The sequence below is a fragment of the Pipistrellus hanaki genome (genome assembly GCF_964339955.1).
Source record: "Pipistrellus hanaki genome assembly, chromosome: 8".
Lineage (NCBI taxonomy): Eukaryota > Metazoa > Chordata > Mammalia > Chiroptera > Vespertilionidae > Pipistrellus > Pipistrellus hanaki.
In genome coordinates, this window is record NC_140510.1 from 19,655,744 (window position 1) to 19,727,832 (window position 72,089).

Sequence of the window (72,089 nt, forward strand, 5' to 3'; positions counted from 1 at the left end):
TGAATCTGCAATTAAAATTATTAAGGAAACTTTTCATTGATAGATAGTGAAAACAGAAAACTAAGGGTAGAGGAGAGTGATTTGGGGTTTGTATTCTTAACTACAATGTGGTGGCCACACACTCTACATTTCCTCCCGGTGTCACCCCAGCTGCCAACTTTTAGTACTTTAAGACATTGATTCCATCTTATCTCTTTCTCCTCCACAGCAGCTAATAAAGTGGCTCATTGCACTAGAAGTTCAATAAAGATGTGCCAAATGAATAAAATTATAATTACAAGTCCTTAACAGCAAGGAGCGACAATACTAATGCAGATGACACCGCGCTCACTGAAGTATTATCTAGGAGCCCACAGCTTGGAGATGCTATGCTCACGAGGTGCACTGTTAATTAATGAACAGCCAAGTGCTGAGTTCAGGAACAAGAGACAGCAATTACAGCTCTGTTGCTGGTGAGGCAGCCCTTTCATCAACATGTGAGCCCTGCATAAAGCCTTGGAAATTTCCATTTTAATAAAAACAACCTTGGAGAATCATAGGAGACAGGAAAGTCTCTCCTTTATTCCTGGCAGTTCGTCTTCTAAAGTGAGGTCTGTCAGCCTGATGCAAAATCCTGGTTGCAAGTTTTGTTTACATTTATTTGCAGGCCACCTCCACGTGCTGGATAAAAGAGATCGGAGAGGGGTTGTGGACATAAGGCCCACCAGGCCTCATTTCATGCTGATTATAATTAGATTTTAGTCTTAAGTCAGAGGTCATAATGAAAGGGGTAATTGGATCAAATTTCTATTTGTGTGAACTCAAATGGGCTTGACCTCTTGATGATTCCTGCCTCTGTGGGGTATCTCCTATCTCTCTTCAAGTTTCCTGCATTATTAACAGCCCTTTGCACCCAGCAATCTGCTTTGGGTTCTCTCACTCATTATCTACGATATGTGTTTGTAGTTTTTTTTGTTTTGTTTTGTTTTTGTTTTGTTTTTTTGTTTTGTTTTGTTTTTTGGTGTGTGTGTGTTTATTCTCACCCAAGGATATGTTTAATCTTTCCTGATTTTTTTGGAAAGAGAGAAACATCAAGGTGAGAGAAACGTCAATCAGTTGCACTGCTACTGGGGACTGAACTTGCAACAGAGGTATGTGCCCTGACCAGGAATCTAATCTGTGACCTTACGGGACAATGCTCTAACCAGCTGAGCCACACCAGCCAGGGCTATTTATGTTCTTAATAACCCACTTACTCTTTTCCCATAAGATCCCAGTTTTCAGCAGCCTTTGCAATCTTTGCAACTCTAAAAGAAACACCATTACTTAATAGTTATTGAGGATTGGCAAGAACTGGCCCCAGTAGGATAATTTTTCTGACAACAAACTTTAGTCAGAGATGAGCTCAGAAGTGGATGGCATTTTTGTTTAAAAACTCTGCATAGAGAGTTTGATCAAAATAACTAGGATTCAGCCATGTGTTTAAATCTGTCACAGAAGTACATCTGAGCACCGGGAGGGAAAAGAAGACATAATATGAAATCCCCTTTGTCCATAGGATGATGCCAAAGAATCTCAGGAGGTTTTCTATCCTTGTCAATCCTGTCTTCAAGGTCCAAGAGTGTGTGTGAGTAAAGACAGCCAGAACTTAATTCAGTGAAATAATCCAGTGATGCTCTGTAGCTGGGGACTTAAGCCCATCAAGGAGTTAAACTGGTCCAAGCACAGTGAGTAAAGGTGGCTGGCTGTTCTAGCAAAGCAGAGGCCATGAACTATGGGAAAGGCAGATTCCCACATATTAGGTATTTGGGACAAGGATAGCAAGACTGGAATAACTGTCCTAAAATGACCATGGAAAAAAATTTTTTTTAAAAAAAAGAAACATGGTATTTTTTTAGTTTTCTATTGCTGTTTTACCAAATTACTATAAATTTAGGGATTTAAAGCAACATAGATTAATTGTCTTATAGCTTTGGAGTCCGGAGGTCCAAAATGCAGCTCACTGAGCTCAAGTCAAGGTGCTGGCAGGGCTGCCTTCCTTTCTGGAGGATGTAAGGGAGAATCCATTCTCTTGTCTTCTCCAGCTTCTAGAGACTGCTGAATTCCTGGGCTCATGGCTCCCCATCCATCAAGTCTTTCTCATCATGCCATTTATCTGTTTCTATCTCTTCTTCTTCCTTCTTCCACTTTTTGTTTTGTTTTGCCTTTTTACTCTATTTTAAAAAGATTCCTTAATTTTATCTTCTAACCTTTCTATTATTATTTTGCTTTTTAATCTTTCTTCTCTTCCTCAGATGATCTCTATTTCCTCCACATTCTGCATATTTAACCTTATGTTTCCTGGCCCTCTCTCTTTCCTTGTTTCCTGAACACTGACAGTAGTCATGAGCCATACTTCTCAGTAAAGGTGGAGGTGTCCTCTCTAGAAAAATGGAAGAGCCTCAGAAACTATGTCTACATATCTTTAGTAAAGGGATACTTGATAAAAAAAAAAAAAAAAAAAAAAGCCAAACCTTTGGTTGGCCTGCATGCTAAAACCCACTTGTTGGCCAAGTCCATCTATGCATCCTGACTTAGGAGGACCCTCAGAACTACTTAGAAGCTCAGGGTCCATGGGTGTTCCAAGGATGCACATGCTTACATAAAATCTATTTTCATTCCCTAACCTTTTACAGAACTTGGTGGTCTAGGTCTATCATATGCTTATCAATTTCTCCCCAGAATTATTTTTCTGGAATGTGAGAGGCAGCTGTCACTCAAAAGAATATATTGAATACACAATTGAAGCACAAAGCGTTTGATCCAAAGAAGGCAAAAGTAAAGTAATACTGATTTATATTTAAACAGATAAGAATACACATTGTTTTGATAGGAATATGCTATCAAAAGGAGTTGATAAGAAAATAGTAAGATGAAAACAAAATGCAATTCATGTGGCATAGCAAAGAGAAATGTTGTCTGTGCTGGGGCAGAATTTTGGAAGGCTTTCCAACATGAGGAACCTTTGAGAGAGGAGATTCTGAAAGGAATGTGTAGAGAATAGGGTGGAATCTTTAAGCAGCAAAAGGTGTTAAAAAGGTATCAAGAAATCCTAGAATGGCCTGTTGTTCTTGGAGCATGATTAGAAGTTATGGGTGTGGGATGTTGGCCCTCTCAGAACCAAGATCAGCAGCAGCTTTGCACCCATATCATGATGTTATTTTGGAGACATGCAATTGTAAGCTTATTCCTTGAAATGCTTTCTTTTATTTTTAATTGATTTAATTAAATTTTTTATTGATTTCAAAGAGAAAGGGAGAAGGAGAGAGATAAAACATCAGTGATAGAGAATCATTGATCAACTGCCTCCTGCATGCCCCACACTGGGGATCAAGCCTGCAACCCTAGTATATGCTCTGACTAGGAATCTAACTGTGGCCTCCTGGTTCATAGGTCAGTGTTCAACAGCTGAGCCACACCTGCAGGGCTAGGCTGCTCGTTTTCATTGTCTTCATCACTGTAGTTCAGTCTGCCTATTACTTACTCTTTCCTTAACTACTTTATTTCCTATTTTTTGCATTAACTGTGTAATTCAGGAGGGATTTAGGCTTACTGAAGCAAAAGGAAGTGGGAGGAGTAATTTAAACATATATGATGGGATGTACAGTTTTAACCTATACCTAGTGCTAGCAGAAATCTTACAGATCCCAGCTTTGGCTGTGAGTTCCATGAGAATACATTAAAGTATATATAGTTACAGCTTGAAGATCTTTATGGACTAGACATGTTATAGTGTTGCACAATATTAATAGCTCTTAACCCCTGAGCTTCAAAAATAGGTTTCTGGTATAAAACGTCAGTACTCTATTTTGCTTCAATTCTGCTTAGCCTGCAGAATCAAGAATTATCTGGGTTTCTTCCTTCAGTGAAAACAGTGTCACAAGTCACCAGGTAGCAGTGCTTGTTAAAGTGGCTGCAGGTCAATAATACTCTGTACTCGTTGTTCCTCTTTTCGTTATGAACATCTTTGAGGACTTGTACACTTTCCAAAGGCTCATATAAAACACCCAACCAGGTCTTTCTTTTCTATGGAAATATTATTGTCTCAATTTCCCATTTTGAAAAGGAATTTTAAATTATATTTCACCCTTCTAATTTCTTATTGCTAATATTTTCTTCTTACTAAAACATTGCTGATATCATATGATACTGCTCTACCAGTCTTCACTTCTTACTAAAACACTGCTGATATCCTATGAATCTTCTCAATTATTTCTGATGGCTTCTTAATTACTGAACAGGATCCAGGCATTTAGGGCTAAAAATGAGAGCTCTTGCAGCCCATACTGACCCATCTTTATGTAACCATAGAATTATATGGTGTTGTTCTTTGAAGGTACTTAATAAAAATTTATTCTTTAATTGATATTTGTGTATATACAAATTGATATAAATGAAAATATAAGGAGTATTGTCCTTCAATCATTTTTTTATTACTACTGAATCTCTCTGCAAATAATATATTAGAACCAAGTAAGTCATTCAAAGCTTATATATCCTTGAAGCATTAAGTCTTTGGTGCCACCTCAGAATTTAATCACATATCTATAGCATAAGACATCATCCTGTGAGAAGAACCAGCTTTTTCTTCCATTGAATGGACTCGTTTAGTTCATAGTGGTAAGCATGGAAGGGCTAGGAGCAACAAACCACAGCCTTACATCAAAGATGCCCATTTCTCAAAAGAAAAATGTGAACATGGTCAAATTTAACATCAGGAATGGAAATAAGAATTAGGCAGTCAATACCAGAGGCACAAATCACCTAAAGAAAAGAGTTAAATACCTGTTTCTGGATGGAAGATAAAATTGATCATATTATTTAAACACACACACACACACAACACAAAAACATGAGGACATCTAAGTTTTGTTTGTTAAGAGCAATAGACATAATTTCTTAACTTGAAAAAATATTGTTAAACTTCTAGGACTATATCTTAAGAAACCCGAAGTACCAATCAGAAAGCACCAATTACCCCTAACCACTTGGCCTGCCTGCCTCATTACCCTTAAGCACTTGCATTTCTGCCTCATCACTACTCACCACTTGTCTGCCTGCCTCATTGTCCCTAACTGCTCACCTGCTTGCCCAATCGCCACTAACCAACTCTGCCTGCCTGCCTGATTGCCCCTAACCACTCTGCCTGCCTGCCTGATGCCACCCCTAATTGCTCACCTGCCTGTCTGCTTGCCCATAACTGCTTACCTGCCTGCCTGAACGCCCCTAACCACCTCTGCCTGCCTGCCTGCCTGATCGCCCCTAACCACCTACGGCTACCTGCTTGATCACCCCTGATTGCCTCTGCCTCAGCCTCTGATGTCACGGCTTTGTCCAAAAGGATGTCTGGAAGGTCATTTGGCTGTCCGATCTATTAGTATATTATGCTTTTATTATTATAGATATGTATAACCTATGGACACAGACCATAGCATGCTGAAGGCCTGGGGCAGGGGCGTGTAGGGGGGACAGGAGAGGGTAAATGGGGGGGACATATGTAATACTTTCACCAATAAATATTTTTAAAAATAAAAATAAATAAATAAATCTCAGTAAATTAACAACACATACCACTGTGCAAAAATAACTTTCCTGAAGCACCTTTAGTCCACTATTTACATGGGGGGGGGGGGGGTGTGTTGCCACACACTGGAGAAGATTCAAGGCTGGGACAAGCTGGACAAACTTTCCATGTTGGAGAAGGAGCAAGAAATCACCTTGGCTCACTTAAAATTGCAGCTTTCCCCCCAAGTGTGGAAGAACAGTTCTGCTTTTGTATCCAGGAAAGTCCAGGATAATTCATGGAATTTTATAGAGAGTAAAGAACTCCTTCTCTGCCACCCAAATATAGTTTCCAATCTCCCTCTCCCCCTACCCCTGAAACGCTTTTTCATAAGAAAATGTTAAGTTGAGCTGTTCTGATTGAAGGGGACGGAGAACCCAGAGAAATGCAGGCTTGGTTTAACCCATATTGCTCTTGAGGTACTTAAGATCCCCCCCCCCCAAAAAAAAGTCATAAAAAAGAAAGCATTTGTAGTATTCAAGATCCTTCTTTACCAGCAAAAGAAACTGAGTCTAGCTGATATAGGCAGAAGCAGCATTTATTTATTTTAATCCTGAAGAATTTGGATTCTCTTGCTGAGAGGTCTGGAGAAGTGAATCCTGGGCTGCTAGTCAGAAACAGGGCCGAAGTGATCCTGGAACTGATGTGATGAGGATACTGCGCGGCTGAAGCTGACGCTGTGGTGGACTCGTTTCCACTGTGCCCCAGAGAGTTGTTGTTGGGGCCACAGACTCTGGTGGCACAGCGAGTCCCTGTGACCTCAGTGCTCTGAGGTCTCCGGTTCCCATGCTAAGTTCAGGATTTAAGAAGCCTCACTCACACCCATCTTCTAGCTGCAATGGAGGCTGGGAACTTGGAGGAAAGGTGCTGCCTCCAACACAACTCGCGAGGTGGGGGATTCCCTGAGCTCAGGGCCTGGGTTCCCATGCTGAGTAGCCAAACAAAGTGACAGATGTTTCTTATACCTTTGGTTCATATTTCTCATTCTCAAACCTGGCAGCACAGATGAGTCACCTGAGGAACTGTGAGAACAAATAAAATGACAAAATACCACAGAGACCAAATGAGTCTGAATCCCTAGAGCCGGGGCCCAGGCATGCAAACACTGATTTCAGTCTCCACTGGGGATTCTAATACACAGTGAGGGAAATATCACCGGCTGTGATAGTCTCTGAAATAGTCCCAGCTCTGCTGTTTTAAGGATTCTATTCAACAAACCTAGTGCTCTTTCCACAACTTTTTGCACAATTTTGCTTCTTAGGAAACCAACTTTCTTAAAGTGAAGAAAAAAACAACAACAAGAATCATCCTAATCTTCCAGCCTGTCCAAATTTTATAAGAGAAAACCTTTCTCTTTGCTCTTAAGGTAGAAAGAGTGGTTTTATATCCTCCCACTGCTGCCTGCACCCTTGCTGCACTCCCATGTATCTGACATGACACACAGTCTTCCTACTATGCAAAGTGAGGAATGAAAGAAGGGAGAAAAAGTCTCTCTCTGGCCGATAAAGGGAAGGCAGAACAGCTTTTCTGGAACATAGTATGGGCACTCCATAGCAATTCACTACTCTTATTAATTTAAACTATATCAGAAATCAGAAACTATGAGAGGCACCAGAGAAACATACAGTCCACCCAAGGCTCAAACACAAGTTCTTGTCTCCTTGGTATTTCATCCTAATGAATGACATGTTTTACAAATGTTTTGAAGGAAAAAATATACATATCTGAGAATGATAGGCTGGGGGAAGGGGGGGTCTGGTCCAGGAAAGGTGTTGGATTATGGGCAAGGGCCATCTCTCTGATGAAATGACTTTCATGGATTGTTCAAAGAATTAATGTGATCAGATCAGATCTGGAATGGAGCCACTAACTCTCTCTTCCATGTTTTTCCTCAAGTCAAACGCAATTTATTTTTCTCTATTTAAAACCAGATTAGGCAACCAAATGGGCATTTGCTCAACTGGTTTGCTATTTATACTTTGTAACGTGTTGGTAATTATTGAATCCACTACAGAAAGCAAAACACACATATTTGGCAAAACCAGTCTCTTGAGGAAATTTCTCAGGAAGTCTTGGGGGCCATCTTTATTGACAATGGTTAACAGGACTAGATTTGTGCTTTCCTAGTTAGTCTTATCAAATCATTTGTGGAACAAGGCACAGAATAAATAAAGATGTGTATCTGCAGTTAATAACCTTCTGCCTCTTGAGGGAAAAGCTGTCTGATATGTTCATCCTTGAATTGGTCGAATTTCCCTCCTTCAGTATATATGGGAAATGAGATCTCTGGCACGATTTCCTGATTTTGAATTTATACTGCCTGTTGTGAAGGTGGCCTCTGACAGAGAGAACACTGCCTTAGTCTGAGCTCCCCATTTATGTAGCTTTTCTAGATCAAATTAAAACTGTACAAATGAACTCATCAACATGGAATTAGCTAGAATGCCATCCCTAAAAGACAAGCCCAAAGTCTAGATTGCTGACTCACTTCCCACACACACCCTTAAGACAACCGCTGGCAAGGATTTCACTGGGTGTGGTATTGCTGTGGGTAGCTCTGGCCTCACAGCGATTTGGCAGAAACTACATGAGTTGTAAACTGAAGCTACCGTGTTTCCCCTAAAATAAGACATCCTCCAAAAATAAGACCTAGCGCATGGAAAGATAAGACATCCCCTGAAAATAAGACCTAGCGCAACTTTGGGAGAAAAAAATTAATATAAGACACTGTCTTACTTTAGGGGAAACAGTGTAGCACTTAAGACCAGGAATCTTAGCTCCAGTACAAGCTTTTTTAAGTACCAGCCGCCCAGTGACCATGGGCAATTCTCTGTCCCAGTGAACTGGCCTCATATGTAAAATGGAGACAAAGATCCCTACCTTCAGGAGTGCGCTGATGGAGTAACTGAGAAGCTAGTTTAAGATTATTGTAAATTATCACACATTTTATAAATATAAGGTAGAATTATTCCTTCCCTAATCTGCATCCCTAGCCCTTTCAGACTCACAGGGGTCTTACAAAAAAATAAAAAAGAGCTACCCCCCACCCCCCCAAGTCAACCTTCTACCCCAACCGCCACCACTTTGAGAGTGAAGCTATTCCCTCAGCATAGCTTCCCCACCATCAGAATGCTCTTTCCCAGGTCTGAGTTCTTTTTATTACCATCATTAATTTGAGGCCTTGGTTCTCAAAGTTGTTTTGTTTTCCTGGGGGGTGGGAGAGAGAGAGAGAGAGAGAGAGAGAGAGAGAGAGAGAGAGAGAGAGAGAGAGAGAGAGAGGGAGAGAGAGAGAGAAATTAGGAAATCATAGCAAAACTTGGGGAAGTTAAAGAGATATGGGAGGGACATGTGCTTTGAAATAGCAATTAGGAAGGTCGAGAAATCCTAGTTAGATGTGTCAAGTTTACTGGAGAAGCACATATCAGAAAGCCAAACTGATACACTTTTTTTAAATGTAAAAGTTGATGCTGTTTACTTGTTTATTTTTAATTTACTTACAGTGAAAATCCCTAGTCTTGGCATACAGTTCTAGGAGTTTTGACAAATGCCCCCAAATACAGAATCGTTCCATCACTCTAAAAATACTCCCTCTTGCTGCTCCTTTGTAGTCCCTCCCCCCGCCCCCCCCCCCGACCTTTAACCCTGGCAACCACTGATCTCATTCCTGTCCCTGCCAGAATTTTAAAATTGAAATTGAAAATTTCCCATATGGGTGGTAAATATGGTTTCTTTCTAATCTCAGCACTGCCCTTGGTCTGGATTTTTGTTGTTCTGTAGTTCATAGTAATAAAGTTCAAAGAAAAGCTATGGTTTTCCAAGCATTCCTATCATTGTTTTGGCAAATGCTGCCCTGTCTGGATGCCAGAGAAAGGTCCAGGGATGGAAATATATTGTGTTTGAAAAAATGAACAAGATCTCATAGAAAAGCCATTTTCAGCACAGAATTGCAATCCTAGTATAAAATTAGAATTGCTTTCTCAATGAGAAACAACCTTTATTAAAGTAAGAACAAAATCTTTCAGGAGAATTCCAGGTTTGATATAACTTTTAATTAAGTTTCTCAAAAGCTGGAGCTCATTTATTCTTTCCTCTGTCTGCCATTTAGCAGCTCTGTATTCACTGAGACCTTGCTTTGAATTCCAATCCCAATTTGAGTTTTTGCACATAATTTTGGTTCATTCTAAGGGTTTTCTAAAATGATTTGCCTTAATATCATCAATATCTACTTCCCCTCTCCCTCCATTTTCACTATGGAAATCTCTCTGGATAAGAGTATTAAGGAGTTCAAGCTATCTCTTCTCAATGCCAGATTGCAGTAGTACTTTAAAATCAAATTAAACAAAATGAATTCCCTAAACAAATTAAATTCCAATATGCATTCATTTCTTACTCTTGACTGGAGATAAAAAGGTGATAAAATGAATCTTAGGGAAATGATTCTACAGCATTATTATGAAAATCAGGTGAGCTTTTTAGTGTTTATCTGACTAATGAATGGCTCAATAGTGTGAAAAGTTTTAACTAACTTTGAAATACCAAGCAACGTTTCTTTGGCATCCAAAAAGCAGATGTGAAAAAAAAAAAAAAGAAAAAAAAAATCATTGTGGCTTTTTTTTTTTTTGGTGGCGTGACATTTCAGCCATGGTGGAATTTTTCACTCTATGGAAATTGGCAAATGCTATGAATCAGGACTTTGCCCTCCTCCCCCCCAAGAGTTTAGATGTTAAACAATTAGCAGCACCCACTGCTTTTAGTCCTGTGATTATTTACAAAGCAGCTGCCATGACCTTGAACCTTCTTCATGTAAACTGACTGAGTTAATGCAATACAGCAAAGTCCTCCTTTCTCCAATCTCATAAACTTTCAGGAAAGTCTGATCAATTAAAGTATGCAAGAGGTGGCTCCATTGTCCAGCATTTCTTAATTAATTAATTACTATTATCTAGAGACTGTTCTCAATATAGCTCCTAAGTCTCACACTAACTAGTATGACACCAGCAGTTTAAGGTTAAGCAACTTTCATTGATAAACTGTGGCTCATGACATTTTATATAAAGGCAAAGGATTCCTTACCAAGATACTATTTAGGTTATCACTTATGATTTATTGATTATTTGGATACAGTGGTACTATTAGTTATGAATATATCTATTTTTAGTTTTATAAACCTATACTTATTTATCTTTTTCAAAATATGAAGACTAAGTAGAATTTCAAGAAATATTAAAGAACATTCTAACTTCATTCCCCAAACTTATATATAGTGGGAGGATGGGAAAGGAGAAGTTTAGAGCAGTTACATAATTTACCCAATGTCATTTATTGAGGAAGAAACTAAGCTTATACAGTACTCAGGTTTCCTTGACAACCCACTGAATGGGAGTACATATTTGCCAATGACACCTGTGATAAGGGGTTATCAAAATTTATAACTATCTTATAAAATTCAACATAAAAAATCAAACAATCCCATTAAAAAATTGGCAAAGGATCATAAAAAGTGTTGGCAAAACTTTTTGGAGAAAAGGGAACCCTTCTTCACTGCTGGTAGGAATGCAGACTGCTGTAGCTACTGTGAAAAGCAGCATGTAGTTACCTCAAAAAATTAAAAATGAACTTACCTCAAAATATTAAAAATGAAACTGTTTTATGACCCAGCCATTCCACTTCTGGAAATATATCTGAAGAAAACCAAAACATTAATATGAAAGAATATATACACCCCTATGTTCACCGCAGCATTATTTAAAATAACCAAGATTTGAAAGCAGCCCAGGTACCTATCCTATCTAATAAAAGAGTAATATGCAGATTGACCATCACTCCAACACATAAGATGGATGCCCCTATGTGGTCAAAGATCCTGACTCCATGTGGACACAAGTTGGTTGCCACAAGATGGCCAGCAGGGGATGACAGTTGGGAGGGACCAGGCCTGCAAGGGAGGACAGTTGGGGATGATCAAGACCTCATGGGAGGTCAGTTAGAGGTGACCAAGCCAGCAGAGGAGGGAAGTTGGTGGCAACTGGGCCTGCAGGGAAGGGTAGTTGGTGAGGGACTGAGGCCTGCAAGGGAGAGCAGATCAGGGGGTTAGTGGGTGATCAGGCTGGCAGGCAGAAGCAGTTAGGGGCAATCAGGAAGGAAGGCAGGCAGGCGAGCAGTTGGGAGCCAGCAGTTGGATTGTGAGGGATGTCCAACTGCCCATTTAGGTCAGATCCTGGTAGGGCAGTCATACATCCCTCAAGGAGTCCCAGATTGGAGAGAGTGCAGGCTGGGTTGAGGGACACCTTCCTCCCCCATGCATAAATTTCATGCACCAGGCCTCTAGTCTATACTAATAAAAAGGTAATATGCTAATTAGACCAGGTTGACTAGACATAGTCCTATCATCCACTGGTCCGCCTTCCAGACAAAGCCATAGTTGTGGTGGCCAAGGCAGAAGTGGTTAAGGGTAATCAGGCTGGGAGGGGAGCAGTTATGGGCAATCAGGCAGGCAAGGGAGGGTAGTTAGGGGTGATTAGGCTGGCAGGGAGAGGCGTTAGGGGCAGGCAATCAGGCAGGCAGGCAGATGGTTAGGCAGGCAATTGAGCGGTTAGGAGCCAGTGGTTCTGGATTGTGAGAAGGATGTGGGGATCAGGCCTAAACCAGCATTCAGACTTCCCCTGAGTGGTCCCAGATTGGAGAGGGTACAGGCCAGGCTGAGGGACCTCCTTCTCCACCATGCATGGATATTGTATACCAGGCCTCTAGTCACTAGATGATTAGATAAAAAAGCTGTGGTACATTTACACAATGAAATAGTAATCAGCCATAAAAAATGAAAGAAATTTTACCTTTTGTAACAGCATTGATGGACTTGGACAGTATTATGCTAAAAGAAATAAAATAGTCACAGAAAAATAAGTGCCATATGATTTCACTTAGATATGAAATTTAATGAACAAAATAAAGTTGTAAAACAGAAACAGACTCAGAGAGAACAGACTGACACAGTTGTTTGAGGTTATGGGGATTGATTTAAAAATTGAAGGGATTAAGTAAAAAAAATAAATAGAAATTAAAAAATGCACACACACAAAAAAACAGAGACTCAGTGTGATGATTACCAGAAGAAAAAAATGGGGTATGGGGAGGTAGAAGAGAGTAAAGTAGAGTTATATGAAGGAGACTTGACTTTTGGTAGTAAACACACAATACAATATACAGATTATGTATTATAGAACTGTATACTTGAAACCTCTATAATTTAATGAAGCAATGTCATCTTAATAAATTCAATAAAAATTTAAAAAATAGAAATTGAGATTATTTGGTTACCTTTCTTTTTTGAAAAGTGGAAAAATACAACAAAATTAGGGAATGATCATAATAGAATAAAGCTCTACTAGATTTAATTGTAAATAAATAAACACATTAAACCTTAAAAATATTTAAAGGGTGTGTTTTTAAATGCTACATTTTTCTTAAAATGGAAAAAAAAATTAGCACAGCAAGTGAAAGAGAGAGAGAGAGAGAGAGAGAGAGAGAGAGAGAGAGAGAGAGAGAGAGAAAGAGAGAATCTTAAGTAGGGTAGAAGCATTGAGAATGGAGAGAAAAATCCTTAATGAGAATTACATTAAGAGCAGATCGTTGGGAAAGATTTGACAAGAGAAGCAGTGAGGAATTCAGGAGAAGATAGCATTTTAGTTAAAGGCAGGAACTTTGAAGATAAGGTTCAGGATATTTCTTCTCAGCAGAATAGCACACAGTAGACACTTACTAAATATTTGCTTAGTAGATGAATACATGAATGAATGATTTGGATTGAGTTCTATAGAGAAGAGTGGAAGATGGTAATAGAAAAACTTAGAGAGTCAGTTTGAGGAAGGTGATGCTGGTTGGATAGAGATAGGAGTTAAGCAGCCTACGTATGGAAGCCTAAGAACTAGATCAGGAGTTGGCCTATGGCCCATGGGCCAAATCCAGCCCAGTACCTGTTTTTGTACAAGCAGCCATAAGCTAAGAATAACTTTTATATTTTTAAATGATTGAAAAAAAAATCCAAATCAGGACAATATTTCATGACATGAAAATGATATGAAACTCAATTTTCAGTCTCTATAAATAAAACATTTTTGTTGTTTTATTATAGCAGAAGGGAGGAGCCTGCACCTTACAGGAGCAGTAATAACATGCTTTATAAAAATGATCTCTTTAAATTCTCACAACTCTATGGGATATAATTCATTGTTCCCATTTCACTGATGAGCAAGGTCACAAAGTTTATTAGTGGCCAAGTCAGGAGCTATACCCATAGCAATGTGCCTTTTCGGACTTCCCATTTTCCCCTAAGATAAAAGCCATCCCCTTGGAAGTAGTGAGACCATAAAATGCTTATAAAAGAGGGTGTGGGAATATGCTGAATATTTAGAGGGCAGATTTGGAGCTGAATCTGAGAAGGAGGGAATGGTTTAGGCAGACACATTTCTAAGAGATGTATATAGATTAATTCATTTAATTCTCACAACAACTCCTCCAGAAGTTGTATGTTATTATTAATAATCCTACGGTGGATAAAGGGTGGCTTGCTTTGATACCGCTTTCCAGGTAAAAGGCCCAGCATTTGGGCACTCTAACACATGGAGGCTCTTTGTCATGAATGGTTGGGGTGGTCTCTGGCTGGAGATAGCCTCTGGCCCGAGAGTACTCTGTGCTTCTGCATTGTGTTCTTGTCTTGCTTGTAGGAACAAATGTAAACAAGAGACAACAAACAGCGGCAAAAGCAGGTGAGGACTTATTTGTAGGAAAAAGAAGTACACTCAGAACCTGAATGTGCAACTCAGCGGACCAAAACCAAACTAAGTACCCTGATATTTGAAAGTTCAGAGAATTTGCACCCCTAGGCTGGAACACCCCTAGGTAAGGAGCAAATCACCCTCTCCCTCATGTTTCAAAAAATGTATATCTTGGAACTATAAGGCTCCTTTACGTGCGTGTTATGCCACCGGTCAGACCATGCTGGAGGGCTCTAAATTTTCCCTACCCACATAGGGCTTTGCATTTCCATTGTCTATTTTTGGTTTGTCTCATCTGACATATAACCCCTCCAAGCCTCAACTGCCTCTTCCAGCTCAAATCTTTCTACCTACCTACGCTACCATTTTGATGGGTGACACCAATGGGTCTCTAAAGGCTCATCCAACCCTAAGTATCTATGATCCCACCTTCAGAATCACTGAGGGAAGGTGCCCAATGGACTCAGCTTCCATCCTCGTGCCCTGCATTCTTGCCCTAAAATTTCTCTCCCAATCCCTTCATCTGTACCCACTCCCCCCATAGGCTTGTGAGACCTTCTACCGTGATTCCCCGAAAATAAGACCTACTTAAAGGGTTTCCTTCTGAGTGAAGTATAAAGGATCCCCCTGAAAATAAGGCCCCCCTAGGCTAAACATGGGAGATTTGGTCCACTGATTCTGAAAGAAATGGAGTCACAAGAAATTCACCAGGAAATTCAGGAATTGGATTGTTATGATGATGTTCCAGAAGATGATGACATGATTGTCATTGAATAAATGAGTAAATTCTTGATACTGTAGGATTCACAGTTTGTCTGGTTTGTGTTGACAACTACTGTACTACCGTACCGTATACAGGTAATAAATTTCCTTTATTTTCATTTAACAATAAATGTGTACCGTATTCTTCTTCATGGAAAAATAAGACATCCCCTGAAAATAAGACCTAGCGCATCTTTGGGAGCAAAAATTAATATAAGACACTGTCTTATTTTCGGGGAAACAGGGTAGCTAATAGCTCTCTGGTTCTTCTCTGATGGTTTATTCTAAAGAGTCTTCCTAAATCACAACACATTAATCAGTATTTGAAGAAATGCAGCAAATGAGTTTAGAGTTCAACTGTGAAGGAACACCACGAAGGCATGAAGATCCACAGAAAGCAGGAAAGCGATGATAGTAATATGTCAAAACTTTCAGCTGTGAATTTAAGAAAGCTCTTTGTAGCTGGCGTGTTTACTTCTGTTTGTCCCCTTTGGCCCTGAAAACAGCCACTTACTTTCCCACTTGGATCTTACTCCTGGACAGCTGCTGACCAAACAGGAAGTGATCAGAATGTCATTTGTTTTTACAACACTCTGTGAACTTCGGGAGTTTTAAAACAGGGCTTAAAGTAACAGTGCAAAGTCCCATACAAAGAATGAAGGCTGAGTTAGTAAGGAGCGTTGCACAACAGCCTTTCCCTAGCCAGTTACTTTTTTTTTTTTTTTTTTTTTTTTTTACTACAAATTGGTGGGGGTGGGGAGAGAAAAAGGGAACTAGGAAAAGAAGGAGAGGGGAAGTTAAATCTTCCCTCCCTCCCAGCCTCCCTATCCTCTTCAGAAAACCAAACATGGCATCTTCCATGAGGAGCTTGTTTTCAGATCACAGCAGATACGTTGAATCTTTTCGGAGGTTTCTCAACAACTCCACGGAACACCAGTGCATGCAGGAATTCCTGGACCAGAAGCTGCCAGGCATAATAGCAAGGTAACAAAAAGGACGCTTTGTCAAGGGAAGGAGCCTCCGTGCTTTCCTTTCAGTGATAGGCGGGTGGGGCCCAGCCCTGCCGGCTGGGCGAGGGGATAAGAACCAGAACCGCCGCTGAGAGCCTTGCCGGCTCGGCTCCTTCTGCCTCCCACTGGACTCCTTTCCCTGCGATTCTTTATTTTGACTTTTGCTTTAAACATTCAAAGGATCCCATTTGTGCAGTATTTCCAGCTGCATGGAGATAAGCATTAACTATTTGAAGGCACTAATCCATGTTCATTTGGGGAAAGACAAGATGCAAATCTTTGAGTTCATATTTTTTTCATCCCTCCTCTAAATTTTGCATTAAAAAAAAAAATGCCCCTAAAGGATTCTAATATTCTTCTCATTAGAATCAAATTACAAAATACTATTTGCCCCTGAGAATTGAATGGGTGCCTCTCAGTTCTCCTAATATCCATTTAAATTCCTTTTTCTTATCCATTGTTATGGTTATCACGCTGCAAAAAAAAAAAAAAAAAAAAAAAATTCCTTTCAACTTAATATTAGCAAAGTGGCCCAAAAGAAAAAGCATGTTCCCATTACCAGTGAACCTCACTAGCTCCTATCCTTGGAGCAGACTGCTGTTTTTGGTGATTAATGTGTTCAATTTGAGCCAGGGCTGATAAGCATTACAGGAGTAACAGATTCCACGTGCTAAAGATAATCAAATCACCTGTGGAGGGGTGGATTGCTGTAACTCACTCTGCTTCAGGAAATAAGGATGGAAAACTGGGAAGAAATGACTGACTGCAGATCCAATCAGCAGCAGCCAGGGAAACTGGAATGTTATCTTTTGCTGGCTTTCTCTAGGATAGGCCTGAGATTCGTTCCCCATGTGGTACTCTGCCTGAACGGAGAGACTTTGCTGGATGTATATGGGATCGTTTCCCATCCTATTTTTTATGGCTTAGTTTTTAATATGTTTTAATTTTTTTAATATTTCAATTTACAGTTGACATACAATTCAAATGTGATTTTTAAAAGTAGAGTATTACATAATTTTAATAATCCAAAAGTAATAGAATAATGGTGCAAATATCAAAGCAGACAGCAAATACAAACTTCTTATCTGGGCCGTAACTACAGTTTATGTTTTTGGGTCTTCTTGTTAATTTCTAAAATTGAAAGTAATGAGTTAATTTCTGAGTTCTTTTGCAGAACCAAATGTCTGTAGCTTACCCAGCCACTTGGTTTTCTTTAGCCATTGGTGTGGTTTGAAGAGGCACCATGCATGGGTATACATAATAAATGATGACCCTTCTCTTCAAGGTGTTGCAATCCAATAGGAAATGTTGAATGTGGAATTTGTAAAAGATTGAAGAGCTTTCAAAGGCATAATAAGTGTTTATTATAATGGTAATACATAATTAGAAATTATCTAAATCAAAGTATCATTTACTTAAAAAATAATCCCCCAGCTACTCCGCCCAAGGTGATGTTTGGAATGAGCTTTAGCTGAAGGAACTTTAAAATTGATGCTAAAAGTTGTTTCTAAGTTATGTAAGTACACAACATACCTGCTTTATTTTTCATTCTAAAGAAAACCCTTCTTTGAAAGTTAAATGGTTCTAAAAAGCTTACTAACAACAACAGCAAAAACAAAAAAACTAGTTCTTGCCCTACCCACTCCCAACCCTGTCACCCATTTTCCAGAGGCAACCATTTGCAACATTCTGCCAAAATCTTTTAGTTGTTTCTGATGGAATTTTCTTTCCTAATTCTAAATAATAATTGCTAATATAGGCTGTGTGTTTGTCATGAGTAGACACATGTCTAAGAGATTTACATGAATTAAATAATTTAATCCTCGTACTCACCCATCAGTTAGATACCATTATTGCAATCCTATTATTACAAACATATTATTATTATTCTATTTCATAGGTGAAAAAGAGGCAGAGAAGTTAAATAACTTGCTAAAGGTAACAAATCAGTAAACTGGGATTTCATCCTTGTTGGGGAATGTCCTGCCTGCAGACCTTATAAGGCCCTTGAAATCATTTGGTCTGACCCTGCCAAGGCATTATGGGTGAGTTAATTAAATGTTTGACCAAATATAGCAGGCTAATTTTAAAACATATATTTTTATTAATTTCAGAGAGGAAGGAAGAAGGAAAGAGAGAAATATCGATGATGCGAGAGAATCATTGGTCAGTTGCCTCCTGCACATCCTTTACTGGAGATCTAGCCTGCAACCCAGGCATGTGCCCTGACAGGGAATCAATCCATGGCCTCCTGGTTCATGGGTCAATGCTCAACCAAGGAGCCACACCAGCCAGGCTAGCAGGCTAATTTTTAAGTTGATAATTGTCTATTGCCTGCAAATAATGTTATAAATGTCCAAATGGGCCTTGGCAGGAAAAAGGTTCCCCACCCATACGATCCATAGTCTCAACTATGCTATCCACACATATGAGCATTTTAAAATATTAACCAAAAACATAAATAGGAATGTGTATATATATTAAGACTCATGATTATGAGTTGGAAGATAATTAGAACTAAGGAAGGCAACTCATTCGTAAGAGTCCTTGAGTCTACTTTCCAATTTAACTTTAGCCAAAGAGTAGACTTGTTTACATCCTAAAGCCCAACAAACAAACATACTTTCAGTTCATGTCTCCCCTCTAGTAGTTACCCCTTTTCTTTTCACTCTTTCATCCCATTTCAGCAATCTCACTGGATCTTTTCCTCTTTACCAAGCACACTTTAAATCCCACTGTCATCTGGCTTCTTCCCTCAACCTACTTTTAAAATTGATGTCATCAAACATATTAATATTTCCAAATTCAATGGAGATTTTCCTTTTTTTAAAAAAAAAAATTTACTTTGCCACCTTTGACACTACAGATGGCTTTCTCCTTCTCTAGTACTCCTATCTATCTCTGAGCTTTGCTGCTCCCTGTCTGCTTTTTGTAGGTCCCATAATCCAGTGACTTTTAAAAGTTAATATTACCTCATTATCCCACTACCCTTCTAAGTATTTGAAATATCCTTGGGTGATTGGAATCTACTCTTCTGGTCTTGACCATTACTTTATGACAATAATTCTCCAGAATACATCATTTATCCTGATCTCTTTCTCACCCAGATTAAATAATGCATATCAAAATGTCTACTGAATTCAGATTTATCAAAACAAAATAAAACAAGCAAAAAAAAAAAAAAAAGAAAAAGAAAAAGAAAAGCCCTGAGAACACATACGAGTAACACTGCCATCGAGCTATATTCTCCAGTTTCCTTTTGGGGCACCATGCTTCACCACGTCATTGTGCATTTGCCAAGCCTGAAACTTGGCAGTCACTGTGCAGTCAGATTATTTCTGACCCCTTTACATCAACCTAAAGCAAGTAACAGTGTTGTTTTCCAGGCCATAAATTCCACTCTATTTCTAACACTAGAGCTATAATGTCAGGCTTTATCATCTCACATTTTGCTTGAGAGCAAAGGAGTGTCTTATTCATCTTTATCTTCCCAGGGCCTAGATTAGGCATACAATAAATGTTTGCCTGCTTGTTGGAAAGAAGTAGCAAGAAGAAAGGAAAGAAGGCAGACATAGACATAGTATGAATCACCTCCACCTTCTCCCATATACAGCGAATGCCTAATTACATCCCAAGACTCAAGGACTCACTTTTTCTTCTCTTGTTCTCCAAATCAATTCTCAAAAATGATTTACCTTACCTCTGAGATGTGTATAGTGTGTTTCTAAATATCTACCAGTTCAAGATTATTAATGAATAGAACTTATATTTCTAAAGATTTCTAAAGGCAGCAAGATAACTACCGAAAAAAATCGGAATCTTTCATGTTGGCCTAGCTTTTGTTCACTGTAATTTTAGACTGCTGTCTTCAACTAGACTTAATAATCAGATTTTTCCAAGCATCTAGCACATTTTTCTTAAACTACATTTTTTTTTTTTCAGGATTGGAGACAAAAAATCAGAAATTAAGATTCTAAGCATTGGTGGAGGTGCAGGTATGATTAACACATTTTAAAATTTGAATTTCACTCCAAACTAATGTTGTTTGATGGTAATATTATATGTTCTTTAGGAAACTACTTTTGGGAGAGATTGGCTTATTAAAACTTGTAAGGGCAATACCGTTTCAACTATGGTTAATGTCCCCATAGATCTAAAGGGTTTATGACATCAGCCTTTGTTACTATCTGTAACGTGGATAAGATCTAGCTTTCTTTTTCATAAATGGGAAAACATAGGAAATATTTGGTTAACTTTTATCCAAAATGATTTAACTGTTCACAGAAAAGGAAAATTTTGTAAGACATTTCTTAAGCTTTTCCCACTTTAAAGTGTGGTTCCTGGACTGGATGCTGGTTTGTAAACTGTCCAGGAGGAGATGAGAAGCAGAGATAAGAAGCCTGCACTGGAGTGTAAATAAATGCATCCCTCCCTTCTTTGAAAACTTGCTGTCATAGGGGAAAACTATGCTGAATGACATAATTGATTTATCCTCTTGTGGGCTACTCTTTGAGTTGCACTTGCCTAATGCATTCCCTTCCTCTGATTTTGTTCCAAATCTGCCCTCTAAGAATTCAGCACACTCCCCAACCCCTTTTAAAAGCTTTTCATTATATTACTACTCTCAGAGCCAGTGTCTTTACCTTAGAGGAAAATGGGGAGTCTGGAAAGATATATTGAGGTGGGCACAGTTTCTGACTCTGCCACCAATGAACTGTGTGGCCTTTGCTGAAATGTAGGCTTCAGTTTTCTTATCGGCAAAATGAGAAAAATGAATCATATCTCATAGATTGGTGGTGAGAATTATGTAGATAACATTTATAAAGTGGTTAGCACAATCTTACTGCTCCTATAAGGTGCAGGCTGGTCCCTTTTGCAAAAAAAAAACCCAAAAGATTTCATCATCACGCTTAGCCTCACATCAAACTCCTGAGTTGTTTGCCTTATTTTTAAGTTGCTGGTCATCGGGAGGTCTGAGTTACAGTATTTTCCGGCGTATAAGACAACCCCCCAATTTTACAGTTAAAACATAGATTTAGGCCTATATTCACTGTATAAGACTACCCCCACTTCCTAGGCAACACCAGTTCTTTTTTTAATTAAATTTTTAATGAGTGACATTTTTTGAACATACCGTAATATACCATATATTGATACTGTACATCGTTTCAAAAGTCGTCTTATATGCCGGAAAATACGGTAATACATTAACACTAAAGGCCTGGTGCACGAAATTTGTGCATGGGTAGGGTCCCTAGGCCTGGTCTGCAATCAGGGCTGCCAGCCCAGGCCTTCCTTCATTCCATGCTGCTCCCTGGTGGTCAGCACACATAGAGAGTGGTGGATGTCCCGTTTTGGTCAAACTCCTTAGGGGACAATTTGCATATTAGCCTTTTATTAGAAAATGTAGTCATATACTATTCTATATTACTCCTTCCCTCCTTCCCTTTTTCTTTATTGTTTTCTTTTCAAACAATCACTACTTAGTATTTGTTACCATTTGGTAACAAGTGGGTGTTACATAGGGATAAGTGGTAATCTCTTGAGTCTCTTAAGTGTAAAGAGTTTTAGTACCACATGAAAGAGTGAATTGTTGGCCCATATTAACACAAAAATAACCAAAAATATGCTAATGGAATAAGACAATACTTTTTCATGTTATTATTTGTCCATTTATCATAAAATACACTGTGATATAATGTAATAAGGATTAACCCTTAAAATAAATTTACTTTATTATCATCTTTCAGCAAGAAAATAGAAAATAACAAGGACAAATGTAAAAGGATATTTCCAAGAATGATCTTATAGAAATTGTTTGAGCCAAAATATTCCATTATTGCTTACTGGTATGTTAAATCCTAAGGATTATAAGAGTGATAAATTGCCAAGAGTTAATTCATTTAACCAAGGCAGTCACTTCCAGTGTGCTTTGTATATGCGTTTCAGGCACCCAACAGACAATGATACTATCACTTGATAGTGCCACTTGTACTTGGACAAGAAGAGAAGACCTACAAGGAAAAGTAATTAAAAACAATCTCTATCTTGGCCAAATTAATTGACCTTGTAATATAAAGTTAATTGAATTTCTAATGTAAATTTATCCAGATGCTTATAAGCTATCTAGAGAAAGGAACAGTTGGCCTACACAGTGATTCCTTACATAAAGGTGCAGGTAAGAGCTCATTTACAGAATTTATCAAAACAAAGGGAACAATACTTGGAGTTCTTCTGACATTGTATTAATAATAGGCACTGCCTTGGGGATGATATGGGTGCCCATTAAGGGCACTCTTCATAAGAAATTTATCAGAAATATAAGAAAAAATCCAAGAGAAATTCAAGCTATTGATACTTAGGTTTTACTGTTGAAGTGAGCTCCATGAAATCAAAAGCAATACATTTAAAATCCCTAGGTCTAGATGTCCCTGGCACAAAAAAGCAGTGGTTGGGGGGTAGAAGACACCCCACTCAGTTAGTTTGAGTGCTCAACACTGACTGGGAGGTGTTCAACCTGCCATTGCCTAACTTCAAGCACCTTGCAAATGAACAACATGGGTGAGAACCTTCTATCGTTGCCTTAGAGTAGGGGTGTCGAACTCAATCAGAGAAGGGGCCAAAATCTAAAATCCAGCCTAAATCGCGGGCCGAATGGTTTACTGAACAGTCATAAACTGACAATGTCATAAACTGACAGCGGAGTGCAGTGATGACAGCGCGGTGCGGGCCACATTGCAAGGCCTGGCGGGCTGGATTTGGCCCGCGGGCCTTGTGTTTGACACATGTGCCTTAGAGAAATGGTCTCCTTAGAAGTTCCAGTCTACATTGGGTCCGAGACTTTTGCATTATCCTGTGGCTTACGTATCCTTCCAAATCAGTCACTGAACTCTAATCCCTGGCAAACAAGGTCATTGGCGCTGTCTGGTACCTTTGGCTCAGCTCCCATAATGCATCGTACAGGGTTCTACCTCAGTCTTAGCTTATAGTCCTTTATGGTTTTACCTCCGGAGGTTCTCTTAGTTGCCCTGATACCTGCAGATCATCTTCTACGTATCTTTGTTGCAAACATCCCTTCTGCATTTATAATGCTGCTACCACGTCTACATACCACAATGGAAAAACGTACAAAAAGCAAACTAAAACTTTCTTGTGTGAAATTGCTCCTTTTTATATCACTCAATGCTCATGCTCTTTGACGGCCTATTTGATTTCCTTTTCAGAAACACATGTACCCTTTCTGTCTACTGACTCTTCTGAAGGGATCAATGTTTGTGTGGGAAAAGGTTTCAGTTAGGAAAGAATGTAAGGTGTTTGAAGAGATGTTTGAAAATTCAGGTTAGAAGCCAAGCAATAACTGCTTAGGACTCTGAGCAGTTCAAAAGAAAGGAAATCAGTGCCCAACATTTTGATGTCTCCTTTAATCTATGTATAAAATACAATTGATAAGCAGTACTGCCATTCATAGATTATACAGGAAAATGTATGAAATAAATATGTGAACAGAGAGAGAGAGAGAGAGAGAGAGAGAGAGAGAGAAAGAGAGAGAGAGAGAGAGAGAGAGAGAGAGAGAAAATCGGGAGAAAAGCAAATCATGGACAAAAATTCAGATCATGTAGCTTTTTCAGAGGTCAAACTGGGAGGTATAAAGTCGTGTCCTGTGAGCTTTAATGAAATACAATGAGCAGCTCATATTGCCTTATTCAAAGTCTCAAAGTATTCACATCAGCATTGCTTTTCAGATATTGAGAGCAATTGCATTGTATTCTAAGTCTCAGAGAATATGCTCTTTGGTCCATCTTTGACATTAATGCTTCCTAAAATTAAGCCACTCAACAGAGGTCCATTATTATTCAACTTTAAAGAGTGTTGTTTAAATGGTACATCAAGAAAAAGAAGCTTCTTAGTAAGGAAGAATGCTACTAATTTATAGTGTATACACTTTTGCCTCACAAAATGTTCCAGAAGGCAGTGTGGGCAATGTGTTCTCCTTGCTCTGGGCTCTGCTTAAAGGAGAATCATTTTATCTGCTGCACTGTCCAGTTCTTCAAATGCCAGAAAGTTTTATAAGGGTTAGACAGCACTATAACTCAGTCTTATTTTATCCAGCTTTCTACTTCTATTCTTGTTAACCTATTGTGTACCAACTCAATTGCCATACCCTATAATAGTATATACATATGTTTATAGTTTTTTAATCCACTCACGCAACTCACATATAAAGCACAAGTGGTCTGAACTCTCACATAACATTTTTTTGTTGTTAATAATTTTTCTGACTTACGTTGACAGAAGTTAGGTGGTTTTCTTGTACTACAACATATAGACACCAGCTTTCTTACAGGGGTTACATAAACCAGAGTCAATGGTTTAGAGACCATTAACATCCTCAACTTACAAATAAGAAACTGATACCAAGAGAGAGTAAAACTCGGGTCTCTTGATTTTAGTCCAGTCCAAAAAATTGCACAAAGCAATATAGATGTTAATTTTTGACTTGCCAAAGGAGAGATTAGGTACTCAATAATCACCAACTGTTTGAAAACCTAATCTTATGAAATTATTATTTTTTTAATCTATTTATAAATGACATGTTAAGGTGACACAGTTTAGTTTTCTAAGAGTTGGTAGAAGTGAAACAAATAATTAAGGCAGAAACTACAATAGAAGAGCCAGTATATCAGCTTTCACAGCTAGGAGGTGGTAAGTAGCAAAGATTAGTGCTTTCCAGAAATTCAGAGCAAGTCAACACCCTATTATTAGCAAATTGGAGAAATACAGAGAATTGGAGCAATTTTTGCTCAGAAAATAAGAATATGAATCTGCCTTTCACTGTTGTCAAATATTTCCTGCTGATCAAACTCCAGAATATTTGCCCCTAAAGGGCCAGTGGTAAAAGAGAGAAAGATTTATTGGTTCAGTATTAGAGTTTACTAATGATCAAAGATGTCCAGAAATGAGAGCACATATTTTGAGAGTTAAAGACCTATAGATATATGAACTTGTAACCTTCATCTTAGCTGGAGAAATACTATTAGACATGCTATGGGAGGGACTTATGCACTGGTTTCTTGGGTGGTTAGGCTATTATACATGCTTTTAATAAATAAATAAATAAATAAATAAATAAATAAATAAATATGATTTTTGTGAGTAACTTCTAGAAAGAGGTAGGCAATTCTCTTGAGTGGTGTGGCTAAGACCATGTTTGGTTATAATTAAGGAAATGAAATTTATATAGGACTTCTAGATATGCAGACAATTTTTAGTCTTCATTTTAATTGCTTATTATTTAAAATGAGTAAGAGCTGTTTTACTTATGTATAGCATACTAACAATTACTCCATTATTAAAAAGGAAATGAACTCTAGTTATTCACTAATAAAATAGGATTTCGGACCATCTACTTCAGGTAACCAGTTTGGAGCCTCTGATGTAAAGGCATTCATAACTATATTATTTAAAAATAAACTATTCTCCATATATATTTTTACCCCCCAAATAGTTTACCTCATTGTATTATTGTATGTAAAACTTTAGGTGAACATCAAAGTATTTTGGTTAAAGATAGATACATTTGAGACAATTGAATATGATGCCTACTATACAACATTGGAGCCATTGTCATTAAAACCAGAGTAAGTAAGATTGGTTTGGCTAATTCAACAGGAAATAGGAAAACTTAAGACAATGAGTAGATTAAGATGAAACTATCATTATTAGCAGATTAAATGACTATATAATTAGAAAAAAATAAGCTCAGTTATACAGCCTTAGAATTAATAAGAATTCAGTAAAGGCTTGGACTCAGGTAAAATAGGTATAAAAAAAAGGTAGACATTCTTTTTTGTTTTTGTTAATATTTGAGTATTTTTCATGCACAATTTTGATTCTTTAAAATGTAATTGAAAGTCCCTGACATGTGGTTATCTGATTTTGCTGAAAGACAAATTTGTATCTTGCCAGTTCTTGTGCCAATTTGGGACAGTCTCTTAGTGAATAGGCTTCCACTTTGCATATACTGTTGAATAAAACTTTCTGATTCAACGCAAACACTCATGCAGTCCTGGTGTGGGGTCTGTTGTCATCCTCGGTTTATGCATACTGAACCCAGTAATGCCTGCCACCAGGGGTGTGAAGGTTCTAGAGCTTGGGGTCAACACCCAGGCTCTTCTGCAGCTTAGTCTCTTCTAACAGTAATAAATTGGTGGAAGTTATGTTAAAGTATTTGCTAATAATATACGTAATATAAAATATTTTTAAAACTATTTGAAGAAAAGTTCAGGTATTTACTGAGAACTATTTGAGAAGATTCAGAAAGCCAATAATGCAATAGTGATGAGGTTACAATGACATGAAAGCTTTCATTTGCAAAAGGAAAGGATATGAAAGGAAACAAAATGTTCCTGATGTGGCATTATGTATCAAGAACGGTTCTGCTAGTCTCCTAATACACAAAGGCCTGGTCATGCTGTTCCTTAAAATAGTGAAAGGCTTGGTAAATAGCCACTCCCCTGCTGTCCCATCACAGAACCAATGGCTGCTCCAGCCCCTCCTCCTGGACTTGTGTGCATCCCACCTACCAGGCCCACCTACTCTGGGACCCCTAACCCCGCCTCTCAGAGCTCCAGCATCTGGACTGGTCCTTCCCCTCAGGGATCCTCTAAGAATGTGCTTATAGTTCTTCAGCTGCATCCTTTCTCAGCAGCTGGCACCTTAGATGGGTTTTTTTGTTTTGTTTTTCCATTTAATCAAAGATCAAGGGTCTCATTTTAACCATTAATTCTGGTTCTTGGAATAAGTTTGAAGAAATGATGATTGTTTGCATAACATTTTATGGTTTGTTGTCTGGCTCCTCAGAATAGCAAAAAAATAAACTAAGTATAACTATCTAAACTATACATAAAACTATATATAAAATGTATACTTTCATGTATTTATATTATTTATAAAAAGTTAATTAAATCAATTATTGCACATATATTTAGAAAATAGTATCACCACTACAAATAACACATTCACATAAATGTTGACATATTTGTGGTGTAACTCTCAAATGAGAAAGTAAAAGTGATCTACATACATAATGATCTCACATGTGTAGTCTAAAGAAAATTATTTGTTCAAAGGATAAAAAAACACACCAAGGAAACGTTAAGTTTTTCTTTCTCTAGTGGTGAGATATTTATTTTTTACCTTTACTTTTGTCTATGTTCCAGGTTTTCTATATTATTAATTTCATATCCCAGGAGAGGAAAAATCAGCCCAACTAAACCAATAATGTTACAGGTGATGAGAGTGATGGTAATGGACGCACCGGTGTCTGACAGCTCCTTTAGCTCAGGGACCGATGCCCAAAGCGCTATTTTCCTGACAAACTGGCCTCGACTGGCCACGTCTGACTCACCAGAAAGAGTATCACCACTTCTGACTCACCTGTAAGAGTATCCCACCTGCACAGATGCTGGAAGAGCAGTGCACCTGGGGGTGATGCTGACCCAAAGGATGGTAGTTGTCCGCTGTCTGTGCCTTGCTTTCTGTTGATGATTTCTTCCACTAGGACAGCAGGCACTCAGACTCTACCTACTCAGACTGGGGAGTGAGTGACTAATTAGTTCCCTCAGCAACATGCACGTTTTAACCACTGTTAACGTGGTGGGCCAATAGGTGCAGCTCAGACGAGAGACGGTGAAGGTTATTGAGGGCCAGAGAAGAGAGTGGAGCATGCACAGAGTCCATGAGAGTGCGGAGTCTGCACAGACGTACTGGTATTGGTGAGGTCACAACTTGTGATTACCTTGGCCTGCCTTTGTCAGTTCAAGTAGTTTCGTCTTATAAATGCTATCATGGTGAGAGCAAGGTGGGAGAACGTTAGCACTTCACTAAGTGTAGCTCAATATAACAGAAATATTACAATAGCATATGTATGTTGTTTATCTCTCCATGCTTGTGCTGAAGTAATAGTCAACTATCTTATTATTTAAAATTTATAAGTGAAAAGCTAAGGCAAAATTTAGTCTTTCTGAGTTGTCTAATATCTCTATACTTCAGTGTTCAGCTCCCTTTGGGGCATTTTCTTTACGTTTATATTTCATAAAACAATTGGATAGCATGCCTTTTCTTAGGCCTCCTGCAGTTGCAAAGCATTCATTCAGTCAGTATTATTCCTGGGCCAACAGCCAGAGGCACACCAAAGCAAATGGCAATGCCCTTTTGACTCAGAATTTATATTTATGATCCCCTTCCTGAGACCCTACAGCTATTTTAATATCCTACAATCATTTTCCCATACTGAGAGAAGTACCTCAATACTGAGGCATCCAGGGTGGGGGGAGAGAGAGAGAGAGAGAGAGAGAGAGAGAGAGAGAGAGAGAGAGAGAGAGAGAGAGAGAGAGAGAATGAGAATGGAAAAGAAGTGATCCTGTCAAGAATCCTATATCTTTCACACTGCAACTTAAAATCAGATTGTTTTCCCACTGGTTGCAAACTCATAGCTGAAATTATTTTTCATCAGTAAGCACAAGGTTATCTGGGCAATTTTTCTTCCTAGAAACAATTTTTTTGTGTGTGCTTGTATTCTAGTAGAGGGAACAAGGAAGATAATCATCTTAATGCAACATGTAATAAAATAAATTTTTCCTGCTGATAATCTGAAGAATTCACATATATTTTGATATGAGAAATGAAGCAGGAATAGATGGAAATCAATTGGCAGGAGATATCTTGGCCGTCTTTAATCTCCCGTTTTCTTGACCTGTGGATTTTCTCATTTGGAGAAGCCACAGGGCTCTCAAGTTGGGATTTGTGATTCATGTGGCACAGGCTCAGTTAGAAGGACAGGCCATCATGAATGTACGATGAATGCTTTTGCAGTTGTCATTTTAGCATTGAGTTTCCCTTTCAGGAAGGGAAATCTTCACTTCCCTCATTCCCAGGCTCTTTCAGATTTCTCTTAAATGTCACCTTTTCCATGAAGTGTACTTGACCACCTGGTGGGAAATCACAGAGACCCCCTTCACAGCTTCCTCTCACTGGTTTTTTTTTTTTTTTTTTTTGCCTTGGTTTTCTCCGTGGGACTTAACACCACCCCCAAAGGGTAGATGTTTATGTCGATTAGCTCCTGGCATTCAGTAGGTGCTCAGAAATATTTCTTAAATTAATGTATAATAACTTCAATTTATTGAGTAATTACTATATATCATGAACTGTGGTAAATTATCTCCATATAATGTCTCTAACCTTTGCAATGACCCTAGAGCATAGACCATAGTATTCCTAATTTATAGATGTGTAATTTAAGGGGAAGAGATATAAAAAATGTTGTATGAAGTAATTCTGGTGAATACTATATTTAGTTTTTCTCTTTTTAGCCTTTAATATTTTAATTTTTTCCATTTTTAATCAGATCACCTTGGATTCCAAGCAAAACTACATGTCTCTGCTATCTCATTAAATATGTACTTGAAATTCAGGAAGTGAAGAAATGTTTCTAAAAGATGAAATTCCCATCCCTCCACTTTCTTGTTCTTGGACTTTTTTATAAATTCCATATCAGGGATGTCAATTTTATGTCCCTCTTTAAATATAGACATGATACATTCAAACTATGACTTATATGAAAGCAAACTATTATAACCACAAAAATATGTGTCTGAAAAAATTAAGCAAATCACTCATAGCCCAGGAAGGAGACATAAGAAGTCATCCTATAGTTGTGGCTGATTTGAAGGAAGGGTGATACAAAGGAAAGATATATGCAAGGAAGGGGAGTTTGAAAATGTAGTTTTCATTTAACTTTCCAAATAAAAAAGTCAGCATATTCTGTTTGATAGAAATAACACAGGAGTGGACAGAACAGAAAAAAAAAGTCCACAATCCAGCCTAATAGAAAATTTGTGGTTGGTGTTGATGCATGTCTGGATCTTTCTAATTTTACTCAAGTTCCACATATTGATCAACTGAGAAAATCAGTTACATCATCATAAAGTGCAGACACCAAAATTATTAGTTTGCTTAGGTAGTCATGAAGGGGAGAGTGGAGAAACTGAATGGAGAAGAGGAGCAGAAAGGAAGTGAGGGGAGGAGAGGGAAAGTAAAGGAAAAGGAAGGGAGGAGAGGGAAGGGGAAAGGGGAGAGGAAGAAAAGAAGGATGGTATATTTGATTAGACTTATTTAATCATTATAATTTTTCCATTTGTCACAAGAAACTTTATATATTTTGTTCCAAAGCTTTGGGAAAACTGACAACTGTTGACATTTTATATCTAAAGGCTTAGGATGTCCAAAATAAGTAGTCTACAGTTGTCAGAATTATGATCAAGCAATACCTAATGTAATCATCTGTGAAAGGAGACTGACTATAAAATAAACATGTATTGCCTTATTTCCCATAAATGCTGTTTTCTGGGTCTCAAATTTAAGATTCCCAGAAGGTTTTGCAATGCACAATGAAAAAGCAGGCTGTTGGTTTCCACATTTCTTTTGTTTACCCCTGATTTTGCTCAGAATTTCTGAATTATTTGATTGATTCATTTCTAGTTTATTCTCCCCCATTCTTTTGTCACATTAGTTTAGCTTGTGTGCTCTCTAAAAGCATATACAGAGCCGCTTAATGTCTGATACTAGAGCACATTTATAATGTTATAGCTCCTGCTCAGAAGGACTCAGTTGAGAAAGAACAAATGGTCTTCTTCCTTTAAAAAAAAAAAATCCCTTTATTGTTGGTTCATGGTTCTATAGGGTCCGATAACCCCTCAGATACTTCTCAGTGATTGATAATGTTCAATCTACCATTTTAGAATCTTTGATTCTGTTTAAGAAACTCATTGGAATCAAGCCTTCCCTGGCAAATAAAATAAGATCAAGGAACTCAAGAACATTTTATCTGTGTTGCCATCACCAGTCAATTGGTGGGTAGTTTCTGTCTGAGGATTCTGATGATACTTCCAGGCTCTATGGGAAAGACTACCAAGGCATCAGTCTTTTGTGGAAGTGTTCAAGATCCATAGGAGTTAGATGAAGTGAGGAAGTAAGGGGAGAATAATCCTGTAAGAGGGGAAAACATGGGAAATAGAGTGTGGAAGAGCGTAGTGTCTATGGGGCAAAGAAGGGATAAGAAAGGTGGAAATGTAAGAATCTGGTTTCTGGAGCCAAAAGTTTCAAAATATGAAGTTGTGAAAAAATGAGAAAAAAGGAACCAGGCAGGGTGGTCTATGCTTAGTTAAGAAGTTTGGGCTTTACCCAGTTGTTTAATCATTAGAAGGTTATAAGCAGGGATGAGCTTGTTGAGCAGAAGGAAAATGATTACATTTCAACTATCTGAGTTTCAAAGTGTGGTGATTGGGGTCTTAAATTGTTGTTGTAGTGATGGCTTTGACTTGAGGAAGTCAAAGTTCAGAAAACATAGACTGAATTTTTTGGATATTGTCACAATATTCCTAGAGGTAGATTCTAGTAGAGATGAGAAAGAGAATGTAAAGAAAAGTTTAACAGGAAAACTTGCAAATGGCCAGGGAAGGAGGAGGAAGGAAGGAGCAAAGCTTAGATGGATATTAAACAGTATAGGTGATATACTATGAAAATACATATAACAATATGCTGAAAGTTTAGGCTAGATTTTAACTTTATAGAACATTTGAACTACCTCTTTGTTAACGCTCTTTTTATTGAGGAAGAAGTTCATATATATTATTTTAAAACCAAATGCATGTCTCCTATTTTTGAAAGATACTAGAAAATAAACTATGAAGGATACCAGAAAATATATTATGTTACATGATCTCTTTATCTCTTTATCTGTCTCTATATCTCTCTATCATCTATCGATCTATCTATAATAAGAATAATAGGGTCCATTATAAAAAAAATATAGCACTGACTTATGAGCATGGTGACATTATTTATTGTCAAACTTGGGATACTTTTAAGAGTGAAAATTGGAGGGAGTGAGCAAAATAAAGTTATTATAACTTTTAAAAATATTTATTTTCAAACAAGTTATTATATGTGTCTATATATTAAAGTTATTTTAAAAACCTATTTTCAAAATTAAAATTTTAATAATAATACTTTTTTGGAAATAAAAACAACTTAAAATAACAAATAAATTCAGATATGGCATTAGCACAGTAAGCATCAAGTGGAACTGTCCCTGGCAAGCAAAAGTATGGTCACCAGAACTTAAAATTCAGAAATGGATTTTATCTGCTAACTCCAGAGGAAATAGTTTCACTATCACCCCTTGTTGTTCATTCATTTCTGATAGGAATCTAACAGTAACTACATGGATGGCTCCTGTCCACACATGGGCTCACATTCTAGAGGTTGTTATGTGAACCATGGTTTCTACGTTACAATTATAAGTCCAGCATTGTGTGCTCTATCATGCATTAAGAGAAGGTACTGGCTGGCTCTGTCTGTGGCAGAACATTCTGCTGGCTAGGAAAGTGACAAGATAGGAAAAACCCTAAGGATATGCTGGATACATTTTGCCATTTGGAGAGTACTAAAATGTCAGGGTCCATCTTAGGGAAACAGCTGATCAAGCCCCAGGGGGAAAATGATTGCATTTCAACTATCTGAGTTTCAAAATGTGATAATTAGGGTCCTCCTAGTTGATAATTTTTTAATTAAAAAATATATGGCTAGAGTGGTAGAGACAAGAACAGAGCTTTTGGCTTCTGGTCTTTTGGGGCAAGTAGGAATCTCTCTGTATCTCATTAGACCACAGCTTTTCTTAGCAGCCTTTGCCTTAGTTATTGTATTTACTCTTCAAAAATAGTTACTATGGAGAAGAATAAAAACTTTCTGTGCCCTTTTAGTATTTGGTCTTATTATTAAACTAGAGGTCCAGTGCATGAATTTGTGCACAAGTGGGGCTGGCCTGCATGCCCAGATCAGGGGCTGATTGGGCCAGGGGGAGGGGCTGCAGGTGGTTGGCCGGCTAGTTCCTCCCCTGGTCTAATTCCAGGTTAAACCACTGGTCAAACTCCTGGTTGAGAGGACAATTTGCATATTAGCCTTTTATTATATAGGAATAGTTAGAGCAAATACTTTAGAGTTAGCCCAATGTGCCTTAAACTTTAGGTGTACTAATACCCCCTGAGTGTCAAATTACTCAAGGCACCTTTTCTGGTTGGGAATAATCTTGTGGAGTTTGTGACAGTATAGTGATCAGAATTAAATGAGATGTTCCAATTAAAGTCCCTCTACAATGTTTGATAAATACCAGGTGAACAATAAATGACAGCTGGAATTGAAATGAAGAAATTAAAGGTTTCGTGTTGGTACAGCCAGCTGTGGAGAAAATCGTTACACAGGCTCTTCATTCTCCACTTCAGCCTCCATCCCACTCTTCCTCACCGTGTCCCATCATCTCCTATTACCAGTACTTGAGGCTCTTATTACACCATTATACTCCCTTCCTGTCTCACATTAGCATATTGTGTTCCTGATTTATCTTCCTCATCCCATTCCTCTTAGACCTCCAAGTCTCATGATTTATGATTTTGTTGCCTGCCATATTTAACCATGAAAAAGTTCTGTCAATGTAAATTATTCCAAAACATTAAAGACTAAAATCATTTTAATATACTAGTCTTGCCAGCACATAGGTCTGTTTTAGTGAAGGTGTCAACATCATAACCTAAGAGAGTAAAAGTGCAAAACTTAAATTTGGAGCATCAGTAATAGGGAGAGAAGACATATTTTTAAAAAGAGGAACTCAATAATAATAAAAATGAGCAGCTAACATTTATTGGTTGCTGATTCTATCTTGCACTGTGCTTTATATGGCTTGACTCATGTGACACTCACAACCAATAAGTTATGTGTCATCATTGCTATTTTTGTATTGAGGAAATTACAGCTTAAAGAGGTAAAGCAAATTACCAAAGGTCATATATACCTAGTAAGTGAAGAAAACAGGCTTAAGACTCAAATCCATCCAACTTACCACCATCTCTCTCTTGCAGTCATTTGCAGGCTAAATTTTCATCAGGCAGGTATCTGTGTCTCTTCTTATCATCATTTGCTAAAGCCTCATACAGTGTCTGGCACATAGTCAACAATAAATTAATAGTTGATGCATGAATTAATGACTAAATATCAATTCCACTAAAACCTCCTACCCATTTACCTCTCTGGTATCATATCTTTCTTGGAGGCTATGTCTTGCCCAATATTTCAGAACTCTGAACTGCCAGTCATCCCATGTATATTGCTCTGCTTCCTTCATTATGCTTCCATCTTCTGTCTTGTCTGGAGTTCCTTTCTCATTTCCCCAGAAATCTCTGGGCTAACTTCTACTTACCCTGCAACACAGAGCTCAGGAGTGGTCTTTCTCCATGAAGCTTTTTAGCTCTTTGGCCTCTTCCTATCCTCTCCCTCACTGTCTCCTTTTCTCTTCCCATTCAGCCCAGTCAGGGTTCTCTTCCACTAGACTAGGGGTGTCGAACTCAATCAGAGAAGGGGCCAAAATCTAAAATCCAGCCTAAATCGCGGGCCGAATGGTTTACTGAACAGTCATAAACTGACAATGTCATAAACTGACAGCGGAGTGCAGTGATGACAGCGCGGTGCGGGCCACATTGCAAGGCCTGGAGGGCTGGATTTGGCCCGCGTGCCTTGTGTTTGACACATGTGCACTAGACCATGGTCTGACATATTTTTGTACCCTTTTTGTGGATCTGACATATGTTGCATATAACATATTATTGTATGCTTCTTGCCTAGCCCAGTTTATTCTAAGGTACATTATTTTTTTTTTTATATATTTTAACATCTGTGAAATTGGGATACATTTTCCAATTAATGATATCTTAAAATTATAATTAATTGTGTTTTTTTCTGACAGTGACACAAAAGTAAGGATTGATTATATCCTATCATCAATGGCATCTTAGATTAAATGTAATGCAATAATAGATACTGAATAAAAATGTTATATGAATGAATGAATAGCAATCAGAGCCATCCTCAAGTTACATTATTATTACTACATACAACCTAGCTGTTCTGCATCATAGACAATGTGGCAGGGAAATAATTGAGCATTATTCTTTATACATGCTGGGCTTTCCTAGTAAAACTAAGACAAAAAAACTAGGTCAAATTATTCTTAATCATTTCTTTTTGGACCAATGTGATCTGTTTCCTATGCTTGTATTCTAGGTGAAATTGATCTTCAAATTCTCACCAAAGTGCAGGATCAATTCCCAGGAGTTCACATTAACAATGAAGTTGTTGAACCAAGTGCTGAACAAATTGCCAAGTACAAAGGTACCTGAAACCCAGGGAGCTATATGTCAGATTCTATCCCAAAAGGCTTATCATCCCAAACTTGCCCCTTTAATCATTAACAGCATTGCCATTGTAGTATGTTCTTAGTAAGCTTAATGGGAGAAGAACCTAATCAATTTGTTTCTTTGGCAGGGATAAACACCTCAGAATATAAACAGTAAATAATTAAAGTCCTTCACTTACTGACTCTCCATCCATTCATTGACCATCAGTTATTATTTTTTGATGTTTATTCTTAGAGACAGAGTTATTAATTCATTCAGAAGTATTTAATCAGAATCTCTGTCCTTAAGGCTTTATGATTAATAGGTTATAGTAGAAATTTGCAAACTTTTTCTGAAAAAGGTAAAAAAGTTGTAAAATTTTAAATTTAGAAGACCACAGAATCTATCACAACTAATCAACTGGACCATAGTAGCACAAAGGCTGTCATAGAGACTACATAAAGTAATGACTGTGGATATGTTCCAATAAAACTTAATTTATAAATACTAAAATATGAATTTGTTATTCACATATAACAAAATAATATTCTTATTTTGATTTTGTTCAATCACTTAAAAGTGTAATGGCATGAGATATGAAAGACAGAGGCATAGAGTTAGGACGTAGAATTATATGTTTGTTTTTATTTTTTTGTTTTATTGTTTTTTATTGTCTAAAGTTTTACATAAGTCTCCTTTTTTCCCCAATTGACACATCCCCCCACCCCCACCCCTAGCCATTCCTAAAATTGTATATTTTTAGCTTGCAGTTCATTTAAAAATAGGTACTGGGCCAGATATGGTCCATGCACCATATTTGCTGACTCCTGGGTTACAAAATCATATCACCTGTTTTATATCAGTTTTTCATCGATAAAACCCATGAGTTGATTCCCTATTAATACTAAGATAATATAACCTATGTTTGATCAGGGTCTTCCTAATTATTTCTTATTGACTCTTTCATCTATAAATTCGTATAATACTAGAAAAAAATCAAGATGAACTCTCTGGTCTTCCAGAGCTACATAAAAAGGAAAACTGTTTTATATTTGTTATGTATATAACATTGATTGCATTAAAATTCTAAGTGGTAATAGGGTCCACATTTGCACATTTGCAATTAAAATGGATTGTGTGCCACCTCTTTTCTGTGCTTTAGAGTTTGTAGCCAACTCATCAAACCTTGAGAACATAAAGTTTGCTTGGCATAAGGAGACATCATCTGAATATCAAAATAGAGTGATGGAGAATAGAGAACTTCAGAAGTGGGACTTTATTCATATGATTCAGGTAAGAAGTATTTATTGTTACAAATGCTCAGAAAGGAGATTTAGCAAAAGCTAGTCTCTCCACTTATGCTTTGGATCCATTCTTGGCCAGTTATAAGATTTTGCTGCTTCAGAAGTCATTCTCCCATTTCTCTCAAAGCTTCCATGTTTGATTTTTCTTATAGCAACTCTGCTTCTTCTGAATTATGACTCAATTCCTCTCTTACTCTTTATCTACTCTGCATCTTTCTTTCCTGTACCTCTGTCTCTTCATTGTTCCTCATAATCCTAACACTCTCATAACATTCTTTCAACTTAATATTCACAGTCAACTACAGAGAATCTCATAGTCTATGAGATCAAATTTCAGATCATCTAGTATGGTCCACCTCTACTTTTCTTTTTTTCTTTTTTTTTCTTTTTTTATATATTTTATTGATTTTTTACAGAGAGGAAGGGAGAGAGATAGAAAGCTAGAAAGGTCGATGAGAGAAACATCAACCACCTGCCTCTTGTACACCCCCTACCGGGGATGTGCCCACAACCAATGTACATGCCCTTGCCAGGAATCGAACCTGGGACCTTTCAGTCCACAGACCGACGCTCAACCACTGAGCCAAACCGGCTTCGGCCACCTCTACTTTTCATCACGTCATATCATAGCCATCTTATGGACTAGCTGTATCTGGATCCCTGCCTAGGTGTGTTCACTGTGGTGAACTCCATGGAATGACAATACAAACTATGCTGCTGATGAAGCATAGGCCAAGTTCAAGTCAGAGGGGCATAGATTATGTTGTGTGTGTTTTGTTGTTGTTGTTATTAATCCTCACCTGAGAACATTTTTTTCCATTGATTTTTAGAGAGAGTGAAAAGGAGAGGGAGGGAGAGGCAAAATGATAGGTGAGAGAGAGAGAGAGAAAGAGAAATATTAATGTGAGAGAGATACATCAATTGGTCATGGGCCTCAACTGGGGCCAGAGATCAAACTTTCATTACAGGTATGACAAGGAATTGAACCTGTGATCTTTCAATGTGTAGGCTGACACACCAACCACTGAGCTACACTGGCTAGGCAAGTTGGCTTTGTTTTATGCAATAATAAATTCTATCATGGGAATCTACATAGAATATTGGATTATTGTCCAAGAGAGTTGAATATGAAATATAAGAAGTAAGTATATATGAAGAATTCAAGCTCTGAGGAATAATTTTTCACTGCTATTGTATAATCCTAAGCTCTCTCTTTGTTGGGTGTATAGGCCTCTCTCTGCACTTCACCAGATATGGTCCAGAATTATTAAAAACTAGAGGCCCCATGCACGAAACGCATGCATTCAGGGGCGGGGAATCCCTCAGTTTGACCTGTGCCTTCTTGCAGTCCAGGAGCCCTCATGGGATGTCCGACAACTACAGAGGCAGGAGAGGCTCCTGCCACCTCCTGTGCTCACCAGCTGTGAGCCTGCCATCTGGCTGAGTGGCGCTCCCCCTGTGGGAGTGTACTGACCATCAGGGGAAGCTCCTGCATTGAGAGAGTGGTCAGGCTAAAAGCGGCTCTTTGACATCCCCCAAGGGGTCCTGGATTGCAAGAGAGTGCAGGCCAGGCTGAGGGACCCCACCTGTGCACAATCGGGGCCAGAGAAGGACACAGGAGGTTGGCCAACTAGGAAGGGACGACAGGAGGGCTCCAGAGCATGCCTGTCCCTTCTTGCTCAGACCCAATCGGCCGGACCCCAGAAGCCAGCTAATCTACCGGTTGGAGAGTCTGCCTCCTGGTGGTCAGTGCACATCATAGCGAGCAGTTGAGCAGCCTTAGCATATGCTTTGATTGGTTGAACTGATGATGGGACGATTGGACACTTAGCATATTAGGCTTTTATTATATAGGATGAGTAGACTGACTCTTAGCATCTTGTGACCAAGCATGTAACTTCATGCTTTATTAAATCCTTTCCTAGAGAATATGTCAACGTCAGAGCTTTTCACACTTTCCATGATTTAAAAAAAGCATCTGTAAGCACATGGTGAAGCTAGTACAAAGGCACAAAGGGCTTAGTTTTAAGGAAACGTTCCATGAAATGGAGTCTGTGTTTATGGTGCCAGCACCATTTTCTCCCAGAAAATTAAAAGGCACCAAATGTGGAGTAAGCCTAGAAGCATCGCCTCCACGTGGAGCAGAGACTGGGTGTCTCCAGCTGTAGATATCATTGTTATTAAAGCCAGAAAGAGTAAATGTAAAGCCATTTGGTTCTTGTTGAGCAAATAAAAGTTTCCCTTTTTCCCCAAAAAATGTTTATTCTATCTCTCCATATAACATTTTTATTTTTTAGATATCTTAAATGTTTTGTCCAGTAAAATCTATGCCACTTAAAAATCAAACTGTCTAGTGAGTATCTGGCCCAAACACACAAAGATGTTGAGGTAGAAAAGTGTTTCATGTCTCTTTCCCTTCATTTCTAGATGTTGTATTATGTAAAAGACATCCCAGCTACCCTGAAGTTCTTCCACAGTCTCTTATCTACCAATGCTAAGCTTCTTATTGTTCTTGTGTCAGGTAAGTTATTTTTATCTGGCCTGAATAGATAACAGTACTGCATATATGTATGGATGCATATGTTTGAAGGCCATATGAGAAAAGGCCTTCACAACAGCCCCCAATTTAGGGAGTCTCATGGCATTAAATGCCTGTTTACTTCTTTCTCCTGAGAAAATTTGTTATCTATATGTAAATTATCTTTTATTGTTCCTAGAGCAAATACAACTGTTAGTAACTTTTTAAATGAGACTAAAAATAGTAAATATTTCTGTTTGCTCCTTTGTGTCCATTGAATGTCTCTCTCTTTACCCTCTGGGATGTTTATTAACAAATAAATAAAGGTTAAACCATTTGGGGTACCATCATATTCAGCTAGTTTGCATTTCCAGACCCATTATCAATAGCTTTTCTCAAATAACTACTAAAAATAGTTCACTTGTTTTGTTTTATGTGCTTTATTTTCCAAATAAAGCATTTGATCCTCTCCTGTTGCTTCCAGGGATATAATAAGTACCACACAAGAGAGCATAAGTAAACATGTTAGCAAATGAGGCATGGTAATTGTTGAATTCATTACTTCATAATTTCTTTCATTTGTCAGTCTTTATGGACTGTCCATGCAGCACAAGGCAGGTTAATTACAGATATAAAATAGTTTCTATCTTCTTAAGCTTATACCAGACCCCAAACTCAAAAATCCATGTCACAAAATCCATTTTTTCTTAAATATGAAGAATGGTTTGGGGGATGATAAACATGGTTGTTAGCCTTAATCCAGGGTTTGAACTCATGTGGGAGTCTGGCAAGTGAGCACTCCTGTACACAACCCCTTCCCCAGGGGAGCATTTTGATATGCTATTTTTATCTCTGGTTAGTTAAAAATACTCATTTTTAACTAATAGATCAACCGAAGGACTTGTGTACATGCATATAAGTACAACCAATGGACATAAAACTCTGGGGAGGGAGGGTATGTATGGGAGGGAGGGAGGGGGGCAAAAAAAAAATCAATAAAATATATTAAAAAAATAATAAGAAAGAAAGAAAGAAAGCAAAAAAAAAAATGCTCATTTAAGTGGGAGAAGTGCTTATGTGAACTGGCTGATCTCTCTCTAACTTAGGAAACTTGGGTAAAGCACTTTGTTCTACACTTACCAATTCAAAAGTAAACTTAATTAGCAACATTAAAGGCAGCCTATTGTTGACAATCTGTATCAATAGTACATAAAAAGTGTTGTAGACAGGAACAGCAATTCATCCAGAAGTCATATGTTTTATTTTAGAATGTATTGAATATCCATAGGAGACCCACTCTTACGTTTGGTTTATTCTTAAATATTTTCAGAAGTAGAGTATTCGAGTGTCAAAGGGCAGCTTTCTCTGAGTAAATGTCTACCAATAAGAAAAAGGCAGCCTCTTTAGAAAGTGGCATGAGCAGTCTATAAGCAATTGAGAATTGACTAAGTGTCCTTATGGATATAAGATTCTGCTGGCTATATCATGAATCAGTTCATATAATCCATGGTATATTGGCATCGAGAAGTGTGCAAACTAAAACAGGCCCACTGAAACATATGATGATACATGAAGGAAGAATGCTGAGGCACTTCCTAGCAGTGTGAACTTGGTCTACGAATCTAAGTTTATTCAAGGGCTATTTCTAGATAATCATACCTACATTAGTGCACCTGTGCATATATGTGATTCATATGTTCTATGTCTATATACTTTTCTGGGGAAAATCAAAGAAAAAGTGTAAAGGTTTAAAATCAGTTAGCTTTTTCTAAAGTATTTTAAGTAAAACATTATTTAGCCAGTGTGGTTTGATGGTGAAAATATTTTACAAACTATTTTGGTTTGGAGTTCATAATTTTCCATTACTGCACACAACATTGTAGATGGGTATCCCAAAGAGGAAATATTGTTAATCGTTACTGATCCTAGACATAAGCATGCAACAGATAATAGTTGTTGAATTAGTGACAACTCATTACTTCCTTTCTTTACCATATACACTTATTTCTTAAAAGATTTTATACAGCTATAGAAGAAATATATACATTTATTTTTAAAGAACCACTTAGCAAGTGGAAAAATAGGTTTGGGTATTTTATTTTGGACTTTCCACTTCCCTATTAAGGCTAAATGTTATAGCTTTATTGCTTTTGTTTATCAGGAGAGTTATTAAGTATAAGTAAAAAATTAAAAACAAACCTCCTTATGCAATATAGTTTGTTTTTTGCAGTTAAAGAAAATATTCCACCTTTAAGGAAATAAAATTGTCATTAACTTAGTGTAACCTGAATGGCTAATACTTAACTCTTAACAATCGGAGTAAATGACTGAGCCCTCATCCCATGTGACTTGGTCATCTGTCACATGCTCTGTGACTCCTGAGGAAACCTGGGTCATGCTTCTGATGGTTGGCAAACAGTGGCAAACACTGTTTGCTCCAAACTTTTCACAGTTCAACTTTGGATTTCTCATGGCCAAACCTTGCATGTGCTGCACTTCCTTTTTTGATCCTGTTCTGCTTTACCCCAAACATGGGCATAGCTCTATTTCCCTCATTCACCGTTCTTTGGGGAGATGTTGACGTGTATGAGGAAGAAGAACAGCAGAAACAGAATTTAGTATCAACGTCTCACAGCCACTCTTTTTCCAGCCTTTCTCTTGCTCGGTTGTCGCCCACTTTCCCTTCACCTAATCATATCGTCTCTCAGACCTCACCCAGATCCTCTTAGCTCAGTACTTTCTCTAAAATACCAACTTCTTACTTCCCCTTTCCGTAGAGCAAACTCCCTTTCCCTCTAGCTCTCTCACCTCGATAAATTTATGCACCTATAAATTCCTCTTATCAACAACATATTTTCCCAAGAAAAAGTTATATTGCCCACTTAGTGTATAGAAGTGGCTGCAGTTTCCTTTTATAATAGTAGCAGAAATTGCTTTGTTGTTTTAATACAGCCAATATAAACATATGGGTCAGCGCTTATAAAAATAGTCATGGTCAGTTTCCAACAATGGAAAAAGTTTAATCACAAGAAATGTCTAGTCAGATTTGTCTTATATCATTGTTAATCAACTTGTATAGGATGGATCCACATTTTTATTTAGTCTTTTTTTTTTTTTTTTTCCTTTTCGATTCCCTGTCTGCCAGTCCATTCTGTGGATAATAAACAAGCTTGAGAAAGCTCTCCAGGGCATCTGAGGTGCCCAGTCAACTTCCCTCCTCACCCCTGTATAAAAGTCATTGCCCTAAACAGCCTTCTCAGCCCACATTATAATTCCTGAAACCCCACTCTCCATACTTGTCCAATGAAAACATTCTTTAAACTTAAATATTGCCCTAAAACTTGGAACACCTACACCAAAATGGTTCACATTAGGCTCTGTTTTTATCAGGTTTCTCTCAGTCACTCTAAATGGAATCCACTTTATAATTACCTAGAAGTGAAGAAACCTGTTTGTATATTTCCTTGATTCCAGGGCAGTATTGTCATTCATAGCTTCACTGCAATGAAGAAAATTGAGTGCTCATTGTAGACAGATTCCGAAAGCCTAAATTAAATTTCATCATTAAATTAAATTAAATTTCTAAGAGCACTCATCTAGCCATTGTCTTATCCATGCAGATAAAGGTATGTCTGCATTAACATCTTGTTCTATGTGGTCATATGAAATATTCACAACTAAGGCTCTTGTCTGTTGATCTTAGTCACTGACTGTTACTGAAAGGACAACTTATTTCCTCCTGATAGACTGAGTTACTCATTTATTTGAGCGCCATATACATACTCATTTTTGCAGTTTATTACACTAGAAGGTAATGAAATATGGGGTCAGTTTCTAGATTTAATTATGCAGAATACCTAGCATGGCTAAGGATCCAGGTGTGTCCAGCCATATTCAAAACACAGAATGCTCAGTTCCAAGCTGGCTGCCCAGGATGGTCATTGTGGTTCATTCAGCTTTTACTGAGCTCCTGTAGTCCATCACTGCTGTGCTCTGAGGGTTGCGAAGACTACTTTTCCTTTTCCTTTGAAAGGCTGCTAATTTAATGGAGGATTCAGACCAGACATGTGAACACTGAGCGGTGTGCTGAGTTTCCGATCAGAGGTATGAGGGGAGTTTAAGGAGAGTTTTTTGGGAGCAGGGGGCTCTGCCTCTCATTTCTACTCTCAGATCTTGCAAAGCCCTTGGCACCTACAGGACACCCAGTAAATGTGTTTGAATTGAACTGAATAATTGCTTATTATTTCTCCTTTATGTTATCCAAGCTACTTGTTCTGAATGTCCTTCCAAAAAAACACACAAAGAAATACCATGTTTTGCTAAAACTTACTCCATGTTGGGCATGGAATCAGATAGGTAACAGACAGTTCTGGAGATTTGAAGATAGGTTTAATAAACAGAAATAAAAGACTCAATAAAGAAGATTACATATCCACACATACACAGTCTACACTGACATAGGTGGACAAAAGCAATAAAGGGTAGGCAAGTGGAACTCATGAGGAGAAGAAAGAGAAATTGAAGTCAGAATTACATGCCAGCATTTGCTGGTCAGCCCAATAGAGTATGTGTTGCTTGAATGGGAGAGAGGCTTGCCTCTCTGCTACAGAGCTAGCCCATTTCATTTAACTATAATGAACAGAAGTTCCTGATTATGAAGATAAAAGATTCAATTTGAAATGAAAAAGAAAAAAACTAAGAACAAAAGAGGTGTGTCACACACTAAAATGATGTCAGTGACATGTTTTTTTGCAAATGTAGTAGCCAGGTATTAGTTGGATGAGTTGTTAATTAATATGCAATGTGTCTGGTTAAGGGAGCTTAGCCAGAAGGAGAGCACTCAAGTTTTCCGTCCTTCCCTCTCCTTACCTGAATAAGGAAGGAGGTAAATCCAGTGCGTGATTTTTAATATAGTGGGGAAAACAATCTGGTTTATTCCATGTTGAAAACAAAAGTAACACCATATGCTGTGCCCACCGAGAGCCATTATGATAATGCATCCGTCAGAAAGTGTATAATTGCTCAGCTCCAAAAAGGTGCCGAGTCACAGAACACTGACACCACCAGCACATTTTCTGCAATTAATGTTTTGTTCTTTTTTCTCTGCCAGTTTGAAAAAATTACAATATGATAACAGAGCCTCTCCTCAACCACTGAAATATTTATGTTCTTATAAAGTCTTATTTGTAAGGCAAATTCTTTTTCCGGATGACAATCACTGTACTGGAATGAAAGATCTTTTAATATATCCTCATGACCCTCATTTTTTTCCCATTGAACTGAGGTTTTATTGTTTTCTGCTTCATTCCAATTCCTAGAGCATATCCTGCAGTTATCACTTAATCTTCTGAAACGCAAGTGGAACATCAGTTATCTAGGCTATTTATTATTTACTATTTTCTGCCTTGAGTGGTCTCTTCTGTTTAGTTAAATCTGGGGACTTCAGCTTAGTCTGAGGATGAAGGTCAGGGGTGGTGCCTGAGCATCCTGTGATTATATGCACATCTGGGTGGGTGTATCTTGTTTGTGTACTTTTCCGGAGAGTCAGTTATTTTCTTTAGATCATAAAAGAGGTTTGGGAACCAAAATAAATTCAAGCCTTTGAAATCTTCGCTTTTAATCCTGGAAGTTCATAGAAAATATATAGTTCTCTGTTATATTGCTTTAGCCAAGTCCAGCTTAATTATGTAACCCTTCAAGAATGTTTACTATGTGCCAGTCATGGTTCTAAGTGTCTTACATGTTAAACTCAGTTAATCCCTGCAGAAATTCTATGGATAGATTCTATTATTATTCCTGCATCACAGTTGATAAAACTGAGGCACAGGTTCAAAGTTTAGAAAGGGGAAAATCCAGGCTTCATACTCAAGCAGTTGGGCATTAGTGTCCACATTTAATTCACTGTACCATCTGAGTATGTAACAGCTATTATTACAGGCATGTATTAGAAGGTCCACAGATCGATTTTCATTTGTTTTATTATAATAATTGATTTCTTTTGCTTTTTCACAGTCTCCAGATTCTAACCAGTAGAAATTAGCAAACTAATTTCATAATGTAATGTTCATTTATTTTGTAAGTACTTACTACACACATGCTGTGTGCTTAGCATTGTGCAATGACTCACTTAAAGTATCTCATTTAATACTTTCCAGTGCATTTGAGGTAAGTGTGGTTGTCTCCATCTTATAAAACTGAGGTGCTGGGAGACTAAATAGCAAACCTCATCTCAATTATGAAATGTCAGAAGAATAGTCCAACAATCTATGTCTCTCTCCCCTAGGCTTCTCTTGGCTTCTTCACGGGGCTGGGTTTTCAAACGTAAATACAACAGATATTGCTAAAACTTCCTTCAAAGTTGGGGAAAAAACCTATAGAAATCAACCTAACAGCCCAAAGCAGTATGTAGTGAATGGATAGACATGTGTCTTTAGTTTGAGTAAATCATTATTGTATTTATTGTGCTATTTTTTTTATTTCAGTTTTTACTCTTACATGCTCTCCTTTGAACTCAAAACTAATAAATACCTGTCTTGCTTCTATCACCACCTGGATGCCCAATAGGTATCTCAAATTTACAGTTCTAAATGTGATACATGCAAAACTGCTTCTCCCTCATTCTTCCCACTTCCAATAATGGCAAATTTCTCATTTTAGGTGCTTGGGTCAAAATTCTTGGGGTCATTACTGACTTTTTGTTTTTGTTTTTACTCAGACTGAGTAAGGAAATTGTTGGCATCTGGCAATGTATGTAGGAGGGTAGCATATAAAACATCCAGCCACTTCTCATCACCTCCAAGCTTGCTGGTCCAAGTTACCAACATCTGTCACCCAGGCGATTGCAGTCACCTTCTTACTGTTCTCCCTGCTTCTGTCCTTATGCTCCTATACTTGCTTCTCATCTGTGGGCCAGAGTGATCTTATTAAAATGAAAATCAGGTTAAGTCACTCTAATATCAATATGGAAACCCCATTTGGATACTGGAATTTAAATAACTTAAGATGAATTATAATATAAAATATATTTTCTCAGTCACACAGCCACAGTTAAAATGCTCCATAGTCACAAGTGGCTACTTTATGGGACAATGAAGATACAGAACATGCCTTCAGTCCAGTAGGTTCTATCAGACAGCACTTCAGTGGCTTTGCATCTCCTGCCACTTTCCAATTTCACCAGCTTCCTAACTAGTTCTTAAACATGCCAAGCATGTCCCTGCCTCAAGTCCTATGCAATTGCTCTTACTACATCTTGGATTAATCTTCCCTCCTCCGGCCACCAGCAGGCACCTGGGACCAGGGCTGGCTTCCCTTGGGCCACCCACAGGCACTTGGGACTGGGCTGGCTTTGTGAAGAAGGATGTCCGGAAGACATCAGTCTAATTGGCATATTAACCTTCTTTGTTATAGACTAGAGGCCCCTTGCAAGAAGATTCCTGCAATAGGGCTTCCTGCTGTGGTCTCCCCCACCCCACCTGCTTCCCTTCCTTCTCCCACGCCCCACTTACTTGCTTCTCTGCAGCTGCACTCCCTTCTGCAGCAGTTGGCTTCTTTCTATGCTGTCTTCAGTCTTCACCTTGGCCTGGATATGCAAATTAACCACCATCTTGGTTGGGTTGATTTGCATATTTGCCCTGATTGGCTGGTGGGTTGTGGCTTGTGGGTTTAGGTAAGGTACGGTCAATTTGCATGTTTCTCTTTTATTAGAGAGGAAGGTTTGTTATGTCTGTGCTCAAATGTCATCCCATAAGAGAGAATGTCTATAACCACCCTATATAAAACAGCAGACCATCTTTGATTTCCTTATTTTTTGCTCTGGTTTGTTATCATTGCACTCAGTATCATCTCACATGTGATTTATTTATTTATTTATTTATTTATTTATTTATTTATTAACTTTCTCCCTACTCCCAACTCCTCACTCCTTGAATAAAGCTACACAAAGGCAAGGATATTTTTTTAATTGACTATTTTATCCCAAGTATCTAATGCACTGCCTGGCAGGGTACCGTAGGTAAATGAAAGAAAGAGTGAATGAAAGCATGACTTTGTTTTCTCACAGGAATCAGTGCCTGGGACAAGCTGTGGAGAAAGTATGGATCCCGCTTACCCCGAGACGACCTCTGCCAGTACGTCACATCCACTGACGTCACTCAGATGCTAGACAAGTTGGAGATTAAGTATGAGTGTTCCCACCTTCTGTCCACCATGGATATATCTGACTGTTTTATTGACGGCAATGAAAATGGAGAACTGCTTTGGGATTTTTTGACAGAAACCTGCAACTTTAGTACCACAGCCCCACCTGATCTCAAAGCAGAAATTGTAAAAGATCTGCAAGAGCCTGAATTCAGTGTAAAGAAAGATGGAAAGGTTCTTTTTAATAACAGTCTGAGTTTCATAGTGGTTGAGGCATAAATATCAATCATGAGAAGAATGTATTCAAAAATTATATCTTAAACAATGTGTATCATTGATGTCTGTATTAAAGATTACAAATACATCTCATAATAAAATAGAGCATTGTCTCATATGTAAAATCTAGAAAATTTCAAAACATTCTTGGACTTCCATGTACAATCATATATGAAATTGTTGGTCTTATCCCATACCTTCTCCAGTAAAGAGACTACCTGCAGGGTAAACACCACATATGCTGGGAAAATGAAACAACTAAGTTTTACTGGCTTGTTGACAATAAAATCCTTTCCATTTTTTTATTGTACTGGAATTTCCTAGAATATAAATAAAGAATATACTATATATTCTTTAAATAGTAGTAAAGTAGATGCTTATTGATACTTTGAACACTAAAAAAGTATATGTTTATTTATTTTCCACCTTTTGTGAAATATTTGTACATCCAACTATTATAGTTTCTATCTTATTTTTAATGATTACTAAAACAGTAAAATTTCAGGGTATTTTTTAAAACTTATTTGATTTCCTTTATTTTACTTTTAATAATAAATACCCATGACCCTCATAAATTAGTACATCCCATATAATAAAGAGGTAATATACAAATTGATCATCACTCCAACACAAGATGGCTGCCCTCATGTGGACACAAGATGGCCACCACAAGATGGCCAGCAGGGGAGGGCAGTTGGGGAGGACTAGGACTACAGGGGAAGGCAGTTGGGGGGCGGGCCTGCAGGGGAGAGCAGTTGAGGGGGGGACCAGGCCTGCAGGGGAGGACAGTTGGGGGCAATCAGGTCAGCAGGGGAGGGCAGTTAGGAGCAATCAGGCTGGCAGGAGAGTGGGGTGATCATGCTGGCAGGCAGAAGTGATTAGGGGCAATCAGGCAGGCAGGTGAGCAGTTGGGAGCCAGCAGTCCTGGGTTGTGAGTGGGATGTCCGACTGCCCATTTAGGATGTCTAGTGGGATTGGTCCTAAACAGGCAGTTGGACATCCCAGGAGGGGTCCCAGATTGGAGAGGGTGCAGGCAGGGCTGAGGGATACCCCTCTGTGCATGGATTTCATGCACAGGTCCTCTAGTCTCTTTATATAAGTAAATAATTGATTGTATAATAAATAAATAAATATATGTTTAAAGTAAGTTAACTATTACTCCCTATTAGAAACAAAACAAAAATAATGTTTTACTAAAGCATTCATGAACTCTCATTCTCCCAGGAATGAAGCCTTTAACACAGTATGATGGTTTCTCTTTCACAATACAGAGCTACCACTTAATGTTGCCGATAGTCACTTTAAAGAGTTAATGTCCCTCCCTAGTCTCTTAGCTGAGGCCCAGGGAGTATGCTGCAGTGCAGAGCATATCTGCATTTAAAAATGACTACACTGTGTTGTTCAGAATAAGTAAAACTGACTTGCCCTCTTTTCTTGGACAACTTCATCAATGTTTTTTAATTATAAGTTCCAACAAATGAAATGACAGTTATCCAATCAGATTCTTAAATATGAACTCTGAACCATTAATCATACTGATACATACTACTGACAGAGGAAATCTATGAGGCACACAAGATTAATTAATATGGACCATGGTGACCTTGAACAATTTTGCCAAAATGATGGAAATCAAGACTCTACAGAGAAAATTATGGCGTTTTCTGAAAAGGACAAATCCAAAACAAAACAAGACTAGAACTAACATGCTACTTGAAGATAGAAAAGAATAGCAGCCCGTAGATGGATATTTGTAAATATGGCCTTTTACTCAGACCTATACAGCCCTTACTATAAAATACAAGGATAGCTTTGGTTGGTGTGGCTCAGTTGGTTGGTCATTGTCCCGTGCATGGAAAGTTTATTGATTTGATTCTGGGTCAGGACATATGCCCTGATTGTAGATTTGATCCCCTGTGGGAGGAGGCATACAAGAGGTAGCCAATCAATCTTTCACTCTCACATTAATGTTTCTCTCTCTCTCTTTCTTGCTCTCTCAAAAAATGAATAAAAAAAAAATCTTTAAAATAATACAAGGATAAACAAATCTTCATTTGCTTCAATAGAATGTAATGGGAACACTCAATCCTCTTTAAAGGTAAGATCTCCATGAGTACATACCAGTTGGTGGTAGAAAGGTACAAGGGAGCCAAGGCTGGTTTGGCTCAATGGATAGAGCATCGGCTTGGGGACTGAAAGGTTCTGGGTTTGATTCCAGTCAAAGGCATGTACCTTGGTTGCGGGCATATCCCCAGTAGGGGGTGTGTAAGAGGCAGCTGATCAATGACTCTCTCTCATCGATGTTTCTAACTCTCTCTCTCCCTTACTCTCTGTACAAAATCAATAAAATATATATATATATATATTTTTTTTTTAAAAAGAAAGGTACAAGGGATAGAACTATTGGTTTCTGTCTATTCTGCCTGATATTACAAAGGATTGAGGCAGTCACATACTGACTTTTCAAGTTTATCCTTGAGGGTCACAAAAAAGCCTGTGACATAATTTAGAACATTATAATATGCATCATTGTACATCTCTCAGCATTTAGCATAGTGCCACACATATGGAAGATGCTGACTAATGGTTTTTCAGTGAATTATTTTCAATCATCTCTTTTATAACTATGTGTTTATATTCTTATTGTAAGCATAGCTCACACACACAAAAAATATCAAAACTGTTGCCCTTAGTATTAGTATAAACTTTAACTTATTTAAAGTGGAGCACAGTGTTTTAAGGCCTGGCTATTTGCTTATTATAAAAACTGGCAAATGTCTTCATGGAAAACTGTCAATTTGGGCAAAATATTTTAAGTTTCTAGTGTACATACATAAAACAGATACATAGATCATAGAGAATACTAGATCTTAAGCTGTCAAACTGCACTGCCCCAAAGGTATGTTTGTTATATTTTAGAGTTTGTTATATTTTTTAAGAATAACAAACTCAAAATATGTTGACATTTTAAAAGCACATTTGCATGTGTTTACCCCTTCGGAATGTGGTTTCTAAGAAAATAACGATTTTTATTTATTTTTATTTTATTTTTTGCTAAACTCACAGGGGAATGAATGTATGAAATAATCTTGCTAGATGAAGAGGTTGGATCAGGCTTCCTGGGTTTGAATCTTGTTTCTGTTAACTCACTGAGCAATCTCAGGCAACTTATTCTCTCCCTATTCCCATATTTCCTTATCTTCAAAATGAAGATACGTATAGTCCCTACCTCACAAGCTGGTTGTGAGGATTTCAGGATTTAAACTACATAAATATTCTCATAAAGTAGCAACAGGCTCAAAGGGAATTAAAAAAAAAAAAAACACATTAACTAATATTATGAATTGCTCATAAAATTCAATAAAAATTTTAAAGCAGGGAAAAATATTAAATTAAGGTAAATTATGACTGATGCCAGAGAGCTAGTACTGAGAAAAGCCAACCTAGCTCCTGACCTTGACATTTCTAGTCAAAGGTATATGGCCTCTCTGTGTCTATTAGCTGGTGCTTCACAAAACTCAAGGAGCCATCAGGGTTGGACCACTTAAGCCCCACTTAGGGAATCTGCCTGCCTGACATTGTAAGTACTTGAACTCTGTACTGTGTGACCTGATCCCATCTCAGTTCTCTCTCTGAATAGGCCAATGGGTGGGACAGATGACATAATAAGGCAATCCATAGGCTTGCCAGTATTGGATTGGAGTGGTTCCTTTTGAAAAGTATGAAATTGGTAATTTTTATTCTCTTAGAAATCCTATATAATAAAGAGGTAATATGCAAATTGACCATCATTCCAACTCACAAGAAGGCCACCCCCATGTGGTCGAAGATGGCAGCTACAAGATGGCCATCAGGGGAGGGCAGTTGTGGGCAATCAGGCAAGCATTGGAGGGAAGTTGGGGGGGATCCAGTTCTGCAGGGGAGGGCAGTTGGGGGGGAGAAGACCTGCAGGGGATGGCAGTTGGTGGTGACCAGGCCAGCAAGGGAGAGCAGTTGGGGATGACTGGGCCAGCAGGGGAGGGCAGTTGGGGTAGCCAAACCAGTAGGAGAGGGCAGTTAGGGGCAATTGGGTTGGAAGGGGAGCAGTTAAGCATCAATCAGGCTGGCAGGGGAGTGGTTAGGGGGTGATCAGGCTGGCAGGCAGAAGCAGTTAGGGGTAGTCAGGCAGGCAGACAGGTGAGAGGTTGGGAGTCACCAGTCCTGGACTGTGAGAGGGATGTCCCACTGCCCATTTAGGCCTGATCCCAGTGGGCAGTCGAACATCCCTTGAGGGGTCCCTTATTGGAAAAAGTGCAGGCTGGGCTGAGTGACACCTCTCTCCCCACTGTGCATGAATTTCATGCACCAGGCCTCTAGTTAAGAAAATAAAAGTAGATAAAAAGAATACCAGATGGTATAATATTAGAGTGTTCAGGGAATGCCTCTTTAAAAGGGTGAGATTTGCACAGAGGTTTAAATGAAGTGAAGGAGCAAGATAGGTGAAGAGTTAGGGGAAGAGCATTTCAGGAAGAAGGAAGTGCAAGCACAAAGGCCCCAGTGTGGGAGTGAGTTTGACATATTTGAAAAACACTTAGGAGGCTGGGTGGCTTTCTAAATAATAAGTAAACTGAAAGGTCGTGGTAGATTCAAGTCCAGAATTGCCACTGGGGCCTATATGTGGGAGAAGCTCACTAGGATACCATAGAAAGAGGAATGGAGCCGACTTGCAGAGAGAATAAGACCAGATGGCCTTTAACAGGCGATGAGCTGGGCTGTCTCAAATTATGCTCTCTGTCATTTCCAATTCCTGTCTATCCTGAAAACAAACACCTTCCCCCACAAGGTATCCTTGTGTCTGCCTCAAGCCTCCCAAATATCCTAGTTAGAATGATACATAAGGTCTCATTTTATTGTTGATGCATTTAAAAGATTGGTTATTATTACTCCATGTTGATAGTGAGGAAGCCAGGATACTGGTAATTCAATGGCTTAACTCAGCTCTCAAATCAAGTTTGTAACTGGAAGTAAACTGGACCCTACACCATCTGACTTCACACTGCATGTCTATATATTAATCAAATTAAATTTATGGTTCTTGTTCATCTTAGATGCAGCTTGTCTTAAAGAATAAGACTTCATAGAACTAAATTACCTTTGTCCCAAATGTCCATCTGCAAACTGAAAGGAATCTGATTACTAAGGGAAGAAGAAGTAATTGGAGGGTCAAAGTGTACTATTAAAAAAAAATCATCTTTCTTGAAAAGTGAAATACAGCTCTTTCTTAACACTATCTTCACTAATAAGTTTGTTTTGTCATCAAATTGCAAATACCTGGATTCTCCCATCCATTTGCCTTAACTTTTGTTTTTATTTCTCTATTCTTCCTACCCCATTCCAGGAATCACCAATTTCATGTTTGAATTATCTGTCACCATGTCCTCGCTCCCCCGTGATTCATACACTGAGGGACACATCCACAGTATGAGATCAACTAATGCAGGGTAGTTAAAGCTGAGGATTGTGTAATCCATTTCTCAATGTGATATACACCGTGAAAAGGCAACTGCAATAAAAGGGAGCTGATTTAAGAGGCTCCCTGGGCAACGACAGTCACAATTTCCAAACATGCCCCAAATTCATTAGGGCTGCATGTCAGATTGCCGTAATCTCTGCAGCAATGGATTAATAAATACACTGATGCTCTGTTCTGGAGGCTGCAATGAGGCATTGTGAATATTCTGTACAAGCAGTGTCTTCCCATGATCATATTCTCTTGAAGAATTATCTGTGTTTCCTGTCTCATCCTAATGATACTTGAAGGACTTTGAAAACAACCTTCCTTGGGTAGAAAATGCTGGGATAAATCACAGTGGCCATCAACTACAGTCCAAGATGGGTGAGTTCCCCGAAGATATTTGATTCAGAAGATGCAGGAAAACGTCAGTACCTCTATTTATGTCCTACAGCTAACTAATGCCATGCTAATTTCATTTCTATGCTGTGGTTCCTTTTTCTCCATGGGTTGATGGATGAGTTTCATGAGTTAATTCTCTAGTTTCCAGCGCAGACAAGACTGGATATAAATCCCAGGGTTCTGTAGAAGAGGCAGTTGTGCGACACTACTTATTATCAGCGCAAGCACATTGCAGCCTTAGCTTATTTATCAAGATATTGTTACTGTTTTTCAAGAGGCTTAATCTACCCCACGACAGCTTTTAATGAGAGGTGTTTTACTCTCTTTGTGTTTTGTTTCGACTTCTTTCTCCTTGTATAAAAGATACCCAGAAAACAGGACGAGGAAATTAGCCAGGTCTCACTGCCTCAGAAGAAACCTCATGGGGTAGATTTGTTTGGACAAGTTTGGCAATCCATGAGTTTCCCATCTGTGAGTCTTAGGACAGCGAAGTAAACATTGCCTCACAGGCTCACCTGTTTCCATATGTTTTCTTTGGTCTCCTTAATTTCTCGATTTCCAGTTTGAAAAGGGGTTGATCATGAAAGGAGAGTCTTTGCTAGATCAAACAAACCTTAAATACTTTTGAGGCTTCCACGTTAATAACAGTTAATATTTTTTGAGGGCTTATGATGTGTTAGGCACTGTGTTACATTATTTAATCTAATTCTCATAACAAGTTTATGAGTTAGTCTTTTTTTATTCCAATTTCATAAATAAGGGAGCTAAGGTTTAAGTTGCTTATATAACTTCCCCTACATTCTCACAGCCGGTGAGAATTCTGAACTAGAATTTTAACCCACACTGATCAACCTCAGAGACCATTTTTTTAACACCTTATCTTTGCTTTCTAATGTTGATTTTTGTTGATTTTCTGTTCCTTTCTCTCCTAATTCTCCAAGCTTAATTTTAGGAATTATCTACCAATTTATGAATTTCCATTCTCTTTCCTGGGGACGGATCTCACCTGGTGACTCTGTTTCCAAGAGAGTATCTGTTTGACTTAATCACATTTGATCCAATAATGTATTACCTTCAAAAGGCAGCTCCCATATGACTGTGGCCTGCCTTTTGGGCAGGGGAGAACAATCCCAGTGAATTGATCTATTATTTTGTCTTCATGTAAACAAAATCTCAGTTATTGAATATCCATAACGAAAGCAACTTTGTAATGGCAAATAAGGAGACCTGTGTTCTTTCAGCTGGCCAGAGAGTTGAGGTGATGTGGCAGAAACTGATACGTAATAGCAATCCTCCCCCTCTATGGTAAAATAATGTGTGTGGTTTTTTTTCTTTTAAATTAGGTCCATGGCTGCCCAGATGATGACATTTCTCCTATTTCTTTTGAGTTACATGTAGTCAGAGGACCAGATTCTAGCCAATGGGATGTGAAAGGCAATAATTTGTGGGGTATGCGGACAAAGGGAGATGTACTGGTGTCTTCTCTTTCTGCTTTCCTTCCCTCTGGATGGCTAGAAGGTAGTTGTGATAGTGAACTATCTCAGACCATGCAGAGAAGAGTGGCACTGAAAATGCAGAACAGTAGGTAGAAGGAGTTGGGTCCTGGGACCCAACAAAGCAGTTGCACATCAGGGGTGGACTCTCATCCCTCAGACTTCTACATGAGAGAGAAATAACTGTCTGCCTTTGAATGCAATGTTAACTTCTTTGGCGTTCCAGTGGCTGGACCCTGGACAAGTAAATTAATCTGACCCAAGTCTTTCCCATTTTTTTCAGAATCTTCTTTCTAATCTAAAAAGCAGAAACATTGAGAAAATAAGAGAACAACTTTTAAAAAATTCAACACAGGTGTTATTGGGCCTACGAGAGTGGATGACTATTTTCAAGGACATTATTTCTTTTTTTCCCCAAATAGAGCGAAAATATCAAGATGAGAAGTGTGCTTATTTTATTAATCACGTGGATCCCAGATGTTTAACCAGCATGATGTCTACTGTAGTAAGTCCCCCTTATCCACAGGGCATACATTCCAAGAACCACAGTGGATGCCATAAGCCATGGATGGTACGAAATCCCATATATTCTATGTTGTTGTTTTTTCCTAGGCATAGATGCCTATGAAAAAAATTATAAATTAGGCACAGTAAGAGATTAGCAATAACCTAATATTAAAATAGAACAACTATAACAATAAAATCAGAGTTACCCGAACACAAGCTCTGAGATACTGCCACAGATGAATCTAATAACCTAGAGGTTTAAGAGTTAGGGAATATATACAGTATGGATATGTTGGAAAAAGAAATGACTGGTTTTTTTTTGTTTGTTTCTTTATTTTGTTTTTCACGTAAGTTGTGGTTAGCATTTTTTAATGTCAGTTTTTGTCAATTTAAATATGCTCTTCCACGCTTATATCACAGCCCTCAACCTCTGCAGTGAAGGAATCATGATGTGGACTATACATTCATGTTAATTTAACAAGAAACTTGTGGATTTTCTTAATTTAAAATAATATTTACATAAGCAAGTATATATAAAATCTTAACGGGGCCCTCACTTAGAGCAGAGAGTTAAAATAAGAAATTCACGTACAAAATGTTACATTTAACTCAAAGACATCAATATATCTCTTGCTTTTGTTTTATAGCAAGAATTGTTAATAGTACTATTCAGGAGAGAAAAAAAATTCTCCCTTTTCAATGAAAAGGTTAAAATTAAATAGATTAATATCTAATTTTATAGCTTCATTTATATGATGTGCAAAATTATCTTAAATATTTGTTATGGATGAAGTGGCTTTCTACCAAATTGGGCTTTTTCATAGCAGAAAATGTTAACATAAATTGTAGCATAAATCATTGCCTTGTAGAATACCAGAAGGCTCATATAAAAACCCATATCTTTACTGCACATATTTCCCATTAACCATAATCTATTAGTAATTGAAGTTCATTACAAATTCTTGTAGACTTTATTGCTATCATGCTGCATGACATACCGAACCTGGCTTGCATAACAAGAAGTCCTTGCTGGGAAATATCCTATTAACAATGACAGTGCATTTGTCATTGTGATAATAAACCCAAGAGCTGCCTGTAGACTATAAATTATCGAGGCGCCATTTGTGCTGCCCCTGCTCGAAGGTTTGTCAGCGCTTCCATTTCAAACCCCTGGTTTTCAGTGAGTTGTAACTCAACTATCAGAATCTGCAGCGAGTTGCAACTTTGTGTCCAAGGACTCAGCTCTGCACTCTTTTAGAACCATTCTTAAGTATGATTTACATTTCCAATCAAAAGGACAAAGGTCTGCTGGCTTGTGCTCATAGTATTAAAAGGAATCTGCAAGACATCATCATTTCTCACCAAGAACAGTATGTTTAGGTCAGGACTAGATACTACTGGAGTTTGAAACAGCCACAGTTTTGTGCCTTAAAAAGACATTATTTAATTTTTAGGAGGGTAACAACTAAACTCAAAAGTCAGGCATGCAAGGTGGCTTCATATGCCAAGTGATTTTTTTTTTTCCTTTCCTGCAAAGAACTTCTGCTTCCACTCCCTTTAGACCAATAATTTGAAAAATAGAAGCATTTACATGAACAGTAAGAAAACATCACTGAGAAGGGAGAAGCAAATGTCAATTTGAAACAGAAACAGCCACAACTGTGTAAATAGAAGCGCCTTTGTTCAGAGGCGAGCTTTACAGTCTGCAAGGTTTCTCAGCCAAGGTGCTGGATGTCAGCTGGACCCGTGCTTTCTGCATTACACAGGCACTCTTCCACAAACTTTTATCTTTATTTACCTCCAAATGGAGTTTTGCATAATTACAGTTGAAATTGCCCCAATTCCCAATTTAAGGACATGCATTTTCATGGACACAATCACCAGCACCCAGCTGCAAGTCTCAGGGTTCTGCCGAAAGGGAGTGATAGGGGGTGACTTTGTTTGGATACTTGAGGGCAAGACCAGATGCTGGGTGGGATGGGAAAACCACAGTGATGGAGCCTTGGCCTAGCTCTCAGAGGTGCTGACTTCCTAGGAAGACTGAAAAAGTAAGGAAACAAATATAAAGTAAGAATACATAAAAATATACAAATATAAAGATGAAGTAAGACACAAATGCAAAATTATGCTATATATAGAAACTACCTGAGGGAGTGTAAAGCAAAAGCAATGAATCCTTTTTTTTTTTTTTTTTTTTTTGTTGTTGTTGTTTTGTTTTTGCTTTTGTTTTGTCAAAGAACTAGGCTGCTTTTTAAGCACAAGTGCCAGGATTTTGTGCTCATGGAAAACAACCACAAAGCTGTAAAGGTCCTTTTTTTTTCTTTTAAAAATTGATTTTTAAAGAGAGAGGAAGGGAGAGAGATAGTGAGGAACACGGATGCTAAAATCAACTAGGCCCCACCTCCTTCATGCCCTCCACCAAGGATGGAGCCCACAACCTGAGCATTTGCCTGACCAGGAAACAAATCAGTTTGGTGCACAGGACAATGCCCAACCAACTGAGCCACACCAGCCAGGGCAAGCAATTAACTCTTACTAGGGAATTAAGGAAACATTTTCATAAACAGGACACATCTGAGCTGGATCTTGAAGAATTCCACTGTTTGTTTGCCTTAGAAACTCCCAATTCCCCAATGCAGAGACCTTTTCTGGGATATGTCACAGAATGAGGAGAAAAATAGATTCCTATTACAGGAATCGGTCATGATCATTGGGGTGGGGTGGACTTATTTATACTTGCATAACTTCTAACTAACAAAAACAAAATCATAGCCAGAAGGTACCAATTGTTTAGAGAGATAGGAGCAGCCAAATCTTTTTATTTCAGGGAAACTCTAAAGTCTAGGTCCCTCTAGTCTTCTTCCAACAGAACACTGGGCCTTCAATTATTAAGTGATAAAAAGCAGACCAAGTGGGTTCTTTTATTGAATTTATTCCCTAACATCATTTAAAGAAAATTAAATAGTTCAGGCAATGCCTGTTCAATACTTTGCATAGTAAATTCACTGTGAGGAACTACATGAAAATTCCTAAATCTATATTTCAGATACTATGCTAAGCAATATAATATATATTCATTTCTGAAATTTATAAAGTAGGTTTTAATATTTTTCCACTTCACAGAAAGAAAACTGATACTTCAGCAAGATGTGGAAACTAAGACTGGTTAATGTTTGCTTAATATCAAACAGACTTGGGCTGATCAAATTGCATAGGCTGTGCCACACTCCAGTCTCTCTCTATGCACCCCTAAAATAATCTCTAATAATAAGCAAGAGCATTAAGATGGCAAGTTTCCACCATCCAAATCTAAGTTAATATCACTAAGTAACTATGCTTTATTTTTTTTATTTCTTTTTAGGCCCAAGTACTTTGCTCTGCAGTCATGTATCATTCTACTTTACTTTGTTTTCTTAAGAGCTATTCCAAAATACAGTGATTTCATGTTTAACTAAGAAAAAAAGAGTAAATGTTATTTATTTATAAAGATAATGGGTTTTGTCAAAATTACCAAATAGTATCTTTAGCTTATTTAGAATAAAATCCAGAATTCAAGACCCATCTTTCATTTGAAAATAGTCCTGTCTCTACACCAGTGTAGCCTATAGACTTTGTCCACACCTAGATAAAATTCTGTGACTTTCCTCAAATTCCACCAAGTGCTCAGACTCTTTACTCTCCCTGTTGGTATCTTTGCCCCTTGATGGTGATACCTGTCCTTTCAATCACTTTCTTCTCAAACTCCATCCTAGTGCCCCAATAAATCATAGATGTTTTCCTAGCAAGTTTATGTATTTTTATAATAGTGAGCATGACTTGCATAGTCAACAGAGTATTGAAATATTCTTAACAAATAGAATAGGGTCATTTTGATTCCAAATATTTGCCCAGGCAATAGTGTGCCATTTGGAACCAACCTGAAAGCCAGTGAAAGCATGATGAGCCATCTGCTCATTCTCTCTTTCTCATTTTTGAGAATTTAAAACAATTATTTCCATTCCAATAGCACCTTTCTTTCAAAGAATATGCCAATTGCCACATATATTATTTCATTTATCAACACAACGTTTCACTAAATAAAAATAGGTAAATCAAGAGAAAATAAAAACTTACCATGTGGCTTATCTAAATCATACGCCCAAATTTTTCTTCATGGAGAACCAAAGAACAAGGGCATCAAATGTCTTACTCCAGAGATAAAGCATATGACTTCAGTAAGTAATGGTTTCCTCTCCCCGTGCTGACCAAGTCCCCATGTCTTCATGAGCTAAAGAGGAGTCTAATACTTAAATTAGAGAATATGGTTATTAGGGAAAAAAAGTTAGACATAAAAGGGAATTCTTATTTTGAGGTTTGGGAGAGAAACACATATGCCCAATGTTATGCCAAATATAGGAGGTAACACACAAAAAAATCCATTTTAAAATTGAGATCTGATAGTACAGTGCATCTGCGTCTTCTATCCTAGGTCATGCCCCGGGAGACAGCAAACCACAAGGAGAAATCCTTGTGCAATTACAGGAAGCTGCAGCAGAGTAACACTGTCTCTTCTAGCAGAGCATGACTAAGCCTGGCTCAAAGAGAGCAACAAAGGGCACCACACTTCAATATGCATAGCCATAGGATTAAGAGTGTTAGGAACAAGTATTCCCAAGATCCCTATCCACTCTACCCAGACCCCCCAAATGGATGTGCAAGTACAGAGACATGGCCAACAGACCTCACATTATGAGGATATGCAACCACAGAGGGCTGCTTGGAAGCCTGTGAGAGCACCGTGGATGCCAGTGATCACACTTCACTGCTGACAGAGACTATGGCACTGTGTCACATCACTGTCGCTATATGGATCGGATATAAGTATTCGCGCCCCCCCCCCCAGAATGAAGCTGAATATCCCCCAATTTATAGTGTTCAGATTAGAAAGAAGAATAGGTAGAGAAAATGTTTCTGACTTTGAGCTTTTACTTGATATGACTAAGTAACCTGTTATTTGTCTAAATTTACCTAAATATTACAGTATGATGTTTTCTACCATTAGATGAAAAAGAAGTTGAAAGCAACAGAAAGTAAGTCAAATTTGTGAAAAAATAAATTAAAATTTTGCTCTATGACTTTCAAAATATGTATCAATCACTCATGTATGGACTCAAAATCTATATAAGTCCATTTCTTCCTCCTCTTACCTTCGAAATATATATTTTCAAAATAAGGACATACCATAATTTTTTGGTGTGATAGTAGAAGGATAATTCTCCTGACAACAAAACAGGCTTGATTTCAGGTTTGATATATTACACTCTAATAACCTTCTTCCATTTCCATACAATTTTTTCTTAACCTGTAAAGATCTCACAACCCTGAGCCAAACTCTGCTTTCCACCTAATTTCTATACATTATTTCTTGGGCTTAGTGCATCACAACCAGGGGGAGATTATCTCTTAAACACAACCCAGAACATATTATGGCTATGCACCTTATCCCATAATAGTCCCCCCACAATTAGACAAAACTCTAAGTCAGTGGTTAAAATAAAGTCAGTTTGAACTAAAGAAAGCCATACAAGAAGCCCTGGTCTCCAGGCTATTCTTCCCTATCTACTCTGTAAACCCCATGGACTCCTTTTCTGATCACATCTTCTAATTACACCCAATTTCCAAATCTCTACCTCTGTGACTTATAAAACTTCTGGTCCATTATGATTAGACTCATTATGTTCTGGACCCTCTTTCTCTCTCTCTCTCTCTCTCTCTCTCTCTCTCTCTCCTTCTCTCTCTCTCTCTCTCTCTCTCTCTCTCATAATGTGTCTAACACTGGCCTTGCAGAATGGATGGCTGTCATATTACCCTCTCATGCACTTTCCTTCCTATTTGCTCTTCTTCTCCATGGGAACACTTTGCTTTGAATCTCAGATGATCAGGCTATTCCACACACCAGTCCTCCTTGCTATAGTTATCAACTCGTGGTCAGGCCACTTTTCAATTTTTGAAGGCCACTTTTCAATTTTAAACCTGACTTATTGTCACATTTTTTTATGCTACTTCTGCTTCTTAGTGATTACAATGTCCTGATCTAATATGATATTTCCAATATCATAGCTCCTCAGACCCTGAGCTACTCTCTCCTATAATCCTCCTGTCTATGTTCCTCAGACATTCGTTTCCATGATTATGCCATAGCCCGTATCATGATCTGAACTACATGTCCTCTATTTCCAGCATCTCACTCTCTGACCACCACCTGCTATCTTTCCAGCACATTCCCTCCAGTATCCCCTCTCCAATCTCCATTTGACCCCTCAGGACCTGCAATGTATCAATGATATCAGTATTTCCCTTTTCCTGACTCATCTAAGATTCACTCCTCTTCTTATCCAGCCTTAATTCTCTGACCAAAAACTCTAGTCCCTCAATAGCATATATCCATGACTTCTCTGTCCGTGTCTAGCTTCATCATAGTAAAAAACACAGCCCAAGTTCAATCCCACTCTCTGTCTATTCCATGTCTGCAACTGTGCAAATGAACACAACTAAAGAAAAGTATAAAACCCAGATAAGTGGCCTCACTTTAAATTCATGACCACTAATCTCCAGCGGACACTTACTACTAATTAAATTATATTTCCAAGTCCATTCTCTCTCACTCTACAAGTAGACTATTTCTGTCTCCAATACCTCTTCCCCTACCCTCCTATATTAGTTGACTTGATTCCTCCTCTTCCTCAGCTTCACATTTTACTGAGAAAATAAAAGAAACTGGAAGACAACATCTGCAAACTCCCCTCAGAACTGCTCATATACCAGCATCTGTTCCCATATACTCTGCTTTCTCTCCTGGTGCTGTTGTTGCACTGTCCTACTAGCTAACATCAGCACCTCAGCTTGTACACTAGCTGCCAACCTCTCCAAGAGGAACTGGGATGTGAACTGGGTCAGGTTTCGCTCATCACAGCAGCATTTATCTCCTCTTTTCCCTGAACCATAGTTTTCTTTTCTTTACTAACCTTTCTTATTAATATAACTTACTGTCTATTCTCCTACCTAAACAAATTCCTGTCTAACTAATTCTACTTCTTCCTTTAACTACCATTTATTTCTGTCTTTCCCTTTACAGAAACTCTCCTTAAAAGTGTTTCTATACTTACTGTCATTCATTTTCACATCATTTCATTCTTTTTTATTTTAAATGCCTTTACTGTGGTATAATTGACATACAATAAACTGCATACATTTAAATTATATAATTTGACAAGTTTTGATATATGTGTACATATATGCAACTATCACCGCAGTTAAGATATTGAACATATACATCACCCTGCAAAGATTCCTCGTGTTTTTTTGTAATCACCCTCACTTCTCCCTCCCTCCCACCCCCACCCCACTGTCCCCAAACATACTGATTGGCTTTCTGTCACAAGAGATCAATTTGCTGTGTCTGCAGTTTCATAAAAATGAAATTTTATAGTATGAACTTTTTTTTACAACTTAATGATTAAACATTTATATAACTTGCAAAGTGATCACCCTGATAGACCTAGTACTCATCTGACACCATACATAGTTATTATAATATTATCGTCTCTATTCCCCACACTGCACTTTACATTCCTGTGACTATTTTATAACTACCAATTTGTATTTCTTAATCCCTTCCCTTTTTGCACTCACCCCCAATTCTCCTCCCCTTCCCATCTTGCAACTATCAAAATGTTCTCTGTGTCTGTGAGACTGTTTCTGGTCTGTGTGTTCATGTATTTTGATTTTTAGGTTCTGCATTTAAGTGAAGGAGTATGGCTTGGTTCTCAGGCCTTTGGGTGTGGACTGGAATTGGCTTCCTTGTGCCCCCAGCTTGCAGAAGGCAGATCATGGGGGCCTCTCAGCCTCCATAATTGCATACAACAGCCAGTCTCCCATAATAAGTCTTTGTCTACCTAGCTCCATATCTTCATAAAAATCCTATTGGTCTGTTTTTCAGAAGAACCATGACTAATAAAATTTTGTTTCTAGGCCTTCCTCATCTTCCTGACCTCTTAATTTTAGAGTTCCAAGGACACAGCACTCAACAGCTGTTGGCAAACTCCCTTCCCATGACTGGAGCTCTGATTTCAAGACTCCATAAACTCTCGAAGGGGCTAATAAGCATAGTTCTAGAAGACTGCATTATAAAGGCTCTAATTACAGTAGGCCCAAAATTGGGTAGTATATATGGGACACTCTTTTTTCAAGAGGTTGGGTAACAGGAAATTGAGCAGAACCACAGGATTTTTCTAGAGGAAACTGCTCACTGTTTAAAAATTTAAATGCAAACAGAAGTATATCTCTACCATCCCTCCTGGTAAACGATTATTACACAGCTGCTTTCCATCCTGTTAAACCTCTGTGTTGATGAAGTGTGACCACAGACCACATCCCTGGCACAGAAGTTGGCATACAGTAGGGGCAAGAAAAGGAATGTTGGATGAGCGAAACCTGACCCAGTTCACATCCCAGCTCCTCTTGGCATTTGGATATCCTTGGAAAAGCTACTTAATCTAAGTCTATTTCTATTTCTTCATTAATAATTAATATAACTCATATTTACTAAGTGTTTCCTATTTGCCACGTACCTATGTACTTATATGTATTAACTAACTTAATTCCTAGAACCTTATCATAGGCTTCACTTCACAGAAACAGAGAGAGGTTAAATACTTACTTAAGTCCACATGGCTAAACAATAACAGACCTAAGGTGTTCTGTATATTGTGTACCATAAAAGGTGTCCCATCTAAGGATCCACCATTCCCGTTATAGTCATGGTAGAATTGTGCCTCATGTAGTAAAGACAGAGCTATTATTGTGGCCCTCTGATGTCTTGAGAGGGAGGTGAGAGCAGCTGAATGGGACATCATTGGTGAGACTGATACCTTCCTGGTGAGGGAAAGGGCCCCTTTCCTTGCAGAATCACACAGACCACTTTATGCTGAGCATTTCTTCCAGAAAGAGCAGATGTGAAGATGAATAACTTGGGGAAAATTTGCCAAGAACTACCGTAGGAAAAAAGTACTAAAGAGTCTTAACACTACATTTTGAAGGGGGAAAAGAGAGAGAGAGAGAGAGAGAGAGAGAGAGAGAGAGAGAGAGAGAGAGAGAGAGAGAGAGAGAGAATCAGTGGGGAGTTATAAATCCCTGACACTGACAGGTTGCTGAGACCCTTCAAATCCTAAGTAAAGGTTATAATCTAAACATCATTCCCCTACTCTTGTCTCTGCTGCATAATTTTCCCTCTTGTCTCTGTCATCCTGAGAGTTGATTTTTGAATAATTATGGATAAAAGAATTAAGCAAAAACAAAGAAAGTTTATATACATAGCACCACTAACTTACTCAATAAAAATTTACTTGGCATACTCTATGTGCCAAGAACTGGGCTAGTGCTGAGGACTAATCAGAGAGCTAGATGGGTAAGATCCCAGATTTCACAGTGTATATCTTAATGAGATTTGCAGGCCTAAGGGGAAAAATAATCAGTTATTTAACAGGGCTTTCCCCAACTTGGAGTTTGTTTGTTTTTTCAAATCCTCACCTGAGGATATGTTTTTACTGATTTTGAGAGAGACTTGTGAAAGAGAAATATCAGTTGGTTGCCTCTTGTATGCACCCTATCTGGGGATCAAACCCACAGCTTAGGTTATGTGCCCTGGCTGGAAATCAAACTTGCCACCTTTTGGTATAGAGGACAATGCTCCAACCAACTGAGCCACCCGGCCAGAGCACCCCACCTTGGAGTTTTAACTGAAGCCCTAAGGCTGAGAACAGTAGGAATAATGTACCTCAAATCTAAGGGTTAAATCTGAGCTGGCAATGCAAGGGGATTGGACAGAGTAGGTTCTGTCATGCATTGCCAGCACTTACCTCCTGGCTGTAAGAAGCAGGAAACAAGAGGCCTGAGAGTAAAGAGTGGCGGGCAGAGTGTAGTCACTGAACAGCCCAGGGGGAGCAGATTGTTTCATCCTCAGAAAGTTTAAGCCTCAGAAAGCAGACGTCTTAGAGACTTTAAGTCTGATATCTTATTACTTGTAGCTGAAAGCCTCTAGATGACCTTGAATAACCATTTGTAGCAGGCTTCACTGGAATTTTAAAAACATTTTTATTGATTTTTAGAGAGAAAGGAAGGGAGAGGGATAGAGAGATAGACACATCTATGAGGTAGAAGCATCATTGATCCAATGCCTCCTGCACGCCCCCCTACTGGGAATTGAGCCTGCAACCTGGGCATGTGCCCTGACCAGGAATCAAGCCAGTGATTTGTTGGTTCCTGGGCCAATGCTTCTTCTCAGCCACACTAGTTAGGCAGAAATATTTTTTTTATGGTCTAAATGTATCCCACTAACATTTATATGTTGAAGCCTCATTCTCAATGTGATGATATTTAGAGGTGCAGTCTTTAGGAGGTGATTTGCTCAAGAGAGTGGAGATCTTATGAATGGGATTGATGCCCTTATAAAAGAGACCCCACAGAAATCCCTATCTTCTTCCACCATGTGAGATTATAGTGAGAAGATGAAGATGTCCATAAATCTTCTCACCAGACACCAAAATCTGCTTGACCATGGACTTAGACTTCCAAGCTTCTTAAACTGAGAAATAAATGTTGTTTTTAGTCACAAATTCTATGTTATCTTTGTTACAGCAACCTGGATGGACTAATACAGACTCACAAGACCTGGAGCTGGCATTGCAAGATTGAATTATTTTCCCTTCTCCAGATAGTCTCTGCAAAAGGAACCTGCACTTGGGTTATTTCAAAAGAGAATTACTCAGCCCAGCTGGCATGGCTCAGTGGTTGAGCTTTAATCTATGAACCAGGAGGTCTCTGTTTAATGCCCAGGTTGCAGGCTCTAACCCCAGAGGGGGTTGGGGATAGTCCAGAAAGCAGCTGATCTATGATTCTCATCATCGATATTTCTATCTCTCTATCTCTCTTCCTTCCTCTCTGAAATTAAAAAAAAAAAAAATTAAGAGAATTACTCAAAGGAGTGAAGTGACCCTAGCATAATTGTCTGGGGGAGTAGGCCATGAGAAGCCAGAAGTTGAAGGAGGTGTAATCAGCCAGCATCTGAGGCATTATTGTGTCAAAAAGCTGCAGATAGGGTGTCATCAACTTGAGGAAGAATAAGCAGTCAGGCTATAACACAGAAGGCCCTGATGTCAGATTATAGTTACAAGTGAAGTAAGTCTTTTTATGCCTCACTCCGCTCTGCCCATATTCCAACTCCCCACAGGAGACACAGGGAGCCCACACAGGTGGGTGGGTGCCGGAGGGGAATACAAGCTAAAGGAAACAGTACTGAAGCTTATCATGCCCTCTCTGTCTATGGAAGTCTTTCTAGCCTGAAGCAGGCCCAAGTGGGGGTAGCTAAAAAGCATTAAGTGGTGCAAGTCAAAGAATTGAAGTGTAGATGTTTCACAGATTAGAATTTTAATGCCTGAGAGGATCATAGAAAGGTATGGGATTATCCATTGGGGAGGATAATGAGTCAAGAGCTCAAGGTTAATAGAAAGGTGTTTTCTATTTTTATATACACCAAATCCAGGTCATTCGCTAGTTAGGTTTCTAGAGAACAAATAATCTTGCAGATTGTGATAAGTGCTGTGAATGAGCTAAGTATGTCTGGAGAGACCGTATTCAGGAAAGTATCCTTGAACTCAATACCTGAGTAATGAAAAGGAGCCAAACAAAGAAATATAGAAAACAAGAGGAGGGAAGGTCACAAGGCAGAAGCTCCTAATGATCTCTGAATGGACCAAAGGGCAGCATCAGAGGAATCAGAGAGAGGAGACTTCTGATTCAATTGGTATTGGGGGTAGAGTTCTGATTCTTTAGTGCCTTTTAGATTGTGGCCTTCAATCTGAAATCAATTTTGAAGACGATAAGAAGCTCTAAAATAATTTGAAGGTGATTAGATTTGTGGGTTTTTTTTAAAAAAAGGAAAAAGAAAAAACTCTGGCTTCTTGAGAACAATGCATTGTGCTGAGTAAGGGTGGGCCTAGAAGTACCTATTGGCAGCATTTTACTAGTCTAAATGGTAGTTTAACTTGGGTATTGGAAGTGGAGGTGAAGAGACGTGTTTGGACTTCAGGTATAAATTGTAGAGATATGGACTATGTATTAAGGAGCCAATTAAGAATCCATGGTGTATGCTACTGGTGCCCTCTTTGCACCCACTTTATTGGCAGACTAGTGAACCCATGCATGAAATTCATGCACATAAAAGGAAATTAATTAGAGGAAATATTTTAATATTGCTATTTGCCCTTCCTTTATAATACAAGTGTCAGAGATGAAAGAGAATTAGTAAAATGTATATAAAAATCTTTCTCCTGTCAGAGTTTGGGGTGCACCACATTAACCAGAGTCAAGTCCTCACCCACCAAGTGCGCCTCAAAATTGCAGGAGACCCAGACCCAGCCAGACCCACCCCGTTTGGCAAGATCTAGACCCAACCAGCCCCACCCCCATCAAGCCCTGCCAGGTGGGGTCCCAACCTCAGGTCACCCAGCTCAGTGCCAGGATGGGGTGCATGATCTGAGTTCCCCCTGGCCTGGTCCAGGGCAAGGGGCATGCCTTGAGGTCCCTATCAAGCCCTGCAGGGCAGGGGGCATGGCCTGAGGTCCCCTGTCAAGCCCCACATGGAGGGGGGGCACAGTCTGAAGTCCCCCAGCCTGGCACCAAGTGGGGGGGGAGGCGCAGCCCTAGGTCCTCTGACAAGCCCTGCAGGGCAGGGGGCACTGTCTGAGGTCCTCCATCAAGGTCTGCCTGGTGGAGGACGTGGCCCAAGGTCCCCCATCAAATCCTGCCAGGTGGGGTCACGGCCTGAGGTCCCCTGGCCCTGCATCAGGTCAGAGGGTATGGCCTGAGGTCTCCTGTCAAGCACCACCAGGTTGGGGGTGCAGACTCAGGTCCCCTGCCCCAGTCTAGTGCCACGCAGCCTCAGGTCCCTACTGATTACTCCTTAATGCTCATTACCGGGAATTTGTCCTCTGCTGTGGTGGCAGACATCTTGTGTTAAGGAATCCTTGATTCTGCTGTGGGCATAGCCATCTTTTGTGTGACAATCAATTTGCATATTCCCTCTTTATTAGATAGGATATACCCATTCCCCAGATGCCATGAGTATCAGATGAAAATTACCCACAGCTGTCAACTTCTTTGGAGACTTTGCCTCAGTAAAACAGCTGCAGTACTTGGAAGGTATGTCCTCCAAGTTCCAGCCCTGAGGAGGCAGGAACCTGACATGTGCTTATAAAAGGCCAACCTCCTTGCCTCAAAGCAAGACAAATTTAGTGTATGGGACCATGCTGAAGCCAGTCTCACTTAGCTCTTTTCCCCAGCCCTCTCCTATTTTCCTCCCCTTCTCCTGAGAGCACTCACCAAATAAATCACTTGGCTATCACTAAATCAATCTCAATATAATAAATCACCTGAGAATCCCTGTCTAAAGCTCTGCTTCTAGGGAAAATAACCTGAGAGGGAATTTAATTTTGAACATGTTACTTTCGACATGACTGTGAGGCATCCAAGTGGTGATGTTAAGTAGGCAGGTTGATATATGACTCAACCTTGGAGAGATGGAGTATTTGGCCATCGGTAGCATATGAATGGTATTAACAGCCAGAGGAATGGATGAAATCTCCAAGCAGGTGTGTAATTAGATTAGAGGTTCTGGGGATGAGCCCTGAACTCTCCAGCATTTAAAGATAGAAGGTAAGGATTTTGCAAAAGAGAGGGTTTGGTATCTTGGAATTTGCAGAAACCCTATCTTAATGCCTAGATTTGGAGGTTACAATAGGTTTCTAGTACATGATATTATATAAAATATTAGATTCCCTAGTAACCACTGGCTATGTTCTTTAATGTACAGCATGGAGAAAATTCAAGAAATGCGATTTTCTGTTAAAGAACTTTTAATCATTGATAGTTGCAAATTATGCTTTTAGAGTCTTTGTAATGCTAGGTAAGGTTATTTCATGTTAACTGCACAATTAACTCATGTCATCAATGAAGCTTTTTTTCATTTGAATTAAGTCCCCAGTCCCAATAAAATTAGAATTTTCCTCATTTGCTGAAGTCTTCCAATTACTTTCTAAGTTGAATTAGTAGTGCACTAAACTTTTATTTCCAGGGAAATGAGTTCAAGCAGAGGTCATTCATGCAAATGAGTTGAGTGATCTCAAACTAGCATTTCAGTATGTCAGAAAGTTCTATCTGTATTGGTTTATTTTTAAAGGCAAATGAAAGGTAAGACTATGAATTTTGTATATTTACTTAAAAAGAGATTTCTGAAAATGACAGTACCTTCATCTACATCTCTAGCATCCATCAAGTAATTTGTCAGGGAGTAAAGTTTATGGCATCCTGAGAACCACAAGATGATGAGACAACCAGCCAAAGGCATAGGGCCAGTATCAAAGACGCTGAGTTAAAGATAGCACAGATAGTCAATCTATAAATTATTAAGCTTACGCCAAGTTATTATGATAAAACTTGCAGCTTTCAACTCTTGTTTAATTTTCTATGTAATGCTTTGAATTAGGTGGTATATTTCTTCAACTTAGTAGTGATGCAAATAATCAAAAGCTAAGAAACTATTTAAGAAAGACAAACTAGGTTTAAAATTCTAATCGAGTTGTCTCTGATTCCAAGGCTCATACTCTTTCCCCTACACACTCAGATCAACCATGACAACCCCAGCTTTGTATCCTTAGATACCCCAAATCTTTTCACAGTTGCAACAGAAATGACATCCAAAAGATAACATTCAGGGGAAAAGAAATAGCTGTACACCTAGTCCCTGACTCTCTCCCTGTGAGTATACCTCTCTGGTGAGACCTTACTCATTAATCCTTGTACTTCATTTTGTCTCCATCAAGATTATATTTCTCTCTCTCTCTCTCTCTCTCTCTCTCTCTCTCTCTCTCTCTCTCTCTCTCACACACACACACACACACACACACACACACACACTATACATATATTTGCCCAAGGAACTTACAAAAAGTTAGAGTGGTGGTGGATGATCTCAAATGAAGATATAAACAGCAGCAGTTAATTCAGTTATAAAATCCTAATATAACAGGACATTCTGGCTGGGACATGTCTGGAGCTTGGCTGCTACTGGTGGGTAAACATTGGCATTTCACTTTTTAGATCTATTTGTAACCTCTTTTTGCCTAAGGGTTGAAACAGACTCAGGGAAAATGAAAGGGATTCAGACTGCCAGGACACTAAGATAGAACAGATTTTCTAAGTACAGGAATTGTATTTGAAGATCAGATTGAACAAAAGGAAAACTCTATCATGTAAATGCAGGAAAGCTGGATATCTGTATGAAAGTGAGCACCAAGGTTTAAATTATTGAAGGCTATTAATGAGTCTGGAAAAGTATGTTAGTTGACACTAGAATTTTATCACTAGCATCTGGTTTGGTAAGAATGGAAGAGCTGTAACCCTTGGGAACTTGTGTTATCTTACTGAGGACCCAGGCTATGCATAAACACAGATGATACATCATTCTTCTGTCCTATTAAAATGCAATTTCTCTTTTTCACTACAAAGGGACAATGATGAGAACCCCTAGCCCTAAGGTACAGGGGAAAGACAAAAGGTATTTCCCAATACTACAACAGTCAATACTGGACACAGTAAGGGTTTTCCCCAGGAGATATGATCGAGGCCAATATTTATGAAGTCCAGCTGTTAGTTGCTTGGAAATATCTCTATTAAAATCAGTCTCAAGGGGGAAGAAGGGTGTGTGTCTGATTTCCAGCTAAACTAGCAGTTCTTTAAAATGTATAAAATTGATTCACTGTTAGTCACTCACTGCCATGCCCCTACTTTTACCTGGGGATTTTTAGAAATATTTGAGTTAAGAAGGTTCTAGGAAATCTGTATTGAGAATAGTTCATACTTAGCCAAACGGATGTTAATATTTAAATAGTCTGTGCTCAGAAAATGGAACATTTAAATAGCTGGTGCTATCAAAGTCCAGGAAAAGTCCCTTCACCCAAGTTTATCACAAACTGAGACAAATTGACCTAAGTTCACTTTTTTTTCTATCTTCTTGCCCAGCTTTTCATTATTATCATCTCATGACATCGATTACCTTTTAGGAATCCACTCAGGTCCTAGTTTACTTAAAGATTTTGAGCCACCCTCCTATACAACTAATGGAATTCATCTTTTAAGTTGGCTCAAAATAGTTTCACAATATACTAATAGTGGGCTGAGTGGTGGTCCCCACGAAGGTAAGCCTGTGACTAGATATACCTGGAACCTGTGAATGTAACTTATTTGGCAAAAGTTCTTTGTAGATGTAATTAAGTTAGGAATCTCCAAGATGCTATTATTCTGGATTATCTGGATGCACCTTAAATCAAATGACTGGTGTCCTTATAGCAGGCAAGACAGTAGGAGACAAAGAGTAGAAAGCCACATGAAGACAGAAATTGGAGCTATGCAGCCACAAGCCAAGGAACATGTGGAGGAAAGAGAAGGTGGAAGAGGC

The 72,089-nt window shown here is 38.5% G+C and overlaps 1 protein-coding gene across 1 annotated transcript; it reads left to right on the forward strand.

Moving 5' to 3' along the window:
* The first annotated feature begins 15,735 nt into the window (after window positions 1-15,735).
* HNMT (histamine N-methyltransferase) lies at window positions 15,736-47,781 on the forward strand. Its single transcript, XM_084892645.1, has 6 exons — window positions 15,736-16,101; window positions 20,070-20,122; window positions 35,298-35,405; window positions 36,573-36,703; window positions 39,142-39,235; window positions 47,295-47,781. Exons 1-6 carry the CDS (start codon window positions 15,773-15,775, stop codon window positions 47,648-47,650), a joined length of 1,071 nt encoding a protein of 356 aa, XP_084748771.1. The 5' UTR covers window positions 15,736-15,772; the 3' UTR covers window positions 47,651-47,781.
* Window positions 47,782-72,089: the final 24,308 nt, after the last annotated feature.

Bases quoted from the DNA above. Each gene is read 5' to 3' on its own strand.
- HNMT (XM_084892645.1), top strand. From the start codon at position 15,773: ATGAAGGCTGAGTTAGTAAGGAGCGTTGCACAACAGCCTTTCCCTAGC. The intron at 35,406-36,572 runs GTACCTGAAACC...TCTGTGCTTTAG, and splicing joins ACAAATTGCCAAGTACAAAG to AGTTTGTAGCCAACTCATCA. The intron at 36,704-39,141 runs GTAAGAAGTATT...CTTCATTTCTAG, and splicing joins ACTTTATTCATATGATTCAG to ATGTTGTATTATGTAAAAGA.